Genomic DNA, 52614 nt, shown 5'->3' with positions numbered 1-52614 from the left:
GGAGGAGGAGGATAGAGGGGGGGGAGGAGGATAGAGGTGGGGGAGGAGGATAGAGGTGGGGGAGGAGGAGAGAGGAGGGGGAGGAGGAGAGAAGAGGGGGAGGAGTGGAGAAAAGAGGGAGAGGAGGAGAGAAGAGGGGAGGAGTGGAGAAAAGAGGAAGAGGAGGAGAGAAGAGGGGTAGGAGAGGAGAGGGGGAGGGGGAGGAGGATAGAGGAAGAGGAGGAGGATAGAGGAGGGAGGAGGATAGAGGGGGGGAGGAGAGAGGGGGAGGAGGAGTGGAGAAAAGAGGGAGAGGAGGAGAGAAGAGGGAGAGGAGGAGAGAAGAGGGAGAGGAGGAGAGAAGAGGGAGAGGAGGAGAGAGGAGGGGGGGAGGAGGAGAGAAGAGGAGGAGGAGGAGGAGAGAAGAGGAGGAGGAGGAGAGAGGAGGGGGAGGAGGAGAGAAGGGGGAGAGGAGGAGAGGAGGAGAGAAGAGGGAGAGGAGGAGAGAAGAGGGGTAGGAGGAGGAGAGGAGAGGGGGAGAGGAGGAGGAGAGGAGAGGGGGAGAGGAGGAGAGAGGAGGGGGAGGAGATGAGAGAGAGGGGTAGGAGGAGGGAGGAGAGAAGGGGAGGAGGAGAGAAGGGGAGGAGGAGAGAGGGGGAGGAGAAAAGAGGGGGAGGAGGGGAGAAGAGGGGGAGGAGGAGAGAGGGGAGGAGGAAAGAGGGGGAGGAGGGGAGAAGAGGGGGAGGAGGGGAGAAGAGGGGGGAGAGGGGAGAAGAGGGGGAGGAGGAGAGAAGAGGGGGAGGAGGAGAGAAGAGGGGTAGGAGAGGGGGAGGAGGAGAGAAGAGGGGTCGGAGAGGGGAAGGAGGAGAGAAAAGGGGGAGGAGGAGAGAAGAGGGGTAGGAGGAGAGAGGCGAGAAGAGGGGTAGGAGGAGAGAGAGGGGTAGGAGGAGAGAGGAGGGGGAGAAGAGGGAGAGGAGAACAGAAAGAAGGGGCGTGGCAAATAAGAGAGGGGACAGGACAAGAGTGAGAGGAGAAAAGGAGGTGATGAAGGAGAGAAATGGAGGGACAGGCCAAGGAGAAGAGAGGAAAGAAGAGTGCAGTATTCTCACGGGGTACCCCCCATCCCTACATCCTATAAAAACATGTTCCTATTTTCCCCAGCTTCTCCTCAACCACGGCAGACTCCACAATGTCAGAACGGCAGGCTCTTGCCTTCCCTCACCCTTTCCAAAGCTCACCCTTTCTGAAAGCTAATTAAGAAATATCACAGCCTTCTGCGAACTCAATTAAATAATGTTAATTTATTCTAATTTCAATTTACACACAGGCTGCTGCTGTGGAGGGCCGGGAAAACAAAGGAGAAGGAATGAAAGGAGCTGTGCTCTGGCCCTGGCCTCCCTGTGAGACGTTCTCTGTGTGTGTGTGTCTCGGTGTGTGTGTGTCTCGGTGTCTGTGTGTCTCGGTGTGTGTGTGTCTCGGTGTGTGAATATAGTCCTGGCCTCCTTGTGAGCGGTGCTCTGTGCTCCTCAGAAACACTATTTAATTTGGGCCTTTGATTAATTTGAATAATCACAGAAACCTTTTATTGGAGGGAAAAAGCAACATACCTCTCCTGTTGTTTCACTTAGCCACCGACCTCTTAGGAGGTTGGAGGATGCTGTGTGTGTGTTGGGTTTTACTATCCTTGTGGGTACCAGAAGTCCTCCCAAGGATAGTAAAACAAGGAACATTTTGACAAGTGGGGATATTTCGCCGGTCCCCAAAAGGAAAAAGGCTACTTTAGGCTTAGGGTTAGAATTAGGGTTAGAATTAGGGTTAGAATTACGGTTAGAATTAGGGTTAGGATTAGGGTTAGGATTAGGGTTAGCGGTTAAGGGTTAGGAAAATAGGATTTTGAATGGGAATCAATTGCTTGGTCAAACAAACGTGTTTGTGTGTGTGTGTGTGTGTGTGTAAAGTGTGCGTGTGTGTGTGTGTGTGTAAAGGGTTTATGTGTGTGAGCGCGCATGTGCATGCATGTGTGTACGATACAGTAAGTGAATATTTCAAGGTCTACATTACTTCAGCTAAACGGCGGCACCAGAAGTTTAGGATCTTAGTTCAAACACAGAACTCTCTTTATGTTAATATAGATCAGGAAATAAAACTCTTCTTTGCTCAAACTTTTCCTCCGACGTAGGCGTTCTGTTCGTGACTTTTCTCCATATGAAAATAAAGGCAAATAATTCATGAAGCGGAAACTGATGAAAATCCCCAAGATCAGAGCAGCTAAGGGCAGAGCGGCTCACTAAAACTCCTGGAATGGAGAGAACGAAGCAGAAACAGTGACGGAGGAGGAGAAGGAGGAGGAGGAGTGAAGGGAGGAGTGGCCCCGGGAAGGAGATGGACTGAATCGGGACAGACATGAATCTCTCGTCCGTCCACCCTTCTTTCTTTCTTTTAGAAAGTTACTCTGTTCATTTAAATGAATCCTTCAGACAGACGTTCCGTCCCCGCAACTCCGGAGATGCAAAACCTCAATGCACTCTGGGATCGGTCTCTCCATTGTCCTCTAGGAGGGAGGGAGGGAGAGAGAGAGAGAGAGGGAGGGAGAGAGAGAGAGAGAGAGAGAGAGAGAGGGAGGGAGGGAGGGCGAGAGGGAGAGAGAGAGGATGGAGAGAGAGAGAGAAAGCGCAAGAGAGAGAGAGAAGGAAAGAGAGAATGAGATGGAGGGAGGGAGGGAGAGAGAGAGGGATGGAGAGAGAGAGAGAGAGAGAGGGAGGGAGGGAGAGAGAGAGGGAGGGAGGGAGGGCGAGAGGGAGAGAGAGAGGGATGGAGAGAGAGAGAGAGAAAGCGCAAGAGAGAGAGAGAGAAGGAAAGAGAGAATGAGATGGAGGGAGGGAGGGAGAGAGAGAGGGATGGAGGAGAGAGAGAAGGAAAGAGAGAATGAGATGGAGGGAGGGAGAGAGAGAGAGGGATGGAGAGAGAGAGAGAAAGCGCAAGAGAGAGAGAGAAGGAAAGAGAGAATGAGATGGAGGGAGGGAGGGAGAGAGAGAGGGATGGAGAGAGAGAGAGAGAGGGAGGGAGAGAGAGAGAGAAGGAAAGAGAGAATGAGATGGAGGGAGGGAGAGAGAGAGAGGGATGGAGAGAGAGAGAGAAAGCGCAAGAGAGAGAGAGAAGGAAAGAGAGAATGAGATGGAGGGAGAGAGAGATAGAGTGAAAGAAAGCAGAGTGAAGGACTGGGGGACGGAGTACAGTGCCTTGCAAAAGTAAAATTTCTAAAAAATAAATAAAATAAAAGTGGTGCGTGCATATCTATTCACCCCCTTTGCTATGAAGCCCCTAAATAAGATCTGGTGCAACCAATTACCTTCAGAAGTCACATAATTAGTTAAATAAAGTCCACCTGTGTGCAATCTAAGTGTCACATGATCTCAGTATATATACACCTGTTCTGAAAGGCCCCAGAGTCTGCAACACCACTAAGTAAGGGGCACCACCACCAAGTAAGCGGCACCATGAAGACCAAGGAGCTCTCCAAACAGGTCAGGGACAAAGTTGTGGAGAAGTACAGATCAGGCTTCGGTTATAAAAAAATATCTGAAACTTTAAACATCCCACGGAGCACCATTAAATCCATTATTAAAAAATTGAAAGAATATGGCACCACAACAAACCTGTCAAGAGAGGGCCGCCCACCAAAACTCACGGACCCGGCAAGGAGTGTATTAATCAGAGAGGCAACAAAGAGAGACCAAAGATAACCCTGAAGGAGCTGCAAAGCTCCACAGCGGAGATCGGAGTATCCGTCCATAGGACCACTTTAAGCGGTACACTCCACAGAGCTGGGCTTTACGGAAGAGTGGCCAGAAAAAAGCCATTGCTTAAAGAAAAAAATAAGCAAACATGTTTGGTGTTCGCCAAAAGACATGTGGGAGACTCTCCAAACATATGGAAGAAGGTACTCTGGTCAGATGAGACTAAAATTGAGCTTTTTGGCCATCAAGGAAAACGCTATGTCTGGCGCAAACCCAACACCTCTCATCACCCCGAGAACAGCAGCATCATGCTGTGGGGATGTTTTTCATCGGCAGGGACTGGGAAACTGGTCAGAGCTGAAGGAATGATGGATGGCGCTAAATATAGGGAAATTCTTGAGGGAAACCTGTTTCAGTCTTCCAGAAATTTGAGACTGGGACGGAGGTTCACCTTCCAGCAGGACAATGACCCTAAGCATACTGCTAAAGCAACACTTGAGTGGTTTAAGGGGAAACATTTAAATGTCTTGGAATGGCCTAGTCAAAGCCCAGACCTCAATCCAATTGAGAATCTGTGGTATGACTTAAAGATTGCTGTACACCAGCAGAATCCATCCAACTTGAAGGAGCTGGATTAGTTTTGCCTTGAAGAATGGGCAAAAATCCCAGTGGCTAGATGTGCGTAGCTTATAGAGACATACCCCAAGAGACTTGCAGCTGTAATTGCTGCAAAAGGTGGCTCTACAAAGTATTGACTTTGGGGGGGTGAATAGTTATGCACGCTCAAGTTCAGTTTTTTTGTCTTATTTCTTGTTTGTTTCACAATAAAAAATATTTTGCATCTTCAAAGTGGTAGGCATGTTGTGTAAATCAAATGGTGCAACTCAATATTAGGAAGGTGTTCTTAATGTTTGGTATACTCAGGGAATAGCATATATAACAGGAGTATCATCATAACACTTGAAACTATATGTGGTTGTCTCACCTAGCTACTAACTGGAAGCCAGCTCTGAATAACGGCGTCTGTTTAATGACTAAATGTCAACGTTAAAATCCTATTATTATACAAAGTGTAGTGGCTATAAGAACACAGCCTGTCCTGATTCACCACAGGCTGCTGTTGAAGAGGTAGTGTAGTGGCTATAAGAACACAGCCTGTCCTGATTCACCACAGGCTGCTGTTGAAGAGGTAGGCCTTAACACCATGACAAACTGGACTAAAAACACACACACGGTGGACTTCAACAAGACCACACACAAGCAGATGCACACACCACACCACACGTACGCACGCACACGACGGACTTAAATAATACAATGTTCCAACAATGTCCTTCCTAACCCTTTAAATATGATTTATGCAGCAGCCAGAAATGAGTTGAAGCTAAGCCTTGGCCAAGTTTTTGGGCCTTGGGCAACCTGGAATCTATGCGTACTAACACACACACACACACACACACACACACACACACACACACACACACACACACACACACACACGCGTGTAGGGGTTGCTCATCATGGTGCATGTGTGTTTAGGTGTGTGTGTGTTCATTCGCATGTGTGTGTTTCTCTGTGACAATATTTACAGAAAAACAACTCTGGGCCCCATTTTCCACTGAATATCTCTCCTGCAACAGCCTCCGTCTTTCTTTCTTTCTCTACATCTCTCCCCTCCCTCCCTCGCTCCCTCCCTCCCCTCTACTCCTCCTTCCCCTCCCTCCCTCCCTCCCTCCCTCTACTCTACTCCTCCCTCCCTCCCTCCCCTCCCTCCCTCCCTCCCTCCTCCTCTACTCTACTCCTCCTTCTCCCTCCCCCCTCCTCCTCCCCTCACTCCTCCTCCCCTCCCTCCCCTCCTTCCCTCCCCACACGGAGCTCTAGAGACAGGGGCAGCCCTTGGCGGAGTGCGGCCCACCACAGGCCACTGAGTCTGGATAATTAAAGTCATTTAGACCCCCTCACCCACGGTCACACGGCTGTGCAGCTGGTTGATAAAGCCTCCTGCCTTAATTACATACGACCACCATTACTGTTACTGCACCAACCCTGCCCTCCACAACTAGAACAGCCAGCTAGCTACACTACAGCCAACCCTGCCCTCCACAACTAGAACAGCCAGCTAGCTACACTACAGCCAACCCTACCCTCCACAACTAGAACAGCCAGCTAGCTACACTACAGCCAACCCTACCCTCCACAACTAGAACAGCCAGCTAGCTACACTACAGCCAACCCTGCCCTCCACAACTAGAACAGCCAGCTAGCTACACTACAGCCAACCCTGCCCTCCACAACTAGAACAGTCAGCTAGCTACACTACAGCCAACCCTGCCCTCCACAACTACAACAGTCAGCTAGCTACACTACAGCCAACCCTGCCCTCCACAACTAGAACAGTCAGCTAGCTACACTACAGCCAACCCTGCCCTCCACAACTACAACAGTCAGCTAGCTACACTACAGCCAACCCTACCCTCCACAACTAGAACAGCCAGCTAGCTACACTACAGCCAACCCTGCCCTCCACAACTAGAACAGCCAGCTAGCTACACTACAGCCAACCCTGCCCTCCACAACTAGAACAGCCAGCTAGCTACACTACAGCCAACCCTACCCTCCACAACTAGAACAGCCAGCTAGCTACACTACAGCCAACCCTGCCCTCCACAACTAGAACAGCCAGCTAGCTACACTACAGCCAACCCTGCCCTCCATAACTAGAACAGCCAGCTAGCTACACTACAGCCAACCCTGCCCTCCACAACTAGAACAGTCAGCTAGCTACACTACAGCCAACCCTGCCCTCCACAACTAGAACAGCCAGCTAGCTACACTACAGCCAACCCTGCCCTCCACAACTAGAACAGCCAGCTAGCTAGCCAGCCACGGAGGGAGGGTGTGTGTATGTAATGTGTGTGTGTGTGTTTGTGTCCATGGGGTGGGGTGGGGGGGTTTGGGGCAGATGGGGTTCCTACACCCCTGTAATCAGTCTACTGATGTGTTTAAGCCCCTCATATGCTTTCTGCCCTGCACCTCATACAAACTACTTAACCCCCCCTCACCCAATCACTCCTGGCCACTGGGCTGGCTCCTCATGTGTGTGTGACCACCAGCCGTTTAATTACAACTACCAGAAATGAAGAATTTAAATAAATAAACAAACAGCCCAATAAACTAATACCTATATTCAGATGAGGGGGGGGGGCACATTACCCTCTTTAAATAGTTTTACCTTAGGGGAGGAGAAGGCTAGCTCTCGCCCCACCACGGCTGCCACGGCACTGGGTCCACTGGGCATGGATCTCTCCCTCTCTGGCCCCTCCCTGGAGGTGTTGGGGGCCGAGGGGCTGGGGCCTGGAGGTCTGGGAGGCAGCGGGGCTCTCCTCTTCTGGCTACTGAAGTCTGGAGAGGGGCCCCCGGAGGGCCGGGATGGGCTGGAGGTCCGGGGCTCGTAGAACGGGTTGGATCTGAAGGAGAGAGGGGGACAAGGAGTGAGGGAGGGGAGAGAGGGAGTGAGTGAGAGGCAGAGAGAGCAAGGGGGAGAGAGAGGTAAGGAGGGAAAGAAATCGAGGGGGGGGGGGGGGGACATGGCATGTCAAAAGGTTGTAACATTTTGGAATTTTACAGGCATAGTACTTTACATCCTCTAAAGCCCTGTACTTTACTTAGGAACACACATTCAACACCAACATAGCTGACCAGGTAGCTCAGAACCACACAGCTAGTAGTACCTCAGAACCACACAGCTAGTAGTACCTGAGAACCACACAGCTAGTAGTACCTCAGAACCACACAGCTAGTAGTACCTCAGAACCACACAGCTAGTAGTACCTCAGAACCACACAGCTAGTAATACCTCAGAACCACACAGCTAGTAGTACCTCAGAACCACACAGCTAGTAGTACCTCAGAACCACCACACAGCTAGTAGTACCTCAGAACCACCACACAGCTAGTAGTACCTCAGAACCACCACACAGCTAGTAGTACCTCAGAACCACACAGCTAGTAGTACCTCAGAACCACCACACAGCTAGTAGCACCTCAGAACCACCACACAGCTAGTAGCACCTCAGAACCACACAGCTAGTAGTACCTCAGAACCACCACACAGCTAGTAGTACCTCAGAACCACCACACAGCTAGTAGTACCTCAGAACCACCACACAGCTAGTAGTACCTCAGAACCACCACACAGCTAGTAGTACCTCAGAACCACCACACAGCTAGTAGCACCTCAGAACCACCACACAGCTAGTAGTACCTCAGAACCACCACACAGCTAGTAGTACCTCAGAACCACCACACAGCTAGTAGTACCTGAGAACCACACAGCTAGTAGTACCTCAGAACCACCACACAGCTAGTAGCACCTCAGAACCACACAGCTAGTAGTACCTGAGAACCACACAGCTAGTAGTACCTCAGAACCACCACACAGCTAGTAGCACCTCAGAACCACACAGCTAGTAGTACCTCAGAACCACACAGCTAGTAATACCTCAGAACCACACAGCTAGTAGTACCTCAGAACCACACAGCTAGTAGTACCTCAGAACCACCACACAGCTAGTAGTACCTCAGAACCACCACACAGCTAGTAGTACCTCAGAACCACCACACAGCTAGTAGTACCTCAGAACCACACAGCTAGTAGTACCTCAGAACCACCACACAGCTAGTAGCACCTCAGAACCACCACACAGCTAGTAGCACCTCAGAACCACACAGCTAGTAGTACCTCAGAACCACCACACAGCTAGTAGCACCTCAGAACCACCACACAGCTAGTAGCACCTCAGAACCACACAGCTAGTAGTACCTCAGAACCACCACACAGCTAGTAGTACCTCAGAACCACCACACAGCTAGTAGTACCTCAGAACCACCACACAGCTAGTAGCACCTCAGAACCACACAGCTAGTAGCACCTCAGAACCACACAGCTAGTAGCACCTCAGAACCACCACACAGCTAGTAGTACCTCAGAACCACCACACAACTAGTAGTACCTCAGAACCACACAGCTAGTAGTACCTCAGAACCACACAGCTAGTAGTACCTCAGAACCACACAGCTAGTAGAACCTCAGAACCACACAGCTAGTAGTACCTCAGAACCACCACACAGCTAGTAGTACCTCAGAACCACCACACAGCTAGTAGTACCTCAGAACCACCACACAGCTAGTAGTACCTCAGAACCACCACACAGCTAGTAGTACCTCAGAACCACCACACAGCTAGTAGCACCTCAGAACCACACAGCTAGTAGTACCTCAGAACCACCACACAGCTAGTAGTACCTCAGAACCACCACACAGCTAGTAGCACCTCAGAACCACCACACAGCTAGTAGTACCTCAGAACCACACAGCTAGTAGTACCTCAGAACCACCAAACAGCTAGTAGCACCTCAGAACCACCACACAGCTAGTAGTACCTCAGAACCACCACACAGCTAGTAGTACCTCAGAACCACCACACAGCTAGTAGTACCTCAGAACCACCACACAGCTAGTAGTACCTCAGAACCACACAGCTAGTAGTACCTCAGAACCACCACACAGCTAGTAGTACCTGAGAACCACCACACAGCTAGTAGTACCTCAGAACCACCACACAGCTAGTAGTACCTCAGAACCACACAGCTAGTAGTACCTCAGAACCACCACACAGCTAGTAGTACCTCAGAACCACCACACAGCTAGTAGTACCTCAGAACCACACAGCTAGTAGTACCTGAGAACCACCACACAGCTAGTAGTACCTCAGAACCACACAGCTAGTAGTACCTCAGAACCACCACACAGCTAGCAGTACCTCAGAACCACCACACAGCTAGTAGTACCTCAGAACCACCACACAGCTAGTAGTACCTCAGAACCACCACACAGCTAGTAGTACCTCAGAACCACCACACAGCTAGTAGTACCTCAGAACCACCACACAGCTAGTAGTACCTGAGAACCACACAGCTAGTAGTACCTCAGAACCACCACACAGCTAGTAGCACCTCAGAACCACACAGCTAGTAGTACCTCAGAACCACACAGCTAGTAATACCTCAGAACCACACAGCTAGTAGTACCTCAGAACCACACAGCTAGTAGTACCTCAGAACCACCACACAGCTAGTAGTACCTCAGAACCACCACACAGCTAGTAGTACCTCAGAACCACCACACAGCTAGTAGTACCTCAGAACCACACAGCTAGTAGTACCTCAGAACCACCACACAGCTAGTAGCACCTCAGAACCACCACACAGCTAGTAGCACCTCAGAACCACACAGCTAGTAGTACCTCAGAACCACCACACAGCTAGTAGCACCTCAGAACCACCACACAGCTAGTAGCACCTCAGAACCACACAGCTAGTAGTACCTCAGAACCACCACACAGCTAGTAGTACCTCAGAACCACCACACAGCTAGTAGTACCTCAGAACCACCACACAGCTAGTAGCACCTCAGAACCACACAGCTAGTAGCACCTCAGAACCACACAGCTAGTAGCACCTCAGAACCACCACACAGCTAGTAGTACCTCAGAACCACCACACAACTAGTAGTACCTCAGAACCACACAGCTAGTAGTACCTCAGAACCACACAGCTAGTAGTACCTCAGAACCACACAGCTAGTAGAACCTCAGAACCACACAGCTAGTAGTACCTCAGAACCACCACACAGCTAGTAGTACCTCAGAACCACCACACAGCTAGTAGTACCTCAGAACCACCACACAGCTAGTAGTACCTCAGAACCACCACACAGCTAGTAGTACCTCAGAACCACCACACAGCTAGTAGCACCTCAGAACCACACAGCTAGTAGTACCTCAGAACCACCACACAGCTAGTAGTACCTCAGAACCACCACACAGCTAGTAGCACCTCAGAACCACCACACAGCTAGTAGTACCTCAGAACCACACAGCTAGTAGTACCTCAGAACCACCAAACAGCTAGTAGCACCTCAGAACCACCACACAGCTAGTAGTACCTCAGAACCACCACACAGCTAGTAGTACCTCAGAACCACCACACAGCTAGTAGTACCTCAGAACCACCACACAGCTAGTAGTACCTCAGAACCACACAGCTAGTAGTACCTCAGAACCACCACACAGCTAGTAGTACCTGAGAACCACCACACAGCTAGTAGTACCTCAGAACCACCACACAGCTAGTAGTACCTCAGAACCACACAGCTAGTAGTACCTCAGAACCACCACACAGCTAGTAGTACCTCAGAACCACCACACAGCTAGTAGTACCTCAGAACCACACAGCTAGTAGTACCTGAGAACCACCACACAGCTAGTAGTACCTCAGAACCACACAGCTAGTAGTACCTCAGAACCACCACACAGCTAGCAGTACCTCAGAACCACCACACAGCTAGTAGTACCTCAGAACCACCACACAGCTAGTAGTACCTCAGAACCACCACACAGCTAGTAGTACCTCAGAACCACCACACAGCTAGTAGTACCTCAGAACCACCACACAGCTAGTAGTACCTCAGAACCACACAGCTAGTAGTACCTGAGAACCACCACACAGCTAGTAGTACCTCAGAACCACCACACAGCTAGTAGCACCTCAGAACCACACAGCTAGTAGCACCTCAGAACCACACAGCTAGTAGCACCTCAGAACCACCACACAGCTAGTAGTACCTGAGAACCACCACACAGCTAGTAGTACCTCAGAACCACACAGCTAGCAGTACCTCAGAACCACCACACAGCTAGTAGTACCTCAGAACCACCACACAGCTAGTAGTACCTCAGAACCACCACACAGCTAGTAGTACCTCAGAACCACCACACAGCTAGTAGTACCTCAGAACCACACAGCTAGTAGTACCTCAGAACCACACAGCTAGTAGTACCTCAGAACCACCACACAGCTAGCAGTAACTCAAAAGGACACACACACACAGTGAGTTAAACGGATGGTTGGGTAACACAGGACACAGGTGCTCTGAGGTCAGCTCTGAGTGACCTCATATCCCGACTGCCATGCTGGGCACTGACAGACACACACACACAGGATCTTATCAATACACAGGTCAGCCCGCAGGGTTGAAACAGGTTACACCGCTCCACGTCACTCATTCAACACTCACACACACACACAGCCAGAGAACTGGGGGAAGGGGGGGTTTGGCTAGGTATCAGGCTGAATGAAAAGACAAGTTCAGTGTCTATCTAACCCCGGCCAAAAGAAAGGAGGAGAAAGGAGGAGAGGAGAGAAAAGCAAACAGAGCCATAGAAGCTGTGGCATTCATCTGACAGACCTGCCTTGGCTAAAAGACATGTGAAAAGACCCAGGCTGCAGTCCAATCGTGTAATTTTTACCCCCTCAGCCCCTCGGGCTAGCCACTTTCCCTCGGGGTATCCCTGTGGAAACCGGATGCAGTTTGATTGCCATCTTAAGTGGCAGTCCAATTCACAAAAGTTACCCCCTCTGCCCTGGATTTAGCTCAATGAAAACTGTAGTCACGTGTCAAACTCTGGTGGCCGCCAAGTGTCCAATTTAATCAAGATGACTGCATCTGTCGGCATGTGAGAGAAAATGACTACGCTTGCATGCTAGCTAGCTAACAAATATGTATAGACAACATTCATTTTAGAGGTGGCAAATGGGAAATATGACGCTCAAAGTGTCTCAGACTCATAGTGACGAGCCTATAAACATAGCTAGCTAACTAAACACTTTTTTTTGGAATTCGAAAATGTATTCGAATAAATAAACAAACTATAAAGCTAGCCAGCCAGCTATGGGTAACTATAGCTAGCTACCTGACGAGCGTGCTATGTTAGCTTGCTAGGCGCATAAATAGCTTTAGGTTGGTTGTTGCTAGGCACAACTTCCAAGCTTTCCACAAAGGATGTTGCCTATCAGATCATCACTCTCCCTAGCTTGGGCAAGGGGATTTGAAGGTACACTCGGATGTGACGATGTAAAACTTAATTCAACGGCGGTATACCGCAGCCCCAGTTAAAACACTGAGTTCTCTCTCTCTCTCTCTGCTACTCCAGAGGCTAAGGCTGAGTCCCAAATGGCACCATATTCTCTATATAGTGCTCTATATAAACATATTGCACTATGTAGGGAATAGGGTGCCATTTGAGACGTTGCCTGGGACAACAACAAAAAAACATGGTGGACTCAATAACCTAGGAGTGCCTTGTGATGGGGTTGGGAGGAGGAATGTTAGTGATGGGGTTGGGAGGAGGAATGTTAGTGATGGGGTTGGGAGGAGGAATGTTAGTGATGGGGTTGAGAGGAGGAATGTTAGTGATGGGGTTGGGGGATGGAATGTTAGTGATGGGGTTGGGAGGAGGAATGTTAGTGATGGGGTTGAGAGGAGGAATGTTAGTGATGGGGTTGGGGGATGGAATGTTAGTGATGGGGTTGGGAGGAGGAATGTTAGTGATGGGGTTGAGAGGAGGAATGTTAGTGATGGGGTTGGGGGATGGAATGTTAGTGATGGGGTTGGGAGGAGGAATGTTAGTGATGGGGTTGAGAGGAGGAATGTTAGTGATGGGGTTGGGGGATGGAATGTTAGTGATGGGGTTGGGAGGAGGAATGTTAGTGATGGGGTTGGGGGGTGGAATGTTAGTGATGGGGTTGGGAGGAGGAATGTTAGTGATGGGGTTGGGGGGTGGAATGTTAGTGAGGGGGTTGGGAGGAGAAATGTTAGTGAGGGGCTTGGGAGGAGGAATGTTAGTGAGGGGGATGGGAGGAGGAATGTTAGTGAGGGGGTTCAGTATTTTGTTGAGTATTCTAGGGTTTTGACAAAGTTAAAAGGGTACCAGAGCAAATATCCCCTAAACCCAAACTGAATAGGAAAGATAGGGTTATCGTCTTACATCCAAGTTTGGAGGAGAGGGGGATAGAGGGGGATAGAGGAGGATAGAGGGGGGAGAGGAGAGGGGGATAGAGGGGGGAAGGAGAGGAGGATAGAGGGGGGAAGGAGAGGGGGATAGAGGGGGGAAGGAGAGGGGGATAGAGGGGGATAGAGGGGGGAGAGGAGAGGGGGATAGAGGGGGGAAGGAGAGGGGGATAGAGGGGGGAGAGGAGAGGGGGATAGAGGGGGAAAGGAGAGGAGGATAGAGGGGGGAGGAGAGGGGATAGAGGGGGGTAGAGGGGGGAGAGGAGAGGGGGTAGAGGGGGGAAGGAGAGGGGGTAGAGGGGGGAGAGGAGAGGGGATAGAGGGGGGAGAGGAGAGGGGATAGAGGGGGATAGAGGGGGGAGAGGAGAGGGGATAGAGGGGGATAGAGGGGGGAGAGGAGAGGGGATAGAGGGGGATAGAGGGGGGAGAGGAGAGGGGTAGAGGGGGGAAGGAGAGGAGGATAGAGGGGGATAGAGGGGGGAAGGAGAGGGGGATAGAGGGGGATAGAGGGGGGAAGGAGAGGGGGATAGAGGGGGGAAGGAGAGGGGGATAGAGGGGGGAAGGAGAGGGGGATAGAGGGGGATAGAGGGGGGAGAGGAGAGGGGATAGAGGGGGATAGAGGGGGGAGAGGAGAGGGGATAGAGGGGGATAGAGGGGGGAGAGGAGAGGGGATAGAGGGGGATAGAGGGGGGAGAGGAGAGGGGTAGAGGGGGGAAGGAGAGGAGGATAGAGGGGGATAGAGGGGGGAAGGAGAGGGGGATATAGGGGGATAGAGGGGGGAAGGAGAGGGGGATAGAGGGGGGAAGGAGAGGGGGATAGAGGGGGGAGAGGAGAGGGGGATAGAGGGGGGAAGGAGAGGAGGATAGAGGGGGGAGGAGAGGGGATAGAGGGGGGAATAGAGGGGGGGATGGAGAGGAGACTAGAGGGGGGAATAGAGGGGGGGTGGAGAGGGGGATAGAGGGGGGGGTGGAGAGGGGGATAGAGGGGGGAAGGAGAGGGGAAGGAGAGGGGATAGAGGGGGGAAGGAGAGAGGATAGAGGGGGGTGGAGAGGGGGATAGAGTGGGGAAGGAGAGGGGGATAGAGGGGGGTGGAGAGGGAGAAGGAGAGGGGGATAGAGGGGGGAAGGAGAGGGGGATAGAGAGGGGATAGAGGGGGGAAGGAGAGGGGGGAAGGAGAGGGGGATAGAGTGGGGAAGGAGAGGGTGATAGAGAGGGGATAGAGGGGGGAAGGAGAGGGGGGAAGGAGAGGGGGATAGAGTGGGGAAGGAGAGGGGGATAGAGGGGGGGTGGAGAGGGAGAAGGAGAGAGGGAAGGAGAGGGGGATAGAGGGGGGAAGGAGAGGGGGATAGAGTGGGGAAGGAGAGGGGGATAGAGAGGGGAAGGAGAGGGGGGAAGGAGAGGGGGATAGAGAGGGGAAGGAGAGGGGGATAGAGAGGGGAAGGAGAGGGGGATAGAGAGGGGAAGGAGAGGGGGATAGAGAGGGGAAGGAGAGGGGGATAGAGTGGGGAAGGAGAGGGGGATAGAGTGGGGAAGGAGAGGGGGATAGAGAGGGGAAGGAGAGGGGGATAGAGAGGGGAAGGAGAGGGGGGAAGGAGAGGGGGATAGAGTGGGGAAGGAGAGGGGGATAGAGAGGGGAAGGAGAGGGGGATAGAGAGGGGAAGGAGAGGGGGATAGAGAGGGGAAGGAGAGGGGGATAGAGTGGGGAAGGAGAGGGGGATAGAGAGGGGAAGGAGAGGGGGATAGAGAGGGGAAGGAGAGGGGGATAGAGAGGGGAAGGAGAGGGGGATAGAGTGGGGAAGGAGAGGGGGATAGAGTGGGGAAGGAGAGGAGGATAGAGAGGGGAAGGAGAGGGGGATAGAGAGGGGAAGGAGAGGGGGATAGAGTGGGGAAGGAGAGGGGGATAGAGTGGGGAAGGAGAGGGGGATAGAGAGGGGAAGGAGAGGGGGATAGAGAGGGGAAGGAGAGGGGGATAGAGTGGGGAAGGAGAGGGGGATAGAGAGGGGAAGGAGAGGGGGATAGAGAGGGGAAGGAGAGGGGGATAGAGTGGGGAAGGAGAGGGGGATAGAGTGGGGAAGGAGAGGGGGATAGAGAGGGGAAGGAGAGGGGGATAGAGAGGGGAAGGAGAGGGGGATAGAGAGGGGAAGGAGAGGGGGATAGAGTGGGGAAGGAGAGGGGGATAGAGTGGGGAAGGAGAGGGGGATAGAGAGGGGAAGGAGAGGGGGATAGAGAGGGGAAGGAGAGGGGGATAGAGAGGGGAAGGAGAGGGGGATAGAGTGGGGAAGGAGAGGGTGATAGAGAGGGGAAGGAGAGGGGAATAGAGGGGGGAGACAAGCAGAAAGAATGCAGGGAACAACAGAGTCCTTGTTTCTGAAAGAGCTCCCTAGTCACTGTGTCTCAGGGTTGGGGGGGGCTTGTGTAACTCTCACAAGGCTACACACGCACGCACGCACACACACACACACACACACACACACACACACACACACACACACACACACACACACACACACACACACACAGAGACACACACACACAGAGACACACACACACACACACAGAGACACACACACACACGTACATATACAGACACACACACACAGAGACACACACACACACGTACATATACAGACACACACACGTACATATACAGACACACACACGTACATATACAGACACACACACACAGACACACACACACACACACACACAGAGACACACACACACACGTACATATACAGACACACACACGTACATATACAGACACACACACACACACACACGCACATATACAGACACACACACACACAGACACACACACACACACGCACATATACAGACACACACACACACGTACATATACAGACACACACACGTACGCACACAGACACACACACACACACGTACATATACAGACACACACACACACACACACGTACATATACAGACACACACACGTACATATACAGACACACACACGTACACACGCACACACACACACGTACATATACAGACACACACATACATATACAGAAACAACAACTGTGCACACAGGATTACACATGAAGATAAACACAGATACACACACCAGGGTTTCCGTTAGCTGGCAATTGACGGCTTTTGTCCGCTAAAAAAAATTAAAAGGCGATAAATAAAACTGTTGCTGGCCGAAATGACCGGGAGAAAAAAAATCCCATTGAGTTTTATTCATTGATGGAAATACCAGTCGATGGAAATACATTTGACCGTCATGCTTATCGGTCTATAGGTAATTTGCATAATTGAGTGGAATTAAATTGGCCTGTGTGTGTGTTTTCGTTAGTCATCATGTATCTTATTTATCCAACACAACTATCACACACGCACAACATACAGAGGCTATTTTGAGGGTTGCTGCTGGAGTAAAATGTGCTTTCAGAAGCCCATTCATTGCGCAACAATTCTAAATGTAATCGTGTGTTAAAAACAGTTTTGGTGCACGATTAAAAATAGCTACTATTTTTATTTCTCAACTGGTAATTGAAGCGTGCCTCCCATTCACCATTCAAGTGCAGGCAACAGGCTATCAGCACATCCCCCACCACTTTACAATGTGAGTTGGAGGCATTTTGAAAATACTTAATTGTTTGAAACCTGAAAGTTTTATTTCATATTTTGAGGCATGTCTTACCTTGCTTCAAAATAGCCTTTAGGCTAAATATGACCATGGAAACATGGAGGAAATTCTTTTATAAAGACTTAATTGGCGGCGTGTGATTTTCAAGTTTGGGGAAGCTTACAATTGATCCTACCATTTCTACCGTTCTGTGTGCCAGTTATGATTTTCATATGCGCATTTTCATGTAACAGTTTTATTTCAATAATATCGTTTTCGTTTCTCAAAATCACTGTCACGTGGTTCATTATAAAATTCTCAATTAAAATGCAAAAAAAAATTACAATTAAAAGTCAAGATCACCAGCCTCTGCCATTGTAGGATAAATGCCATTGATACACCGTGATCCATTGGCGGCTAAAGAAACGAGCACATGGAACTCAGAGCCTATAGGCCAATGCAGCAGTAGGCTACACTTTCTGAGGCTGGTAACTCTAATGAACTTATCCTCTGCAGCAGAGGTAACTCTGGGTCTTCCTTTCCTGTGGCGGTCCTCATGAGAGCCAGTTTCATCATAGCGCTTGATGGTTTTTGCAACTGCACTTGAAGAAACTTTCAAAGTTCTTGAAATGTTACTTATTGACTGACCTTCATGTCTTAAAGTAATGATGGGCTGTAATCTGTCTTTGCTTATTTGAGCTGTTCTTGACATAATATGGACTTGGTCTTTTACCAAATAGGGCTATCTTCTGTATACCCCCCCTACCTTGTCACAACACAACTGATTGGCTCAAACGCATTAAGAAGGAAAGAAATTCCACAACTTTTAAGAAGGCACACCTGTTAATTTAAATGCATTCCAGGTGACTACCTCATGAAGCTGGTTGAGAGAATGCCAAGAGTAGGCAAAGCTGTCATCAAGGCAAAGGGTGGCTATTTGAAGAATCTCCACATACACACTCTCTCTTTAACCCCCACACTCTTTAACCCCCCCCCCCACACACACACACACACACACCGACCCACCCCACACATCCCCCTGTAACTTACTCATCCAGTTGGTCCTCTGGTGGTGCGTTAGTATCAGCATACAGGTACTTGCTCATATCCACCGGCCTGACCCCCTTCCTCCCCCTGGGTTTGGGAGCCTCCGGCTGCTGGACCTGGGGCCCCTGGGGGTCTGGGTCCTGGTCGGGCTGGTCAAACGGGTTGGACTCTGTGTGTGAGTGTGTGTTGTTTTCGTCCTCGTCGAAGGGGTTGGAGGGTTCTTGGTCACAGTAGGCCTCTTGGTCCTGTCGGAGGGTGAGGGAGGGGGGCCCTGTGTCTGGGGGGGAGAGAGAGAGAGGGTTAGAGACATACACAGGCACACACACACACAGAGAGAGAGAGGGGGCTAGAGACATACACAGGCACGCACACACACAGAGAGAGAGAGGGGGCTAGAGACATACACAGGCACACACACACACAGAGAGAGAGAAAGAAGCACTGACAGAGAGAAAGAGAGAGGAGTGTCATGTCTGTCTACTATGGTGGACAGAGAGAGAGAGAGAGAGAGAGAGATGGGTCAATATTGTCTTAGCTGTCTGTCTGTCTGTCTGACAGTATTCTGCTTTAGTGACAGAATACATAAACACACACACACACACACAAATGATTCACAATGCTACGTGAGATTTCTTGACAGCTCAACAACAAACAAAAGGGTAACATTTAGTTTGGCATGAAGCACTTTATAAAAACAACCTCAGAACAATAAAGACATCTTTCAACAACTATGTCATTAAACTTGGATAGAAACCACAATATAAAGCCTCATAGAGGATAAACAATCAGTCTATGACTTTGTCCCCATAATAATATACACTACATGGCCAAAAGTATGTGGACACCCCTTCAAATTACACCCGTTGCTGACAGGTGTATAAAATCGAGCACACAGCCATGCAATCTCCATAGACAAACATTGGCAGTAGAATGGCCTTACTGAAGAGATCAGTGACTTTCAACGTGGCACCGTCATAGGATGCGACCTTTCCAACAAGTCATTTCGTCAAATTTCTGCCCTGCTAGAGCTGTAAGTGATGTTATTGTGAAGTGGAAACATCTAGGAGCAACAACGGCTCAGCCGCGAAGTGGTAGGCCCCACAAGCTCACAGAATGGACCTGCCGAGTGCTGAAGACGTAAAAATAGTTTGTCCTTGGTTGCAACACTTACTACCGAGTTCCAAACTGCCTGTTCTTCGGGAGCTTCATGAAATGGGTTTCCATGGCCGAGCAGCCGCACACAAGCCTAAGATCACCATTGCGCAATGCCAAGCGTTGGCTAGAGTGGTGTAAAAGCTCGCCGCCATTGGACTCTGGAGCAGTGGAAAAGCGTTCTCTGGAGTGATAAATCACGCTTTAACATCTAGCAGTCCGATGGATGGACGAATCTGGGTGGCTGAATGGAAGCAAGTCCCCGCAGAAATGTTCCAACATCTAGTGGAAAGCCTTCCCAGAAGAGTGGAGGCTGTTATAGCAGCAAAGGGGGGACCAACTCCATATTAATGCCCATGATTTTGGAATGAAATTTTCGACGAGCATGTAGTGTAAATCTGCTAACCCCTAACCCCTTATAGAGAGGTAGACATACAGTAAAGAGAGAGAGACTGGGCCTCCCGAGTGACGCAGCGGTCTAAGGCACTGCATCACAGTGCTTGAGGCGTCACTACTGACACAGGTTCGATCCCAAGCTGTGTCACAACCGGCCGTGACCAGGAGTCCTATAGGACGGCGCACAATTGGCCCAGCATCGTCCGGGTTAGGGGAGGGTTTGGCTGGGGGGGCTTTACTTGGCTCATCGCGCTCTAGCGACTCCTTGTGGCGGGCCGGGCGCCTGCAGGCTGACTTCGGTCGTCAGTTGGACGGTGTTTCCTCCGACACATTGGTGCGGCTGGCTTCCGGGTTAAGCGGGTGTTAAGAAGCGCGGTTTGGCGGGTCATGTTTCGGAGGACGTATGACTTGACCTTCGCCTCTCACGAGCCCGTTGGGGAGTTGTAGCAATGAGACAAGATCGTAATTGGATCGTAATTGGATATCACAATATTGGGGAGAAAAGGGGGGGTAAAATTATTTTTAAAAAGAGAAAGAGACGGAGCGAGACAGAGGTAGAGGTAAAGAGAGAGACAGAACAGGTAGATAGAGGTCAAAGGTCATGCCTACCATCATCATCATCCGGGTCACCGAATGGGTTGAAGAGATTGGTGTGTTCCGGGTGGGAGGGGTCATCAACATCATCATCTGGCTCTTCGAAGGGATTGGAGGAGAGGGCAGGCGGCGTGTCCTGATCCTCCTCCAGGAAGTTCAGCTTACTGATCAGCTCTGTCGCCATGGGAACCACAACAATGCAGGAACGAAAGAACGAATGAACAAAAAAAGAGAAAAAGGAAGGAAAACAGTTCAAACTAGCAGAAGAAAATTAGTTGAGATAACAAACGCCCTCACAACCAACCCTGATGAAATGATCAAAATGAAGAGAAACATCCAGAAATAAAAGGAAATAAAAAAAATCTGCACTTTGGAGTGAACCACTCGAGTTCATTTGGTTTCTAAAAGTATTCCTTCCTACTGGTAAAAGGTGATTGGTTAATGCACTTGCGTCCCATCCCAGTCCACTTTTACTCCAGTCCAGCGGTGGCATTCAGCAGAGATTGATGTGCCCGGGTTGCCATGAGGAACCACTAGTGCTGGCTGGGAGTTGCTACAGAGATCAGAGATTCATCTTCTTCATCATCAAGCCAACAATGCCTGACTAGGTTGTGTGTGTGTGTGTGTCCCAACAGTGAAAGTGTGTGAGAAACAAAATGCTAACTGTGTGTGCTTCTGAATGTGGTATGTGAGAGTGGAAAGTCTATACACAGAGTGAGTGAGAAGATGAGCGTGTGTGGTGTGTGTGTGTGTGAGATATAGTGTGTGTGTGAGATAGTGTGTGGGAGTGTGTGTATGGAGAGTGAGTGTGTGTGTGTGAGTGTGTGTGTGTGTGTGTGAGTTTGTGTGTGTGTGGGAGAGTGTGTGTGTGAGAGAGTGTGTGCGTGTGTGAGAGAGCGTGCGTGTGTGAGAGAGCGTGTGTGTGTGAGAGAGCGTGTGTGTGTGAGAGAGTGTGTGTGTGTGTGTGTGTGTGTGTGTGTGTGAGTGAGTGAATGTGTGTGTGTGTGTGAGAGAGTGTGTGTGTGTGTGTGTGAGAGAGAGTGTGTGTGTGTGTGAGAGAGTGTGTGTGTGTGTGTGTGAGAGAGAGTGTGTGTGTGTGTGTGTGAGAGAGTGTGTGTGTGTGTGTGTGAGAGAGTGTGTGTGTGTGTGTGTGTGTGTGTGTGTGTGTGAGAGAGTGTGTGTGTGTGTGTGTGAGAGAGTGTGTGTGTGTGTGTGTGTGTGAGAGAGTGTGTGTGTGTGTGTGTGAGAGAGTGTGTGTGTGTGTGTGTGTGAGAGAGTGTGTGTGTGTGTGTGTGTGAGAGTGTGTGTGTGTGTGTGTGTGTGTGTGAGAGTGTGTGTGTGTGTGTGTGTGTGAGAGAGTGTGTGTGTGAGAGAGTGTGTGTGTGTGTGTGTGTGAGAGAGTGTGTGTGTGTGTGTGTGAGAGAGTGTGTGTGTATACCTAGTGAAGTGGTAGTAGCTGATAAGGTGTGGTATTTCTCCTGCTGCATTCTGACCCATATTAGGCCAGCAGCAATGTGTTTCCTTTTCTCTATGGTGACAAAGCAACACCATAGAAGAGGAATATGACTGGTCATTGGTTCACTACAAATTGCAGACGGTCAAACAAAGGGGGAGGTTCAGGGTTCAGGTTTCGGGGGCTTGGACACCAAGAGGGCAAACTGAAAAGGGGCAGAAAACCTGCCAATGTACTAAACGTCATCTGACAATATGGATACTGGGAACACTGAACTATAACACAACCACATCACCAATGGCACAGAGAGGGAGAGAGAGAGAGAGAGAGGGTGGGAGAGACAGAGAGGGCGAGGGTGAGAGAGAGAGGGAGCGAGAGCAAGAGAGAGGGGTAGAGAGAGAGATGGAGCAGTAGAGAGAGAGAGACATAGAGCAGTAGAGAGAGAGACATAGAGCAGTAGAGAGAGAGAGACATAGAGCAGTAGAGAGAGAGACATAGAGCAGTAGAGAGAGAGACATAGAGCAGTAGAGAGAGAGACATAGAGCAGTAGAGAGAGAGACATAGAGCAGTAGAGAGAGAGACATAGAGCAGTAGAGAGAGAGACATAGAGCAGTAGAGAGAGAGACATAGAGCAGTAGAGAGAGAGAGAGATAGAGCAGTAGAGAGAGAGAGAGACAGAGCAGTAGAGAGAAAAGAGACAGAGCAGTAGAGAGAAAAGAGTCAGAAAAAACATGAGACAGAACAACAGGATGAGACAGAACAACAGGACGAGACAGAACAACAGGACGAGACAGAACCACAGGACGAGACAGAACCACAGGACGAGACAGTGAGAACGAGTGAGAAAGAAAAAGAGAAAAGGTTGAAAGCTGAAAACAGAAAGACCTTGGGAGGAAGACTGAGCGCTGCTTGGCGTTTTACTAGCCAGCTTTAGGAAGTAGTCGTCAGGGTCTCCGGCTAAGCAGCTGAGAGCATTGAGCTGATTTACCATCTCTGAAAACAACCAGACCAGAGAGCAGGAAGACAGGAGAGGAGTGAGCAAAGAGATAACATACAATACACACATATATTCAGAGAGGTTATATGTGTGTTAGGTTAGGTAGTAGAACATCATATATGTTGAAGGCTAAGAGAGTACATATATTCAGAGAGGTTATATGTGTGTTAGGTTAGGTAGTAGAACATCATATATGTTGAAGGCTAAGAGAGTACATATATTCAGAGAGGTTATACAGTGAGGAAAAAAAGTATTTAGTCAGCCACCAATTGTGCAAGTTCTCCCACTTAAAAAGATGAGAGAGGCCTGTAATTGTCATCATAGGTACATGTCAACTATGACAGACAAAATGAGAAAAAAAATTCCAGAAAATCACATTGTAGGATTTTTAATGAATTTATTTGCAAATTATGGTGGAAAATAAGTATTTGGTCAATAACAAAAGTTTCTCAATACTAAGTTATATACCCTTTGTTGGCAATGACACAGGTCAAACGTTTTCTGTAAGTCTTCACAAGGTTTTCACACACTGTTGCTGGTATTTTGGCCCATTCCTCCATGCAGATCTCCTCTAGAGCAGTGATGTTTTGGGGCTGTCGCTGGGCAACACAGACTTTCAACTCCCTCCAAAGATTTTCTATGGGGTTGAGATCTGGAGACTGGCTAGGCCACTCCAGGACCTTGAAATGCTTCTTACGAAGCCACTCCTTTGTTGCCCGGGCGGTGTGTTTGGGATCATTGTCATGCTGAAAGACCCAGCCATGTTTCATCTTCAATGCCCTTGTTGATGGAAGGAGGTTTTCACTCAAAATCTCACGATACATGGCCCCATTCATTCTTTCCTTTACACGGATCAGTCGTCCTGGTCCCTTTGCAGAAAAACAGCCCCAAAGCATGATGTTTCCACCCCCATGCTTCACAGTAGGTATGGTGTTCTTTGGATGCAACTCAGCATTCTTTGTCCTCCAAACACGACGAGTTGAGTTTTTACCAAAAAGTTCTATTTTGGTTTCATCTGACCATATTACATTCTCCCAATCCTCTTCTGGATCATCCAAATGCACTCTAGCAAACTTCAGACGGGCCTGGACATGTACTGGCTTAAGCAGGGGGACACGTCTGGCACTGCAGGATTTTAGTCCCTGGCGGCGTAGTGTGTTACTGATGGTAGGCTTTGTTACTTTGGTCCCAGCTCTCTGCAGGTCATTCACTAGGTCCCCCCGTGTGGTTCTGGGATTTTTGATCACCGTTCTTGTGATCATTTTGACCCTACGGGGTGAGAACTTGCGTGGAGCCCCAGATCGAGGGAGATTATCAGTGGTCTTTTATGTCTTCCATTTCCTAATAATTGCTCCCACAGTTGATTTCTTCAAACCAAGCTGCTTACCTATTGCAGATTCAGTCTTCCCAGCCTGGTGCAAGTCTACAATTTTGTTTCTGGTGTCCTTTGACAGCTCTTTGGTCTTGGCCATAGTGGAGTTTGGAGTGTGACTGTTTGAGGTTGTGGACAGGTGTCTTTTATACTGATAACAAGTTCAAACAGGTGCCATTAATACAGGTAACAAGTGGAGGACAGAGGAGCCTCTTAAAGAAGAAGTTACAGGTCTGTGAGAGACAGAAATCTTGCTTGTTTGTAGGTGACCAAATACTTATTTTCCACCATAATTTGCAAATAAATTCATAAAAAATCCTACAATGTGATTTTCTGGATTTTTTTCCCTCAATTTGTCTGTCATAGATGACGTGTACCTATGATGAAAATTACAGGCCTCTCTCATCTTTTTAAGTGGGAGAACTTGCAAAATTGGTGGCTGACTAAATACTTTTTTCCCCCACTGTATGTGTGTTAGGTTAGGTAGTAGAACACCATATATGTTGAAGGCTAAGAGAGTACATACAGTTGAAATCGGAAGTTTACATAAACCTTAGCCAAATACATTTAAACTCAGTTTTTCACAATTCCTGACATTTAATCGTAGCAAAACTTCCCTGTCTTAGGTCAGTTAGGATCACCACTTTATTTTAAGAATGTGAAATGTCAGAATAATAGTAGTGAGAATGATTTATTTCAGCTTTTATTTCTTTCATCACATTCCCAGTGGGTCAGAAGTTTACATACACTCAATTAGTATTTGCTAGCATTGCCTTTAAATTGTTTAACTTGGGTCAAACGTTTCGGGTGGCCTTCCACAAGCTTCCCACAATAAGTTGGGTGAATTCTGGCCCATTTCTCCTGACAGAGCTGGTGTAACTGAGTCAGGTTTGTAAGCCTCCTTGCTCGCACACGCTTTTTCAGTTCTGCCCACACATTTTCTATAGGATTGAGGTCAGGGCTTTGCGATGGCCACTCCAATACCTTGACATTGTTGTCCTTAAGCCATTTTGCCACAACTTTGGAAGTATGCTTGGGGTCATTGTCCATTTGGAAGACCCATTTGCGACCAAGCTTTAACTTCCTGACTGATGTCTTGAGATGTTGCTTCAATATATCCACATCATTTTCATTCCTCATGATGCCATCTATTTTGTGAAGTGCACCAGTCCTTCCTGCAGCAAAGCACCCCCACAGCATGATGCTGCCACCCCCGTGCTTCACGGTTGGGATGGTGTTCTTCGGCTTGCAACCTCCCCCTTTTTCCTCCAAACATAACGATGGTCATTATTACATTTACATTACATTTTAGTCATTTAGCAGACGCTCTTATCCAGAGCGACTTACAGTTAGTGAATACATATATTTTTTATAATTTTTTTTTATACTGGCCCCCCGTGGGAAACGAACCCACAACCCTGGCGTTGCATGCTCTATCAACTGAGCTACATCCCTGCCGGCCATTCCCTCCCCTACCCTGGACGACGCTGGGCCAATTGTGCGCCGCCCATGAGTCTCCCGGTCGCGGCCGGCTGCGACAGAGCCTGGATTCGAACCAGGATCTCTAGTGGCACAGTTAGCACTGCAATGCAGTGCCTTAGACCACTGCGCCAAACAGTTCTATTTTTGTTTCATCAGACCAGAGGACATTTCTCCAAAAGGTACGATCTTTGTCCCCATGTGCAGTTGCAAACCGTAGTCTGGCATTTTTATGGCGGTTTTGGATTAGTGGCTTCTTCCTTGCTGAGTGGCCTTTCAGGTTATGTCGATATAGGACTCGTTTTACTGTGGATATAGATACTTTTGTACCTGTTTCCTCCAGCATCTTCACAAGGTCCTTTGGTGTTGTTCTGGGATTGATTTGCACTTTTCGCACCAAAGTACGTTCATCTCTAGGAGACAGAACACGTCTCCTTCCTGAGTGGTATGACGGCTGTGTGGTCCCATGGTGTTTATACTTGCGTACTATTGTTTGTAGAGATGAACGTGATACCTTCAGGCGTTTGGAAATTGCTCCCAAGGATGAACCAGACTTGTGGAGGTCTACAATTTGTTTTCTGAGGTCTTGGCTGATTTCATTTGATTTTTCCATGATGTCAAGCAAAGAGGCACTGAGTTTTAAGGTAGGCCTTGAAATACACAGGTACACCTCCAATTGACTCAAATCATATCAGTTAGCCTATCAGAAGCTTCAAAAGCCATGACATCATTCTCTGGAATTTTCCAAGCTGTTTAAAGGCACAGTCAACTTAGTGTATGTAAACTTCTGACCCACTGGAATTGTGATACAGTGAATTATAAGTGAAATAATCTGTCTGTAAACAATTGTTGGAAAAATGACTTGTGGCATGCACAAAGTAGATGTCCTAAACGACTTCCCAAAACTATAGTTTGTTAACTATGTATGTAAACTTCCGACTTCAACTGTATATTCACAGAGGTTATATGTGTGTTAGGTTAGGTTGCAGTAACACTACACAGCTGATTCAAATAATTAAAGCTTGATGATTAGTTTATTATTTGAATCAGCTGTGTAGTGCTAGGGCTAAAACCAAAACGTGCACCCCTTGGGGTCCCGAGGACCGAGTTTGGGAAACTCTGGACTAAGGGAATGACAATGGGGGTTGACTACCGATAGCACCACTGCTACTTTGACAAAGACTTACGCCCGTATGCATATGACCAGTGGCGCGCTGCTATAGGCACCCAATGTATATGTATACATACATGGAGCAGAGAGGGGTAGAAAGAGGCGATACAGCTTAATGTAAAGAGCCTACAGTCGTGGTCAAAAGTTTTGAGAATGACACAAATATTAATTTTCACAAAGTCTGCTGCCTCAGTTTTTATGATGGCAATGTGCATATACTCCAGAATGTTATGAAGAGTGATCAGATGAATTGCAATTAATTGCAAAGTCCCTCTTTGCCATGAAAATGAACTTAATCCCCCAAAAAACATTTCCACTGCATTTCAGCCCTGCCACAAAAGGACCAGCTGACATCATGTCAGTGATTCTCTCGTTAACACAGGTGAGAGTGTTGACGAGGACAAGGCTGGAGATCACTCTGTCATGCTGATTGAGTTAGAATAACAGACTGGAAGCTTTAAAAGGAGCGTGGTGCTTGAAATCATTGTTCTTCCTCTGTTAACCATGGTTACCTGCAAGGAAACACGTGCCGTCATCATTGCTTTGCACAAAAAGGGCTTCACAGGCAAGGATATTGCTGCTAGTAAGATTGCACCTAAATCAACCATTTATCGGATCATCAAGAACTTCAAGGAGAGAGGTTCAATTGTTGTGAAGAAGGCGTCAGGGCGCCCAAGAAAGTCCAGCAAGCGCCAGGACCGTCTCCTAAAGTTGATTCAGCTGCGGGATCGGGGCACCACCAGTGCAGAGCTTGCTCAGGAATGGCAGCAGGCAGGTGTGAGTGCATCTGCACGCACAGTGAGGCAAAGTCTTTTGGAGGATGGCCTGGTGTCAAGAAGGGCAGCAAGGAAGCCACTTCTCTCCAGGAAAAACATCAGGGACAGTCTGATATTCTGCAAAAGGTACAGGGATTGGACTGCTGAGGACTGGGGTAAAGTCATTTTCTCTGATGAATCCCCTTTCAGATTGTTTGGGGCATCCGGAAAAAAGCTTGTCCGGAGAAGACAAGGTGAGCGCTACCATCAGTCCTGTGTCATGCCAACAGTAAAGCATCCTGAGACCATTCATGTGTGGGGTTGCTTCTCAGCCAAGGGAGTGGGCTCACTCACAATTTTGCCTAAGAACACAGCCATGAATAAATAATGGTACCAACACATCCTCCGAGAGCAACTTCTCCCAACCATCCAAGAACAGTTTGGTGACGAACAATGCCTTTTCCAGCATGATGGAACACCTTGCCATAAGGCAAAAGTGATAACTAAGTGGCTCGGGGAACAAAACATCAACATTTTGGGTCCATGGCCAGGAAACTCCCCAGACCTTATTCCCATTGAGAACTTATGGTCAATCCTCAAGAGGTGGGTGGACAAACAAAAACCTACAAATTCTGACAAACTCCAAGCATTGATTATGCAAGAATGGACTGCCATCAGTCAGGATGTGGTCCAGAAGTTAATTGACAGCATGCCAGGGCAGATTGCAGAGGTCTTGAAAAAGAAGGGTCAACACTGCAAATATTGACTCTTTGCATAAACTTAATGTAATTGTCAATAAAAGCCTTTGACACTTATGGAATGCTTGTAATTATACTTCAGTATACCATAGTAACATCTGACAAAAATATCTAAAAACACTGAAGCAGCAAACTTTGTGAAGACCAATACTTGAGTCATTCTCAAAACTTTTGACCACGACTGTATGCTTTGTGAAGTCAGATTAAGCAAAGCAGAACACAGCAGCTCCCATTCATTAGTCACAGTGTGATCTGGAGCATATACGGATAGATAGATGGAGAGAGGGAGCCAGCCCATCAGGGAGAACAGAAGAGATAGATAGATGGAGAGAGGGAGCCAGCCCATCAGGGAGAACAGAAGAGATAGATAGATGGAGAGAGGGAGCCAGCCCATCAGGGAGAACAGAAGAGATAGATAGATGGAGAGAGGGAGCCAGCCCATCAGGGAGAACAGAAGAGATAGATAGATGGAGAGAGGGAGCCAGCCCATCAGGGAGAACAGAAGAGATAGATAGATGGAGAGAGGGAGCCAGCCCATCAGGGAGAACAGAAGAGATAGATAGATGGAGAGAGGGAGCCAGCCCATCAGGGAGAACAGAAGAGATAGATAGATGGAGAGAGGGAGCCAGCCCATCAGGGAGAACAGAAGAGAGAGATAGATGGAGAGAGGGAGCCAGCCCATCAGGGAGAACAGAAGAGAGAGATAGATGGAGAGAGGGAGCCAGCCCATCAGGGAGAACAGAAGAGATAGATAGATAGATGGAGAGAGGGAGCCAGCCCATCAGGGAGAACAGAAGAGATAGATAGATAGATGGAGAGAGGGAGCCAGCCCATCAGGGAGAACAGAAGAGATAGATAGATGGAGAGAGGGAGCCAGCCCATCAGGGAGAACAGAAGAGATAGATAGATGGAGAGAGGGAGCCAGCCCATCAGGGAGAACAGAAGAGATAGATAGATGGAGAGAGGGAGCCAGCCCATCAGGGAGAACAGAATAGATAGATAGATGGAGAGAGGGAGCCATGATGGAAGAAGGAAAAGGGAGAAAGAAAGTAGAAGCCAAAAAAGCACAACATAAAACGTCCGTGAATAAACTGCAAATGAACCCAACACCCACGAACACATCCCATACACCCACACCCACGAACACATCCCATACACCCACGAACACATCCCATACACCCACACACGAACACATCCCATACACCCACACACGAACACATCCCATACACCCACACACGAACACATCCCATACACCCACACCCACGAACACATCCCATACACCCACACCCACGAACACATCCCATACACCCACACCCACGAACACATCCCATACACCCACACCCACGAACACATCCCATACACCCACCCACGAACACATCCCATACACCCCCACCCACGAACACATCCCATACACCCACCCACGACCACATCCCATACACCCACACCCACGAACACGAACACATCCCATACACCCACACCCACGAACACGAACACATCCCATACACCCACACCCACGAACACATCCCATACACCCACACCCACGAACACGAACACATCCCATACACCCACACCCACGAACACGAACACATCCCATACACTCACACCCACGAACACATCCCATACACCCACGAACACATCCCATACACCCACACCCACGAACACATCCCATACACCCACACCCACGAACACATCCCATACACCCACGAACACATCCCATACACCCACACCCACGAACACATCCCATACACCCACACCCACGAACACATCCCATACACCCACACCCACGAACACATCCCATACACCCACACCCACGAACACATCCCATACACACGAACACATCCCATACACCCACACACACGAACACATCCCATACACCCACACACACATCCCATACACCCACACCCACGAACACATCCCATACACCCACACCCACGAACACATCCCATACACACGAACACATCCCATACACCCACACACACGAACACATCCCATACACCCACACACACATCCCATACACCCACACCCACAAACACATCCCATACACCCACACCCACGAACACATCCCATACACACAAACACATCCCATACACCCACACACACGAACACATCCCATACACCCACACACACATCCCATACACCCACACCCACACACATATCCCATACACCCACACCCACGAACACATCCCATACACCCACACCCACGAACACATCCCATACACCCACGAACACATCCCATACACCCACACCCACGAACACATCCCATACACACGAACACATCCCATACACCCACACACACGAACACATCCCATACACCCACACACACATCCCATACACCCACGAACACATCCCATACACCCACACCCACATCCCATACACCCACACCCACATCCCATACACCCACACCCACGAACACATCCCATACACCCACACACAAACACATCCCATACACCCACACACACGAACACATCCCATACACCCACACATGAACACATCCCATACACCCACACATGAACACATCCCATACACCCACACACGAACACATCCCATACACCCACACATGAACACATCCCATACACCCACACATGAACACATCCCATACACCCACACACGAACACATCCCATACACCCACACACACGAACACATCCCATACACATGAACACATCCCATACACCCACACACGAACACATCCCATACATAAACATGAACACATCCCATACACCCACACACATGAACACATCCCATACACATGAACACATCCCATACACCCACACACGAACACATCCCATACATAAACATGAACACATCCCATACACCCACACACATGAACACATCCCATACATAAACATGAACACATCCCATACATAAATATGAACACATCCCATACACCCACACACATAAACACATCCCATACACCCACACCTATAAACATGAACACATCCCATACACCCACACACATAACCATGAACACATCCCATACACCCACACACATAAACACATCCCATACACCCAACACCCATAAACGTGAACACATCCCACATACACTCTTTCCCAAACACACATGCTGACCCACAAGCATTAGGAAACAAAATGGCAACCAAAAAGGAAGAAGATGAGGAAGCGTGTTGGGTATTTCTGTTGATGCCTCAGTCACAGCAGACTGTTAAGCTGTGGCTGTCTGGTCATGGTGAACAACACTTCACAACACCTTGTGGCTACAACAACACAATGACTGGATGAATCTACATGATGCTTAGAAACACATTGCCCTCAGCTGTAGAATTATTGTAGATTTTTGCAGATCCTGTGATTTAGGTTATTCATGTGTTCTTCATGGGTGTTATTACATGACCAAAGGTCTTCTGATGACAAAATGCTCTTTAAATGTAGTCTTATTTAAGCAGGAAGTCCCAATGAGGTCAGAAGACCTCTTTCCCAAAGCAGAACTTTTACAACTTAGGGGGAGATTTGCTGCATTTCATCTGTGATCTTAGCAGCTTCTTCTGGCCCCTTAACAAATAGAGGTGTGTGTGTGTTCCCTCTCACCTGTGATCTTGGCAGCCTTCTCCTCCTGATTGGCCCTGTTCTCCTTCACATAGGTGTGTGTGTGTTCCCTCTCACCTGTGATCTTGGCAGCCTTCTCCTCCTGATTGGCCCTGTTCTCCTCATTCTCCTCGTCCTCCTCCTCAAAGTCGTCAAGGTTGCCGATGTCGGCCTGCTTCATACTCATCAGGCTGGCCAGGCTCTGCATGTCCTCGTCACTGAGACACACACACACACACACACACACACACACACACACACACACACACACACACACACACACACACACACACACACACACACACCACACACACACACACCACACACACACACACACACACACACACACAATCAGATTTTATTTATGACAAATCTACCAAAGAGAAACCACAACATACTGCCATTTTGTACAGGCCAACAACTCTCTCTTTTATCTCTCTCTCTCCCTCTCTCATAGCAGGCAACCATCTCACAGGGGAGGGAGGCCGATCTCACACCTACAGTAAGACCATGTAACACATCAAGTCTCAGGATGTACAGGGAATATCATGACATGTCTATAGAGTGTTAGTAAACAGGGAATATCATGACCTGTCTATAGAGTGTTAGTAAACAGGGAATATCACGACCTGTCTGTAGAGTGTTAGTAAACAGGGAATATCATGACATGTCTATAGAGTGTTAGTAAACAGGGAATATCATGACATGTCTATAGAGTGTTAGTAAACAGGGAATATCATGACCTGTCTATAGAGTGTTAGTAAACAGGGAATATCATGACATGTCTATAGAGTGTTAGTAAACAGGGAATATCATGACATGTCTATAGAGTGTTAGTAAACAGGGAATATCATGACATGTCTATAGAGTGTTAGTAAACAGGGAATATCATGACATGTCTATAGAGTGTTAGTAAACAGGGAATATCATGACCTGTCTATAGAGTGTTAGTAAACAGGGAATATCATGACCTGTCTATAGAGTGTTAGTAAACAGGGAATATCATGACCTGTCTATAGAGTGTTAGTAAACAGGGAATATCATGACATGTCTATAGAGTGTTAGTAAACAGGGAATATCATGACCTGTCTATAGAGTGTTAGTAAACAGGGAATATCATGACATGTCTGTAGAGTGTTAGTAAACAGGGAATATCATGACCTGTCTATAGAGTGTTAGTAAACAGGGAATATCATGACATGTCTATAGAGTGTTAGTAAACAGGGAATATCATGACCTGTCTATAGAGTGTTAGTAAACAGGGAATATCATGACATGTCTATAGAGTGTTAGTAAACAGGGAATATCATGACCTGTCTATAGAGTGTTAGTAAACAGGGAATATCATGACATGTCTATAGAGTGTTAGTAAACAGGGAATATCATGACCTGTCTATAGAGTGTTAGTAAACAGGGAATATCATGACATGTCTATAGAGTGTTAGTAAACAGGGAATATCATGACCTGTCTATACAGTGTTAGTAAACAGGGAATATTATGACCTGTCTATAGAGTGTTAGTAAACAGGGAATATCATGACGGAGAGTGAGAAAGGGAGAGCTGGACCAGAGAGAGAGCACTACCCTCCTGTCTCCGTAAGCAATGTGTCCTTCATGCAGCGGCTGCTGAGGAGATGAAATGTGCACGTGTGTGTGTGTGTGTGTGTGTTTAGTTGTATGTTTCTGTGTGTGCGTGCATGTATGTTTCTGTGTGTGTGTGTGTATTAGGGGGCAAGGAGAAAACACACTCTGCCGAGGGGTTTCTCATCCAGTCACCACCAGATAGATAACACCCTGTGATTAACTCTACCTCTCTCTCCTTCCCGCTTTATTTATCCTCCTCTTTCTCACTCCCTCCCTCTCCCCCACCACCACCACCTCTCTCCCTCCTCTCTCTCCCTGGCTCTCTCTTTCTCCTCCTCTCTCTCACTGGCTCTCTCTTTCTCCTCCTCTATCTCACTCCTTCCCTCTCCCCCACCACCACCACCTCTCTCCCTCCTTCTCTCTCTCCCTGGCTCTCTCTTTCTCCTCCTTTCTCTCACTCCTTCCCCCCCCCCACCCCTCCATCTCGCTCTCTTTTCTGTGGTGGCAGGCCAGACAACAGAAGCAGGCCAGACATCAGATGCTGGCCAGACAACAGAAGAAGGCCAGGCAACAGAAGCAGGCCAGGCTTCAGAAGCAGGCCAGGGAACAGAAGCAGGCCAGGGAACAGAAGCAGGCCAGGCAACAGAAGCAGTCCAGGCAAACAGAAGCATGCCAGGCAAACAGAAGCAGGCCAGGCAAACAGAAGCAGGCCAGGCATCAGAAGGAGGCCAGGCATCAGAAGGAGGCCAGACATCAGAAGCAGGCCAGGCAACAGAAGCAGGCCAGGCAACAGAAGCAGGCCAGGCAACAGAAGCAGGCCAGGCAATAGAAGCTCATTTTAACTGACGTGATGGAGTTTATTTGTGTGTAGTGACATTGTTCTCCAATGGGTTAAGAGGGGTTACACACTTCTGCTCCCCGGTCCCCCTGCACAACAAAGGAGCTTGCTCTGCTCTGCTTTAACGGTATATGTGTGACAGCAAGCTCATACAAAATAGCACTAGGTTTTATCAAAGGGACTGAGGAGAGAGAGAGAGAGAGAGAGAGAGAGAGAGCATAGAAAGAGTGAGAGTGAATGCTGGAGAGAATATGATCCATTGAATGAGAGATATTCTCACTCTGAAGCCGGGGTGACTGGGGGTTGATTCCTCTAGCTGACTGTTATTATACAGAGACTAGTACTATACAGAGACTGGTATTATACAGGTATTATACAGAGACAGGTATTATACAGAGACAGGTATTATACAGAGACTGGTATTATACAGAGACTGGTATTATACAGAGACTGGTATTATACAGAGACTGGTATTATACAGAGACAGGTATTATACAGGTATTATACAGAGACTGGTATTATACAGAGACTGGTATTATACAGAGACTGGTATTATACAGAGACTGGTATTATACAGGTATTATACAGAGACAGGTATTATACAGAGACTGGTATTATACAGAGACTGGTATTATACAGAGACTGGTATTATACAGGTATTATACAGAGACTGGTATTATACAGAGACAGGTATTATACAGGTATTATACAGAGACTGGTATTATACAGAGACAGGTATTATACAGAGACTGGTATTATACAGAGACTGGTATTATACAGAGACAGGTATTATACAGAGACAGGTATTATACAGGTATTATACAGAGACTGGTATTATACAGAGACTGGTATTATACAGAGACTGGTATTATACAGAGACTGGTATTATACAGGTATTATACAGATACAGGTATTATACATAGACTGGTATTATACAGAGACAGGTATTATACAGAGACAGGTATTATACAGGTATTATACAGAGACTGGTATTATACAGAGACTGGTATTATACAGAGACTGGTATTATACAGGTATTATACAGAGACAGGTATTATACAGAGACTGGTATTATACAGAGACTGGTATTATACAGAGACTGGTATTATACAGAGACTGGTATTATACAGGTATTATACAGAGACTGGTATTATACAGACAGGTATTATACAGGTATTATACAGAGACTGGTATTATACAGGTATTATACAGAGACTGGTATTATACAGAGACTGGTATTATACAGGTATTATACAGATACTGGTATTATACAGAGACTGGTATTATACAGAGACTGGTATTATACAGAGACTGGTATTATACAGAGACTGGTATGCCGTGTGTGTGTGTGTGTGTGTGTGTGTGTGTGTGTGTGTGTGTGGACTTACGTGGCCTTGCCCTCACGGAGGAAGATGCAGGAGAGGGAGAACTGTAGCGTGGCAGACACCACCTTCTTGGAGAGGGGCTTGAACTTGAGCTTGACGTCAGTCTGTGTGGGCATGGGGCTGGCATACTGCTTCATGTTGATGCTGCTGGTCGCCAGAGCCTTTCTACGACCTGAAGGAGACTCCTGAGAGATGGAGGGAGGGAGAGGAGGTGGAGAGAGGAGGGAGGGAGAGGAGGTGGAGAGAGGAGGTGGAGAGAGGAAGGAGAGAGGAGGGAGGGAGAGGAGGTGGAGAGAGGAGGGAGAGAAAGGAAGGAGAGAGAGGAGGTGGAGAGAGGAGGGAGAGAGAGGAGGTGGAGAGAGGAGGTGGAGAGAGGAGGGAGAGAAAGGAGGGAGAGAAAGGAGGTGGAGAGAAAGGAGGTGGAGAGAGGAGGGAGAGAGAGGAGGTGGAGAGAGGAGGTGGAGAGAGGAGGGGGAGAGAGGAGGTGGAGAGAGGAGGGAGAGAGAGGAGGGAGAGAAAGGAGGGAGAGAAAGGAGGTGGAGAGAGGAGGTGGAGAGAGGAGGTGGAGAGAGGAGGGAGAGAGAGGAGGGAGAGAAAGGAGGTGGAGAGAGGAGGTGGAGAGGAGGTGGAGAGAGGAGGTGGAGAGAGGAGGGAGAGAGAGGAGGTGGAGAGAGGAGGTGGAGAGAGGAGGGAGAGAAAGGAGGTGGAGAGAGGAGGTGGAGAGAGGAGGTGGAGAGAGGAGGGAGAGAAAGGGGGTGGAGAGAGGAGGTGGAGAGAGGAGGTGGAGAGAGGAGGTGGAGAGAGGAGGGAGAGAGAGGAGGGAGAGAGGAGGGAGAGAGGAGGGAGAGAGGAGGTGGAGAGAGGAGGTGGAGAGAGGGAGAAATACTTGTTACAGTCTGGTGGGTAGATTGAATGTGTTTTGTGCTGATGTCAAATAAAGGAGTCATATTTATATTTCTGTCACCATTGCTCTATTCCAAATAGCCTCTTCCCAGCGGCACTAGATCTGAAACCATTGGATAGCTTTAGAAAATAATGGCACAAAGTCACATTACTAAAACTGCCATACCAATCCAAATCCATTCTGATCTTCAAAAGTGCTTACAGGTAGGAGCTAGGGGCAGATATGGAACTGGGCCCATGCCACCACAGCCCTGGTAAAAGGCATTATGGGATTGGAACTAGAGAAGACCGATGTCCTGTGTCGTAGGCTGCTCACACAACACATGGAATGAAATAATGAAACGTCTTAGAGGGGTGTCAGAATTCTAGATAGGGAACAAAACGCACCCACACACTTACGCCCAAAGGTTTGGAAACCAAAACACTGATACATCTAGTCTCTTTCTCCTCTGGGCGTTTAGCTCTGCCTTGCTGTCAGAGAACAGAGGATTTACATGCTGCCTCACTGTGTTGATACGACACCCGGGCCATTCTGCCTTCTCTCTTTCTCTCCCCCGCTCGCTGGCTTTTCTCTCTCTCTCGGTCTGTCTTGTGTCCTGGAAGCACTGCCTGGAGTTCTCAGTTAAACAAATGTGTCTTTGGGGCACTGTGTGTGGGGAGGGAGGGAGGGAGGGAGGGAGGGAGTGTCATCTCAATCCTGCATAATAACTGAAAATAAGACAGTAGCTAAGTCTTGTCAGTATTCTAGATAGGGAACAACACACAGACGTGAAATGAACCAGCGGCTGCCAGACAACTGAATCTCTCTCTCTCTTTCCCTCTCTCTCTCCATCTCACTGTCTTTCCTCTCTCTCTCCATCTCACTATCTGTTGGTCTGTCCTCCATCTCACTGTCTGTGTCTCCTCTCTCTCTCTCTCTCTCTCTCTCTCTCTCTCTTTCTCTCCCCATCTCACTCTCTCTCTCTCTCCTCTCTCTCCCTCTCCCTCTCCTCTCTCTCTCCCCATCTCACTATCTGTTGGTCTGTCTCTCCATCTTACTGTCTGTCGGTCTGTCTCTCCATCTTACTGTCTGTGTCTCCTCTCTCTCTCTTTCTCTCCCTCTCCCCATCTCACTCTCTCTCTCTCTCACTGTCGGTCTCTCTCCTCTCTCTCCATCTCACTGTCGGTTTGTCTGTCTCCCTCCATCTCACTGTCTGTCTCCCTCCATCTCACTGTCTGTCTCCCTCCATCTCACTGTCTGTCTCCCTCCATCTCACTGTCTGTCTCTCCATCTTACTGTCTGTCGGTCTGTCTCTCCATCTTACTGTCTGTCGGTCTGTCTCTCCATCTTACTGTCTGTCGGTCTGTCTCTCCATCTTACTGTCTGTCGGTCTGTCTCTCCATCTTACTGTCTGTCGGTCTGTCTCTCCATCTTACTGTCTGTCGGTCTGTCTCTCCATCTTACTGTCTGTCGGTCTGTCTCTCCATCTTACTGTCTGTTGATCTGTCTCTTGCCATCTTACTGTCTGTCGGTCTGTCTCTCCATCTTACTGTCTGTCGGTCTGTCTCTCCATCTTACTGTCTGTCGGTCTGTCTCTCCATCTTACTGTCTGTTGGTCTGTCTCTCCATCTTACTGTCTGTCGGTCTGTCTCTCCATCTTACTGTCTGTCGGTCTGTCTCTCCATCTTACTGTCTGTCGGTCTGTCTCTCCATCTTACTGTCTGTCGGTCTGTCTCTCCATCTTACTGTCTGTTGATCTGTCTCTCTCCATCTCACTGTCTGTTGATCTCTCTCTCCATCTTACTGTCTGTCGGTCTGTCTCTCCATCTTACTGTCTGTCGGTCTGTCTCTCCATCTTACTGTCTGTCGGTCTGTCTCTCCATCTTACTGTCTGTCGGTCTGTCTCTCCATCTTACTGTCTGTCGGTCTGTCTCTCCATCTTACTGTCTGTCGGTCTGTCTCTCTCCATCTCACTGTCTGTTGATCTGTCTCTCTCCATCTTACTGTCTGTTGATCTGTCTCTCTCCATCTTACCGTCTGTTGATCTGTCTCTCTCCATCTCACTGTCTGTTGATCTGTCTCTCTCCATCTTACCGTCTGTTGATCTGTCTCTCTCTATCTCACTGTCTGTTGATCTGTCTCTCTCCATCTTACCGTCTGTTGATCTGTCTCTCTCTATCTCACTGTCTGTTGATCTGTCTCTCTCCATCTTACTGTCTGTTGATCTGTCTCTCTCCATCTTACTGTCTGTCTGTCTGTCTCTCTCTATCTCACTGTCTGTTGATCTGTCTCTCTCCATCTTACCGTCTGTCTGTGTCTCTTCTCTCTCTGTGTTTCTAATCTCCTCTCTCTCCAGCCTTCTCTCTTTCTCTCCACATAACATATTGTAGCCAATGGCAGGCCTGTATTCTTGGCCAGTGTTCAGTGTGTGTTTCAGTGTTTGAGGTTTGCCTGCGGCAGTTTATATCCTGGACTTCTCCTGTCTTTTAGTCTGCTATACCTTCACAGGCTAAATGAAACAAAGAAGCCATCACACACACACACACACACACACACACACACACACACACACACACACTCAGACAACACACAAACATACACAGACACACACAGACAACACACAAACATACACAGACACACACACACAGAGACAACACACAAACATACACAGACACACACACACAGACACACACACAGACAGACACTTAGCCTATATGCTAATCAAAAAGCCATAGAAAACCCCCACAGTCCTTTTAGGCAGCAGAATGGGCCCTAAGTAGTCAACCCATAGAAAACCCCCACAGTCCTTTTAGGCAGCAGAACGGGCCCTAAGTAGTCAACCCATAGAAAACCCCCACAGTCCTTTTAGGCAGCAGAACGGGCCCTAAGTAGTCAACCCATAGAAAACCCCCACAGTCCTTTTAGGCAGCAGAACAGGCCCTAAGTAGTCAACCCATAGAAAACCCCCACAGTCCTTTTAGGCAGCAGAACGGGCCCTAAGTAGTCAACCCATAGAAAACCCCCACAGTCCTTTTAGGCAGCAGAACGGGCCCTAAGTAGTCAACCCATAGAACACCCCCACAGTCCTTTTAGGCAGCAGAACGGGCCCTAAGTAGTCAGCCCATAGAAAACCCCCACAGTCCTTTTAGGCAGCAGAACAGGCCCTAAGTAGTCAACCCATAGAAAACCCCCACAGTCCTTTTAGGCAGCAGAACGGGCCCTAAGTAGTCAACCCATAGAAAACCCCCACAGTCCTTTTAGGCAGCAGAACGGGCCCTAAGTAGTCAACCCATAGAAAACCCCCACAGTCCTTTTAGGCAGCAGAACGGGCCCTAAGGAGTCATGCTCTGCTGGGTGCAGTACCTGACAAAGACCTCTATTTCCGTCTCACATCACGCCATTGGAAGAGCAGCACATATACATAGACTAGACACACTGGATTAGAGAGGATCTGATATGGGCTCTTTACATCGCTGCTGTTGGCTGATGTCTTCACACACCTATACAAGGCAGATGCTTGCCACTCACTCACTCACTCTCTCTTTCTCTCTCTTCCTCCTCTCTCTCTCCCTTCTCTCTCTCTTTCTCCTCTCTCTCTCTCCCTCCTCTCTCTCTTTCTCACTCTCCCTTTCTTTCGCTCTCTTCCTTCTCTCTTCCTCCTCTCTCTCTTCCTCCCCTCTCTCTTTCTCCTCTCTCTCTTTCTCCTCTCTCTCTTTCTCCTCTCTCTCTTCCTCTCCTCTCTCTTTCCCCTCTCTCCCTTTCCCCCTTCCTCCTCTCTCTCTTCCTTTTCTCTCTCTTTCTCCTCTCTCCCTTCCTCCTCTCTCTTTCTCCTCTCTTCTTTCTCCTCTCCCTTCCTCCTCTCTCTTCCTCCTCTCTCCCTTTCTCCTCTCTCCCTTTCTCCTCTCTCCCTTTCTCCTCTCTCCCTTTCTCCTCTCTCTCTTCCTCCTCTCTCCCTTCCTTCTCTCTCTTTCTCCTCTCTCCCTTCCTCCTCTCTTCCTCTCTCCCTTCCTCCTCTCTCTCTTTCTCCTCTCTCCCTTCCTTCTCTTTCTCTCCCTCCTCTCTCTCTTCCTTTTCTCTCTCTCTTCCTCCTCTCTCTCTTCCTCCCCTCTCTCTCTTCCTCCCCTCTCTCTCTCTCTCTCTCTTTCCCCTCTCTCCCTTTCTCCCTTCCTCCTCTCTCTCTTCCTTTTCTCTCCCTTCCTCCTCTCTCCCTTCCTCCTCTCTCCCTCTCTCCTCTATTTCTCTCTCCCTTTCTCCTCTCTCCCTTTCGCCTCTCTTCCTTTCTCCTCTCTCTTCCTTCCTCCTCTCTCTTCCTTCCTCCTCTCTCTTCCTTTCTCCTCTCTCTCTTCCTCCTCTCTCTTCATTTCTCCTCTCTCTTCCTTTCTCCTCTCTCTCTTCCTCCTCTCTCCTTTCTCCAAAGACACACACACCTTCCTATTGATGCGTACATTACATTTCATGGGCCACTTATCGATGTGGATGTTATTAACTTGATAAGCCTACATATTACACAGAGGGGGATGAGAGGAGAGCACATACACATCTCCAATTCCAATTGGAACTGAAAAAGACAAAGGGAACCACACTGGCAAAACAACGTCTCCCAAACACAACCCACTGCACCTCTACTCTACCAGGCCTGTCCACCTCTCCACCTCTACTCTACCAGGCCTCTCCACCTCTCCACCTCTACTCTACCAGGCCTGTCCACCTCTCCACCTCTACTCTACCAGGCCTCTCCACCTCTCCACCTCTACTCTACCAGGCCTCTCCACCTCTCCACCTCTACTCTACCAGGCCTGTCCACCTCTACTCTACCAGGCCTGTCCACCTCTACTCTACCAGGCCTGTCCACCTCTACTCTACCAGGCCTGTCCACCTCTCCACCTCTACTCTACCAGGCCTGTCCACCTCTACTCTACCAGGCCTGTCCACCTCTACTCTACCAGGCCTCTACACCTCTACTCTACCAGGCCTGTCCACCTCTACTCTACCAGGCCTGTCCACCTCTACTCTACCAGGCCTGTCCACCTCTCCACCTCTACTCTACCAGGCCTGTCCACCTCTACTCTACCAGGCCTGTCCACCTCTACTCTACCAGGCCTCTACACCTCTACTCTACCAGGCCTGTCCACCTCTCCACCTCTACTCTACCAGGCCTCTCCACCTCTACTCTACCAGGCCTGTCCACCTCTACTCTACCAGGCCTCTCCACCTCTCCACCTCTACTCTACCAGGCCTGTCCACCTCTACTCTACCAGGCCTGTCCACCTCTCCACCTCTACTCTACCAGGCCTGTCCACCTATACTCTACCAGGCCTGTCCACCTCTACTCTACCAGGCCTCTCCACCTCTCCACCTCTACTCTACCAGGCCTCTCCACCTCTCCACCTCTACTCTACCAGGCCTCTCCACCTCTCCACCTCTACTCTACCAGGCCTCTCCACCTCTCCACCTCTACTCTACCAGGCCTCTCCACCTCTCCACCTCTACTCTACCAGGCCTGTCCACCTCTACTCTACCAGGCCTCTCCACCTCTACTCTACCAGGCCTGTCCACCTATACTCTACCAGGCCTCTCCACCTCTCCACCTCTACTCTACCAGGCCTGTCCACCTCTACTCTACCAGGCCTGTCCACCTCTACTCTACCAGGCCTGTCCACCTCTACTCTACCAGGCCTCTCCACCTCTACTCTACCAGGCCTGTCCACCTCTCCACCTCTACTCTACCAGGCCTGTCCACCTCTACTCTACCAGGCCTGTCCACCTCTACTCTACCAGGCCTGTCCACCTCTCCACCTCTACTCTACCAGGCCTCTCCACCTCTACTCTACCAGGCCTCTCCACCTCTACTCTACCAGGCCTGTCCACCTCTACTCTACCAGGCCTGTCCACCTCTCCTCTACCAGGCCTGTCCACCTCTACTCTACCAGGCCTCTCCACCTCTACTCTACCAGGCCTGTCCACCTCTACTCTACCAGGCCTGTCCACCTCTACTCTACCAGGCCTCTCCACCTCTACTCTACCAGGCCTCTCCACCTCTACTCTACCAGGCCTCTCCACCTCTACTCTACCAGGCCTGTCCACCTCTACTCTACCAGGCCTGTCCACCTCTACTCTACCAGGCCTCTCCACCTCTACTCTACCAGGCCTCTCCACCTCTACTCTACCAGGCCTGTCCACCTCTACTCTACCAGGCCTCTACACCTCTACTCTACCAGGCCTGTCCACCTCTACTCTACCAGGCCTGTCCACCTCTACTCTACCAGGCCTGTCCACCTCTCCACCTCTACTCTACCAGGCCTGTCCACCTCTCCACCTCTACTCTACCAGGCCTGTCCACCTCTCCACCTCTACTCTACCAGGCCTGTCCACCTCTACTCTACCAGGCCTGTCCACCTCTCCACCTCTACTCTACCAGGCCTGTCCACCTCTACTCTACCAGGCCTGTCCACCTCTCCACCTCTACTCTACCAGGCCTGTCCACTTCTACTCTACCAGGCCTGTCCACCTCTCGACCTCTACTCTACCAGGCCTGTCCACCTCTCCACCTCTCCTCTACCAGGCCTGTCCACCTCTACTCTACCAGGCCTCTCCACCTCTACTCTACCAGGCCTGTCCACCTCTACTCTACCAGGCCTGTCCACCTCTCCACCTCTACTCTACCAGGCCTGTCCACCTCTACTCTACCAGGCCTGTCCACCTCTACTCTACCAGGCCTGTCCACCTCTACTCTACCAGGCCTGTCCACCTCTACTCTACCAGGCCTGTCCACCTCTACTCTACCAGGCCTGTCCACCTCTACTCTACCAGGCCTGTCCACCTCTACTCTACCAGGCCTGTCCACCTCTCCACCTCTACTCTACCAGGCCTGTCCACCTCTCCACCTCTACTCTACCAGGCCTGTCCACCTCTCCACCTCTACTCTACCAGGCCTGTCCACCTCTCCACCTCTACTCTACCAGGCCTGTCCACCTCTCCACCTCTACTCTACCAGGCCTGTCCACCTCTCCACCTCCACTCTACCAGGCCTGTCCACCTCTCCACCTCTACTCTACCAGGCCTGTCCACCTCTCCACCTCTACTCTACCAGGCCTGTCCACCTCTACTCTACCAGGCCTGTCCACCTCTCCACCTCTACTCTACCAGGCCTGTCCACCTCTCCACCTCCACTCTACCAGGCCTGTCCACCTCTCCACCTCTACTCTACCAGGCCTGTCCACCTCTCCACCTCTACTCTACCAGGCCTGTCCACCTCTACTCTAACCAGGCCTGTCCACCTCTACTCTACCAGGCCTGTCCACCTCTCCACCTCTACTCTACCAGGCCTGTCCACCTCTCCACCTCTACTCTACCAGGCCTGTCCACCTCTACTCTACCAGGCCTGTCCACCTCTCCACCTCTACTCTACCAGGCCTGTCCACCTCTCCACCTCTACTCTACCAGGCCTGTCCACCTCTCCACCTCTACTCTACCAGGCCTGTCCACCTCTACTCTACCAGGCCTGTCCACCTCTCCACCTCTACTCTACCAGGCCTGTCCACCTCTACTCTACCAGGCCTGTCCACCTCTCCTCTACCAGGCCTGTCCACCTCTCCACCTCTACTCTACCAGGCCTGTCCACCTCTCCTCTACCAGGCCTGTCCACCTCTCCTCTACCAGGCCTGTCCACCTCTCCTCTACCAGGCCTGTCCACCTCTCCTCTACCAGGCCTGTCCACCTCTCCTCTACCAAGCCTGTCCACCTCTACTCTACCAGGCCTGTCCACCTCTCCACCTCTACTCTACCAGGCCTGTCCACCTCTACTCTACCAGGCCTGTCCACCTCTACTCTACCAGGCCTGTCCACCTCTACTCTACCAGGCCTGTCCACCTCTACTCTACCAGGCCTGTCCACCTCTACTCTACCAGGCCTGTCCACCTCTACTCTACCAGGCCTGTCCACCTCTACTCTACCAGGCCTGTCCACCTCTACTCTACCAGGCCTGTCCACCTCTACTCTACCAGGCCTCTCCACCTCTACTCTACCAGGCCTGTCCCCCTCTACTCTACCAGGCCTGTCCACCTCTCCACCTCTACTCTACCAGGCCTGTCCACCTCTACTCTACCAGGCCTCTCCACCTCTACTCTACCAGGCCTGTCCACCTCTCCACCTCTACTCTACCAGGCCTGTCCACCTCTACTCTACCAGGCCTGTCCACCTCTACTCTACCAGGCCTGTCCACCTCTACTCTACCAGGCCTCTCCACCTCTACTCTACCAGGCCTGTCCACCTCTACTCTACCAGGCCTGTCCACCTCTACTCTACCAGGCCTGTCCACCTCTCCTCTACCAGGCCTGTCCACCTCTACTCTACCAGGCCTCTCCACCTCTACTCTACCAGGCCTGTCCCCCTCTACTCTACCAGGCCTGTCCACCTCTCCACCTCTACTCTACCAGGCCTGTCCACCTCTACTCTACCAGGCCTCTCCACCTCTACTCTACCAGGCCTGTCCACCTCTCCACCTCTACTCTACCAGGCCTGTCCACCTCTACTCTACCAGGCCTGTCCACCTCTCCACCTCTACTCTACCAGGCCTGTCCACCTCTACTCTACCAGGCCTGTCCACCTCTCCACCTCTACTCTACCAGGCCTGTCCCCCTCTCCACCTCTACTCTACCAGGCCTGTCCACCTCTACTCTACCAGGCCTGTCCACCTCTCCACCTCTACTCTACCAGGCCTGTCCCCCTCTCCACCTCTACTCTACCAGGCCTGTCCACCTCTCCACCTCTACTCTACCAGGCCTGTCCACCTCTACTCTACCAGGCCTGTCCACCTCTCCACCTCTACTCTACCAGGCCTGTCCCCCTCTCCACCTCTACTCTACCAGGCCTGTCCACCTCTACTCTACCAGGCCTGTCCACCTCTCCACCTCTACTCTACCAGGCCTGTCCCCCTCTCCACCTCTACTCTACCAGGCCTGTCCACCTCTACTCTACCAGGCCTGTCCACCTCTCCACCTCTACTCTACCAGGCCTCTCCACCTCTACTCTACCAGGCCTGTCCACCTCTACTCTACCAGCCTGTCCACCTCTACTCTACCAGGCCTCTCCACCTCTACTCTACCAGGCCTGTCCACCTCTACTCTACCAGGCCTGTTCACCTCTCCACCTCTACTCTACCAGGCCTGTCCACCTCTACTCTACCAGGCCTGTCCACCTCTCCACCTCTACTCTACCAGGCCTGTCCACCTCTACTCTACCAGGCCTCTCCACCTCTACTCTACCAGGCCTGTCCACCTCTACTCTACCAGGCCTCTCCACCTCTACTCTACCAAGCCTCTCCACCTCTACTCTACCAGGCCTGTCCACCTCTCCAACTCTACTCTACCAGGCCTGTCCACCTCTACTCTACCAGGCCTGTCCACCTCTACTCTACCAGGCCTGTCCACCTCTACTCTACCAGGCCTGTCCACCTCTACTCTACCAGGCCTCTCCACCTCTACTCTACCAGGCCTGTCCACCTCTCCAACTCTACTCTACCAGGCCTGTCCACCTCTACTCTACCAGGCCTGTCCACCTCTACTCTACCAGGCCTGTCCACCTCTACTCTACCAGGCCTCTCCACCTCTACTCTACCAGGCCTGTCCAACTCTACTCTACCAGGCCTGTCCACCTCTCCACCCCTACTCTACCAGGCCTGTCCACCTCTCCACCTCCACTCTACCAGGCCTGTCCACCTCTACTCTACCAGGCCTGTCCACCTCTCCACCTCTACTCTACCAGGCCTGTCCACCTCTCCACCTCTACTCTACCAGGCCTGTCCACCTCTCCACCTCTACTCTACCAGGCCTGTCCACCTCTCCACCTCTACTCTACCAGGCCTGTCCACCTCTACTCTACCAGGCCTGTCCACCTCTCCACCTCTACTCTACCAGGCCTGTCCACCTCTACTCTACCAGGCCTCTCCACCTCTCCACCTCTACTCTACCAGGCCTGTCCACCTCTCCACCTCTACTCAACCAGGCCTGTCCCCCTCTCCACCTCTCCTCTACCAGGCCTCTCCACCTCTCCACCTCTACTCTACCAGGCCTGTCCACCTCTCCACCTCTACTCAACCAGGCCTGTCCACCTCTCCTCTACCAGGCCTCTCCACCTCTCCTCTACCAGGCCTGTCCACCTCTACTCTACCAGGCCTGTCCACCTCTCCACCTCTACTCTACCAGGCCTGTCCACCTCTACTCTACCAGGCCTCTCCACCTCTCCACCTCTACTCTACCAGGCCTCTCCACCTCTCCACCTCTACTCTACCAGGCCTCTCCACCTCTACTCTACCAGGCCTGTCCACCTCTACTCTACCAGGCCTGTCCACCTCTACTCTACCAGGCCTGTCCACCTCTACTCTACCAGGCCTCTCCACCTCTACTCTACCAAGCCTCTCCACCTCTACTCTACCAGGCCTGTCCACCTCTCCAACTCTACTCTACCAGGCCTGTCCACCTCTACTCTACCAGGCCTGTCCACCTCTACTCTACCAGGCCTGTCCACCTCTACTCTACCAGGCCTGTCCACCTCTCCACCCCTACTCTACCAGGCCTGTCCACCTCTCCACCTCCACTCTACCAGGCCTCTCCACCTCTACTCTACCAGGCCTGTCCACCTCTCCACCTCTACTCTACCAGGCCTCCTCTCTTCTCCATCCATCCCTCCCTAACATCCCCTCTCTCACCGCAGCTCCTCAGACAAAAATAAACTGTTAGAAAAAAGAAATGTAAGATCCTTGAAAGACGCTCTCTGACACTACCAGGCCTGCCCACCTCACCTCTCCCATCCCTTCCACCCCCCCTCCCTTCCTTCCATCCATCCATCCATCCACCCCTCCCTTCCATCCATCCATCCACCCCTCCCTTCCATCCATCCATCCACCCCTCCCTTCCATCCATTCATCCACCCCTCCCTTCCATCATTCATCCACCCCTCCCTTCCATCATTCATCCACCCCTCCCTTACATCATCCATCCACCCCTCTCTTCCATCCACCCACCCCTCCCTTCCATCCACCCCTCCCTACATTCATCCACCCCTCCCTTCCATCATCCATCCACCCCTCCCTTCCATCATCCATCCACCCCTCCCTTCCATCATCCATCCACCCCTCCCTTCCATCCACCCCTTCCTTCCATCCACCCCTCCTTCCTTCCCTTCATCATCTCACAGTAACGATTAGAAAAGGCATTCGTCAAGCGACGCAGCCACTTGACATTTGTGTTGACATTTGAGCCTCGTTGAATCGTCCATGTCTGGAAATATGAGTGCATCATGTCATCCCCCTGAAGAATACTACAGCCTCAGAACCACCTCTACTTCCTTATCATCGTCCAGATTATACCTTCCCCATTATACTGAGCTAATAGTGCATGGAGATACTTTAAGAATGAATTTAGCAAATGCATCAAACACTTAAGAAGGGGATTTAGTATCGAAAGTCGTCGTACAGGGGCCCTCTAGGAAAGGAAATACTTAAGAATATGTAAATGATTCTGACGGGGAATAATAATAATGGTTTAACAGATTTGACTCGGGTCGGGAGGAGAACAATAAGAATTGTGCTCTTTTCCCCGGGTGGCGCTTGTCAATCAGGAAGAGGAGATTAAGGGGTCTGAGATGGTGGGAGACACACAGACATAGGTGTGCACACGCAAACACACACACACACACACACACACACACACACACACACGATTAGGGGGTCATGTTGATGTGACTGTGGAAAATGAAAGGAGAGGACAATAAAGTACTTTAATTTATTACAGGCAGATTTAGAACTATCAATACACTGGCTCTCATTGGAGCTGCTGGAATGACTAAATACCTGAGTGGTGTCTGAAGAGAGAGAGAGAGAGAGAGAAAGATGGGGAGGGAGAGAGAGGGAGAGAGAGAGAGAAGGGGGAAGAGCGAGAGAGGAGAGGGAAAGAAAGAAAGAGCGAGAGAGAGAGAGGGGGAGGAAGAGAGAGATGGAGAGATAGAGGGAGTAGGGGGAGAGAGAGAGAGAAAGAGAGGGGAGTGAGATAGCGGGAGAGAGAGCGAGCGATAGAGAGAGAGAGAAGGGTATGGGGTGGCTTTATGCTTCCCCCTACCTGTTAATCTGTGTTACTGCAGCTTCCCACTAAACTACCTCAGTCAGACAATGTTGCTTGATGCTCTACTGCAGCTTCCCACTAAACTACCTCAGTCAGACAATGTTGCTTGATGCTCTACTGCAGCTTCCCACTAAACTACCTCAGTCAGACCATGTTGCTTGACGCTACTGCAGCTTCCCACTAAACTACCTCAGTCAGACAATGTTGCTTGATTCTCTACTGCAGCTTCCCACTAAACTACCTCAGTCAGACAATGTTGCTTGACACTACTGCAGCTTCCCACTAAACTACCTCAGTCAGACAATGTTGCTTGATGCTCTACTGCAGCTTCCCACTAAACTACCTCAGTCAGACCATGTTGCTTGATGCTCTACTGCAGCTTCCCACTAAACTACCTCAGTCAGACCATGTTGCTTGATTCTCTACTGCAGCTTCCCACTAAACTACCTCAGTCAGACAATGTTGCTTGATGCTCTACTGCAGCTTCCCACTAAACTACCTCAGTCAGACCATGTTGCTTGATGCTCTACTGCAGCTTCCCACTAAACTACCTCAGTCAGACCATGTTGCTTGATGCTCTACTGCAGCTTCCCACTAAACTACCTCAGTCAGACCATGTTGCTTGATGCTCTACTGCAGCTTCCTTGGTGACTATGGTCCTAGCTGCCTTGAGATCATTGACAAGATCCTCCCGTGTAGTTCTGGGCTGATTCCTCACCGTTCTCATGATCATTGCAACTCCACAAGGTGAGATCTTGCATGGAGCACCAGGCCGAGGGAGATTGACAGTTCTTTTGTGTTTCTTCCATTTGCAAATAATTGCACCAACTGTTGTCACCTTCTCACCAAGATGCTTGGCGATGGTCTTGTAGCCCATTCCAGCCTTGTGTAGGTCTACAATCTTGTCCCTGACATCCTTGGAGAGCTCTTTGGTCTTGGCCATGGTGGAGAGTTTGGAATCTGATTGATTGATTGCTTCTGAGATTAGGAGCACTCCCTTTAAGAGTGTGCTCCTAATCTCAGCTCGTTACCTGTATATAAGACACCTGGGAGCCAGAAATCTTTCTGATTGAGAGGGGGTCAAATACTTATTTCCCTCATTAAAATGCAAATCAATTTATAACATTTTTGACATGCGTTTTTCTGGATGTTTTTGTTGTTATTCTGTCTCTCACTGTTCAAATAAACCTACCATTAAAATTATAGACTGATCATGTCTTTGTCAGTGGGCAAACGTATAAAATCAGCAGGGGATCAAATACTTTTTTCCCCTCACTGTACCTCAGTCAGACCATGTTGCTTGATGCTCTACTGCAGCTTCCCACTAAACTAGAATCAGCTGTGTAGTGTTAGGGCAAAAACCAAAACGTGCACCCCTTAGGGTCCCGAGGACCGAGTTTGGGAAACGCTGGTCTACTGGATTATCATAGTCATTTAGCAGACGCCCTTATCCAGAGACACTACAGTGTAGTGTGTTAGGGTAGTGTGTAGTGTGTAGTGTATTAGGGTAGTGTGTAGTGTGTTAGGGTAGTGTGTAGTGTGTTAGGGTAGTGTGTAGTGTGTGTTAGGGTAGTGTGTTAGGGTAGTGTGTAGTGTGTGTTAGGGTAGTGTGTTAGGGTAGTGTGTAGTGTGTTAGGGTAGTGTGTTAGGGTAGTGTGTTAGGGTAGTGTGTTAGGGTAGTGTGTAGTGTGTTAGGGTAGTGTGTTAGGGTAGTGTGTAGTGTGTGTTACGGGTAGTGTGTAGTGTGTGTTACGGGTAGTGTGTAGTGTGTTAGGGTAGTGTGTAGTGTGTGTTAGGGTAGTGTGTAGTGTGTTAGGGTAGTGTGTTAGGGTAGTGTGTTAGGGTAGTGTGTGTTACGGGTAGTGTGTAGTGTGTGTTAGGGTAGTGTGTAGTGTGTTAGGGTAGCGTGTAGTGTGTGTTAGGGTAGTGTGTAGTGTGTTAGGGTAGTGTGTAGTGTGTAGTGTGTTAGGGTAGTGTGTAGTGTGTTAGGGTAGTGTGTAGTGTGTGTTAGGGTAGTGTGTAGTGTGTTAGGGTAGTGTGTAGTGTGTTAGGGTAGTGTGTAGTGTGTTAGGGTAGTGTGTAGTGTATTAGGGTAGTGTATAGTGTGTGTTAGGGTAGTGTGTAGTGTGTTAGGGTAGTGTGTTAGGGTAGTGTGTAGTGTGTGTTAGGGTAGTGTGTAGTGTGTGTTAGGGTAGTGTGTAGTGTGTTAGGGTAGTGGGGCCCATAGGGTTGGTGCCCTAATGCCAGCCAGCTGTCCCAGTATCGATCCCCAGCTGGTCCCCTAGTGGGGGGGCAGGGGTCAGGGCAGAGGGGGGGGGCCGGGGGCCTGCTGTACACCTCCCAAAACGCCAATGGGACAGGAGAAGAGGAGAGGGGGGTAGAGGGGGAGAGGATGTCTTCTGTCACCAAGGGATAGATTCATTAGGATAAGTGCTAAAGGAGCAGGGTGTGTGTGTGTGTGTGTGTGTGTGTGTGTGTGTGTGTGTGTGTGTGTGTGTGTGTGTGTGTGTGTGTGTGTGTGTGTGTGTGTGTGTGCTCAACAATCAACTAAAGGGCTTTTAACACAGGCTCTAAGTCAATTGGTTTGTAATCACAACAAAGGTGCTGGTCAATATTCCCTATTGATCAAGACAGACTCCAATGTGAGCCCATATTCATCTTCATGTTCCAGCAACAATTGAAAGTGACAGAAAATGGGGTGAGTAAATAAGTGTGGGTGTGTGTCGGTGTGTCTGTGTGTGTGTCGGTGTGTCTGTGTGTGTGTCTGTGTGTCTGTGTGTGTGTGTGTGTGTGTGTCGGTGTCGGTGTGTGTGTGTGTGTCTGTGTGTGTCTGTGTGTCGGTGTGTGTGTCGGTGTCGATGTGTGGGTCGGTGTGTCTGTGTCTGTGTCTGTGTGTCTGTGACCACTAAAAGCTTGAGTAAACATCTTTCATTAATTGATCAACTTTGTCATAACGATGTTAAACTCTCCATCTCTGAGAAACACTGGTATCCTACTACGTATAATAAAATCTCTCTCTGAAGTACCATGTTACGTCTGGGAGATAGTGTAGACCTGGAAATAGTATGGCCATATTTTCCTCTCATCCCTCTCTCTCTCTGTTTATTAAAGCTCCTGAGGATGGGGAAATAAACAGAGAGAGAGAGAGAGATTACCATCGCTCCAATCTCTCTGTCCCTGTGTGTCACACCGCATGCAGAGAGGAGGAGATGAGGAGAGGAGAGGAGAGGAGAGGAGAGGAGAGGAGAGGAGAGGAGAGGAGAGGAGAGGAGGGGAGAGGAGGGGAGTGTACAGGTAAATACAGAGTCGTGTGATGATGATAATGATGATAAGTCTTCTTCCACTACACAACATGACATTCTGACAGACACACAGACACACCAGACAACCATGGCAAAAAATAAACCAGGAAGTAGACTTCAGCTATGGTTTAAAAGCCTCCTGCTGTGTGCTATAGCAGGAAAAGAAACCCTTGTGACTCTAGGTGACAACACAATGCTGGCTGTTTCCAACATGTGGAACGTTTATGTTTTGTTTCATTACCACAATACTTCTGAGTACTGTGATACTGGTATCGTGACAACCCTAACACACACACTCGTTAGCATTATGTTACAGTCGTCTCAGGATTCAGTATTCAGCCTGAGGTTGTGTTCTGTCCTCCTGATATGGGCAGTGTGTTCCTATCTTTGTCTCAGTGTGTGTGTGTGTGTGTCTGTATAGGTGTGTGAGAGACAGTGTGTGTGTGTGTGTGTGTGTGTGTGTGTGTGTGTGTGTGGTGTTGGGGAGAAAGGCCCAGGAATTGAGAACGAGGGTTAACCGTTATCCTAAAGTATTCTGCCTCCCTGTTGTCATGTGTTCCCTCTTCCTTTAAA

At 49.6% G+C, this 52614-nt stretch overlaps 1 protein-coding gene and 1 long non-coding RNA gene across 2 annotated transcripts; both read right to left on the bottom strand.

Annotated features, from left to right (window-relative positions):
- Positions 1–6948: 6948 nt before the first annotated feature.
- Positions 6949–35919, bottom strand: LOC311114837 (EH domain-binding protein 1-like; the record flags this gene model as incomplete). Its single annotated transcript, XM_084190066.1, has 5 exons — positions 35744–35919; positions 32012–32151; positions 20423–20581; positions 18269–18542; positions 6949–7183 (listed from the first exon to the last, which is right to left on the bottom strand). Coding segments are annotated over exons 1-5 (942 nt in total), but the record flags the coding sequence as incomplete, so codon positions are not given.
- Positions 35920–46775: 10856 nt separating this feature from the next.
- LOC311114838 lies at positions 46776–47148 on the bottom strand. Its single transcript, XR_014611162.1, has 3 exons — positions 47100–47148; positions 46924–46995; positions 46776–46859 (listed from the first exon to the last, which is right to left on the bottom strand). It is a non-coding gene; the product is annotated as an uncharacterized lncRNA (long non-coding RNA).
- Positions 47149–52614: the final 5466 nt, after the last annotated feature.

This window comes from Coregonus lavaretus (genome assembly GCF_964263955.1).
Source record: "Coregonus lavaretus genome assembly, contig: HAP1_SCAFFOLD_4226, whole genome shotgun sequence".
NCBI classification, from domain to species: domain Eukaryota; kingdom Metazoa; phylum Chordata; class Actinopteri; order Salmoniformes; family Salmonidae; genus Coregonus; species Coregonus lavaretus.
The sequence above is the reverse complement of the archived record's forward strand: the minus strand, read 5'-3'. Positions and strand labels throughout refer to the sequence as shown.